Source organism: Heptranchias perlo, chromosome 28, assembly GCF_035084215.1.
Source record: "Heptranchias perlo isolate sHepPer1 chromosome 28, sHepPer1.hap1, whole genome shotgun sequence".
Classification (NCBI taxonomy): Eukaryota; Metazoa; Chordata; class Chondrichthyes; order Hexanchiformes; family Hexanchidae; genus Heptranchias; species Heptranchias perlo.
The window spans coordinates 39,071,771-39,133,466 of NC_090352.1; the positions used below are offsets into that span (position 1 = coordinate 39,071,771).

General features: G+C 49.3%; 1 protein-coding gene across 4 annotated transcripts; it reads left to right on the forward strand.

The window, feature by feature from the left end:
• Positions 1 to 1,550: 1,550 nt before the first annotated feature.
• Positions 1,551 to 38,255, forward strand: ncbp3 (nuclear cap binding subunit 3). 4 transcript variants are annotated; one of them, XM_068008558.1, is made up of 13 exons: positions 1,551 to 1,804; positions 17,234 to 17,299; positions 18,146 to 18,251; positions 20,863 to 20,988; positions 21,666 to 21,794; positions 23,305 to 23,480; positions 24,694 to 24,802; positions 27,353 to 27,452; positions 28,403 to 28,542; positions 28,700 to 28,964; positions 32,046 to 32,257; positions 33,600 to 33,773; positions 37,771 to 38,255. In XM_068008558.1, exons 1-13 carry the CDS (start codon positions 1,580 to 1,582, stop codon positions 38,064 to 38,066), a joined length of 2,124 nt encoding a protein of 707 aa, XP_067864659.1. In that variant the 5' UTR covers positions 1,551 to 1,579; the 3' UTR covers positions 38,067 to 38,255. The 4 variants fall into 4 exon arrangements, with proteins under 4 accessions (XP_067864659.1, XP_067864661.1, XP_067864660.1 ...); XM_068008560.1 differs by having other exon boundaries at positions 32,046 to 32,218; XM_068008559.1 differs by having other exon boundaries at positions 28,403 to 28,509.
• The last annotated feature ends 23,441 nt before the right edge of the window (positions 38,256 to 61,696 follow it).

A 61,696-nucleotide genomic window follows, 5' to 3' on the forward strand; every position in this document is an offset into this window, starting at 1 on the left:
GTTAGTGTCTGCCCTGGGGTGCCCTCTGGTGCTGGGTGAGTGCTGCGGGAATAGTCATTTGGTCCTTTATTACATCTCAACATACTCCACAATCATTCACAGTACGACCTGAAACACACCCAAATACCCCCAACAAACCCCCCCAACAAACCCCCAACAAACCCCCCCAACAAACCCACATAAACTCCCCCAACAAACCCCCAACAAATTCCCCCAACAAATCCACGCAAACTCCCCCAACAAGTCTTTCTGACGGAGAGGCTATGAGGTGGGAATCTCAGCTCAGGGTTGAGTGGGACGCTGTGATTGTGAACAGTCTGGTTCAGCCTCAGACAATGATCGGGAAACCTCTGCGATTGTGGTGATGTCTCTGAAAGAATTTGCCTGATTTTTTTTTTAAACACGTAGAAAGATTTCACAAGGCTGTATTTCTGTTATTGCTCCAGGCATGAGTTCTATCTCCCCTCTTCTCCTGAAGGCACTGACTCTCGCTGGGGTACGGGTTCCACAGGTGCTGGCTGTCCTCCTGTACGTCACCCAAGTGGCTCATTCTTTATTTGTGAACCAAGTGAGCGTTGGCAGGGTATTCGATCAAGGCTGCATCACAGCTGAGCCCGAGCGGAGCAGGCTCAAAGGGCCATATGGCCTACTCCTGCTCCTAATTCTTATGTCCTCCCCTGACAACTGATCAGATGCATTTTCCAGAGATAGGAATGGGAACCCATGCTGATTTTACTCCTCCTTAATCCAGAGATATTGAGGCCAATGGCAGCCCAAGGCACTGTCCCAACTAAGACGACAACTTACATTAATACGACGCCTGTAATGTAGTAAAACATTCCAAGGTGCTCGACAGGAGTGCAATCAGACAAAAATTGATACTGAGCCAAAGAAGGAGATATTATGATGGGTGACTAAAAGCTTGAGGTGGAAACATTTAGGGAGGGAATTCCAGAGCTTAGAGCCTAGGCACGGCCGCCAATGGTGGAGTGAAGGAAATCGGGGATGCACAAGAGGCCAGAATGGAGGAGCGCAGAGATCTCGGAGGGTTGTAGGGCTGGAGGAGGTTACAGAGATAGGGAGGGGGTGAGGGCCGTGGAGGGATTTGAAAACAAGGATGAGAATTTTAAAATCGAGGCGTTCCCAGACTGGGAGCCAATGTAGGTCAGAGAGCACAGGGGGTGATAGGTCAACGGGACTCGGTCCGAGTTAGGATACGGGGGGGCAGCAGAGTTTTGGATGAGCTGAAGTTTATGAAGTGCGGACGGTGGGAGGGCGGCCAGTGGGAAAGTGATGGAGAGGACGTGGGGTCGGAGGCTCAGCTCAGGGTCAAAATCAGCTAATTCACCAGAGACTGGGGATTTAATCTGTGACTTTCTTGCTCTGTGTGGCGTCAGTTACTCGCTGAGCCAGCAGGTGGCGCCCTTGCTTTTTTTAAAAAAACAAAAGTCCTTTGTGGGTGCGGTGTTTCCTCTTGGCCGTGATTTGCACTCGTTGGCTTTGGTTGGTCCTCCGGCCGCGGGGGCAGCAGTGAGCGGCGCGGCTCCTCTTGTCCGTCTCCCGCTTCTCGTTGGTTGGAATGGCGGCGGTCCGGGGCCTGCGGGTCTGTGTGGAGCCCGTGGCCGAGTGTGAGGGCGAGGAGCCCGGGTCGGGCTCCGAGTCGGAGCGGGAGCGGGAGCGGGAGCGGGAGCGGGAACGGGAGCCGGAGCGGGAGGAGGAGCCGATGGAGGTGGAAGAGGGAGAGATCGAGCCCGAGAAACTCGACTCCATCTCGGTGCGGAGGTCACTCAAGGACCTGGTTCCGGTGAGGAGGCCGCGGGGCAAACCCGAGGCTTCGGGGCCTAGCGCTGGCGGATCGGGTGGGCGCGCTGGAGGAGCTGGAAAGCCGGACCGAGGTCCTTGCGGCCCAGATGGAGCGTCGGGTCCCCGGGATCAGCATGAGGCCGAGGCCCAGGGTGTGGAGGGGAACCGCAGCAGGAGATCCCCGGCCTCGGGCGTCAGTCAGAAGCTGATTCACGGGCTGAGCGACGCCGGTGTGACGGCCGGGGAATTGCAGTTAAAGGAGGGCGGACTGGACTGTGAGGCATCCCTCGGTTGAATGTCCGGTTGGGGGGAGGGAGGGGCTCAGTGGGTCTCACTCCCGCCTCTGGGTCAGAGGGTCGTGGGTTCGAGACCCCGCTCCAGAGACTCGAGCACATAATCCAGGCCGACCCTCCCACTGTGGTACTGAGGGAGCGCTGCACTGTCGGAGGTGCCGTCTTTCGGATGAGACGTTGAACCGAGGCCCCGTCTGCCCTCTCAGGTGGATGTAAACGATCCCACGGCCACTATTGGAAGAAGAGCAGGGGAGTTCTGGTGTCCTGGTCAATATTTCTCCCTCCACCAACATCACTTAAAAAAACAGATTATCTGGTCATTTATCTCATTGCTGTTTGTGGGATCTTGCTGTGCGCACATTGGCTGCTGTGTTTCCTACATTACAACAGTGACTACACTTCAAAAAGTATTTCATTGGCTGTAAAGCGCTTTGGGACTTTGCAAGGCGGTGAAAGGTGCACTCATCCAAGCAAGTGGAATACTCTCCACTTGCCTGGATGAATGCAGCTCTAACAACACTCAAGAAGCTCGACACCATCCAGGACAAAGCAGCCAGCTTGATTAGCACCCCATCCACCACCCTAAACATTCACTCCCTTCACCACCGGCGCACTGTGGCTGCAGTGTGTACCATGCACAGGATGCACTGCAGCAACTCGCCAAGGCTTCTTCGACAGCACCTCCCAAACCCACTACCTCTATCACCTGGAAGGACAAGAGCAGCAGGCACATGGGAACAACACCACCTGCACGTTCCCCTCCAAATCACACACCATCCCGACTTGGAAATATATCGCTGTTCCTTCATTGTCGCTGGGTCAAAATCCTGGAACTCCCTTCCTAACAGCACTGTGGGAGAACCGTCACCACACGGACTGCAGCGGTTCAAGAAGGCGGCTCACCACCACCTTCTCAAGGGGCACATGGGGATATGCAATAAATGCCGGCCTCGCCAGCGACACCCACATCCCATGAACGAATAATAAAAAAAAGTATAAACGGCCAGCTTAACTCTGCCCTGCGCTTTTCTTCCAACTTCAGAAATATTTGCAATACTGTTTGCGAAACTGGGGTAACTCCTGAGGAGCTGGGTGGGAATGAGCAGAGATATAATCATAGAATCTAAAATGAACAAAGACAAGCTAATGTTTGGGGTGAAGACCCTTCGTGAGACAGCCTGAGTGCTAACCCAACAGGTGCTGACAGACCTGCTGTGGATTTGGAATTCCCTCCTCGTGTGCAACATGGACTAGTTGGGCCGAATGGCCACTTTCTGTGCCGTATATTTTATGTAAACCTCGCCACCTCTCGAGCCCCCCATCTCGTTAAAACCTACCTCTGACCAAGCTTTCGGTCACCTGTTCTAATACCTCTTTATGTAGCTCGGTTTCAATTTTTGTTTGATAATTGCTCCTGTGAAGCGCCTTGGGACATTTTACTACATTAAAGGCACTATATAAATGTAAATTATTACTTCCAGCATTTTGGGATACAGTACATTAGTAATTGGATACATTTTTTAAAATTCGTTCACGGGATGTGGGCGTCGCTGGCGAGGCCGGCATTTATTGCCCATCCCTAATTGCCCCTTGAGAAGGTGGTGGTGAGCCGCCTTCTTGAACCGCTGCAGTCCGTGTGGTGACGGTTCTCCCACAGTGCTGTTAGGAAGGGAGTTCCAGGATTTTGACCCAGCGACAATGAAGGAACAACGATATATTTCCAAGTCGGGATGGTGTGTGACTTGGAGGGGAACGTGCAGGTGGTGTTGTTCCCATGTGCCTGCTGCCCTTGTCCTTCTAGGTGGTAGAGGTCGTGGGTTTGGGAGGTGCTGTCGAAGAAGCTTTGGCGAGTTGCTGCAGTGCATCCTGTGGATGGTGCACACTGCAGCCACAGTGCGCTGGTGGTGAAGGGAGTGAATGTTTAGGGTGGTGGATGGGGTGCCAATCAAGCGGGCTGCTTTGTCTTGGATGGTGTTGAGCTTCTTGAGTGTTGTTGGAGCTGCACTCATCCAGGCAAGTGGAGAGTATTCCATCACACTCCTGACTTGTGCCTTGTAGATGGTGGAAAGGCTTTGGGGAGTCAGGAGGTGAGTCACTCGCCGCAGAATACCCAGCCTCTGACCTGCTCTCGTAGCCACAGTATTTATATGGCTGGTCCAGTTAAGTTTCTGGTCAATGGTGACCCTCAGGATGTTGATGGTGGGGGATTCGGCGATGGTAATGCCGTTGAATGTCAAGGGGAGGTGGTTAGACTCTCTCTTGTTGGAGATGGTCATTGCCTGGCACTTATCTGGCGCGAATGTTACTTGCCACTTATGAGCCCAAGCCTGGATGTTGTCCAGGTCTTGCTGCATGCGGGCTCGGACTGCTTCATTATTTGAGGGGTTGCGAATGGAACTGAACACTGTGCAGTCATCAGCGAACATCCCCATTTCTGACCTTATGATGGAGGGAAGGTCATTGATGAAGCAGCTGAAGATGGTTGGGCCTAGGACACTGCCCTGAGGAACTCCTGCAGCAATGTCCTGGGGCTGAGATGATTGGCCTCCAACAACCACTACCATCTTCCTTTGTCATGATGTGGAGATGCCGGTGATGGACTGGGGTTGACAATTGTAAACAATTTTACAACACCAAGTTATAGTCCAGCAATTTTATTTTAAATTCACAAGCTTTCGGAGACTTCCTCCTTCCTCAGGTAAATGTTTCAGGAGCTCCTTGAAGCCTACGCATTTATACATATAGAACAATACATGGTGTTTACAGACTGCCCCTGCAACTGCCCGTTGCCAAGGCAATCACCGTGTTCAGACAGAGAGGTGTCACCTCCAGAACCCCCGAATACACATTCAACAAAAAAACAAACAGGGAAAAAAAAACAGAGAGAGGCAGAAACATCCGGAAGGCAGAGAGAGCCAGCAAATGACCCATTATATTAAAAACAGATAACATTTGTTCGCTGGTGGGGTAACGTGTAGCGTGACATGAACCCAAGATCCCGGTTGAGGCCGTCCTCATGGGTGCGGAACTTGGCTATCAATTTCTGCTCGACGATTTTGCGTTGTCGTGTGTCTCGAAGGCCGCCTTGGAGTACGCTTACCCGAAGGTCGGTGGATGAATGTCCATGACTGCTGAAGTGTTCCCCGACTGGGAGGGAACCCTCCTGTTTGGCGATTGTTGCGCGGTGTCCGTTCATCCGTTGTCGCAGCGTCTGCATGGTCTCGCCAATGTACCATGCTCTGGGGCATCCTTTCCTGCAACGTATGAGGTAGACAACGTTGGCCGAGTCACAGGAGTATGAACCATGCACCTGGTGGGTGGTGTCCTCTCGTGTGATGGTGGTATCTGTGTCGATGATCTGGCATGTCTTGCAGAGGTTACCGTGGCAGGGTTGTGTGGCGTCGTGGACGCTGTTCTCTTGAAAGCTAGGTAGTTTGCTGCGAACGATGGTCTGTTTGAGGTTGGGTGGCTGTTTAAAGGCGAGTAGTGGAGGTGTGGGGATGGCCATAGCGAGGTGTTTGTCCTCATTGATGACATGTTGAAGGCTGCGGAGAACATGGCGTAGTTTCTCCGCTCCGGGGAAGTACTGGACGACAAAGGGTACTCTGTTGGTTGCGTCCCGTGTTAGTCTCCTGAGGAGGTCTATGCGATTTTTTGCTGTGGCCCGTCGGAACTGTCGATCGATGAGTCGAGCGTCATATCCCGTTCTTACTAGGGCGTCTTTCAGCGTCTGTAGGTGTCCATCGCGTTCCTCCTCGTCTGAGCAGACCCTGTGTATTCGCAGGGCCTGTCCATAGGGGATGGCCTCTTTGACGTGGTTAGGGTGGAAGCTGGAAAAGTGGAGCATCGTGAGGTTGTCCGTGGGCTTGCGGTAGAGTGAGGTGCTGAGGTGCCCGTCTTTGATGGAGATTCGTGTGTCCAAGAAAGAAACTGATTCTGAGGAGTAGTCCATGGTGAGCTTGATGGTGGGATGGAACTTGTTGATGTTATCGTGTAGTCTCTTTAGTGATTCCTTGCCGTGGGTCCATAGAAAGAAAATGTCGTCGATGTATCTGGTGTATAGTGTTGGTTGGAGGTCTTGTGCAGTGAAGAAGTCCTGCTCGAACTTGTGCATGAAAATGTTGGCGTATTGGGGTGCGAATTTGGTCCCCATGGCTGTTCCGTGTGTTTGGGTAAAGAACTGGTTATCGAAGGTGAAGACATTGTGATCCAGGATGAAGCGGATGAGTTGTAGGATGGCTTCCGGAGATTGGCTGTTGTTGGTGTTGAGTATTGATGCTGTCGCAGCGATGCTGTCATCGTGGGGGATACTGGTGTATAGTGCCGAGACGTCCATCGTGGTGAGAAGTGTTCCTGGTTCAACTGGTCCGTGGGTACTGAGTTTTTGTAGGAAGTCTGTAGTGTCGCGACAGAAGCTGGGGGTTCCCTGTACGATGGGTTTCAGGATGCCCTCGATGTATCCAGAGAGGTTCTCACACAGGGTTCCGTTGCCTGATACGATGGGACGTCCGGGTGTGTTGGCTTTGTGTATCTTTGGGAGGCAGTAGAAGTCTCCCACGCGGGGATTACGTGGGATGAGAGTGCGTAGGATGCTTTGAAGGTCTTGATCAGTTTGTTGAGCTGGTGGGTGTGTTCTTTGGTCGGATCTGCGGGTAACCGTCTGTAGTGTTCCTGGTTGTCCAGTTGTCGGTATGCTTCTTTGCAATAGTCTGTTCTGTTCTGTATGACTATGGCTCCTCCTTTGTCCGCTGGTTTGATGACGATGTTGCGGTTGGTCTTGAGAGCGTTGATGGCGTTGCGTTGTGCTCGGGTGACATTCTGGACTGTCTTCTGAGTGCGGCTGATGAATCTGGCATTGACGCATTTCCTGACAGCTTGAGCATACATGTCCAGCTGAGGGCAGCGACCCTCCGGAGGAGTCCAGTTTGACTCTTTCCTCTTCGGTTGCTGTACCGCGGATCCCTCTGTCTGCTGTTCCGGATCGTCGATTGTCTCATTGGGTTCGCTGCTGAAATCTTGGGGTTTGTGGTAGAATTCCCGGAGCCTCATTCTCCTGATGAATTCCTCTGTGTCTGCCGCGAGACTAGTGGGTTCCATTTTGGTAGTGGGGCAGAAATTGAGCCCTCGGCTGAGAACTTCGATTTCGTCTGGTTGAAGGGTGTGGTCGGATAAATTGACAATAGACTTCCCTGTGGTTGCAACCGTGGTACCAGGGGATGCTTGGTCGTTGCTGGTGGTGATGCCGAGTTTCTCAAGCTTCCTGCTCTTGGTTTTCATGTAGGCAGCGTAGTTCCGTTGCCTCGTCTGTTTGGCGGTATAACATAGCTGGTCTGCTGTGTCCTGAGTACAGGTTGAGAGTATGGACTCTATCTTGGTTTCGAGGTTGTGGCGTCTGCTGTAGAGTTGGTCTATGAGATGGTTGCGGAGTGTGCGAGAGGTACGGCGGCAGAGTCTCTCAGCGTAATCCGAGTTGTATGGTAGTGGGGCAATTGAGCCCCACTACCATACAACTCGGATTACGCTGAGAGACTCTGCCGCCGTACCTCTCGCACACTCCGCAACCATCTCATACACCAACTCTACAGCAGACGCCACAACCTCGAAACCAAGATAGAGTCCATACTCTCAACCTGTACTCAGGACACAGCAGACCAGCTACGTTATACCGCCAAACAGACGAGGCAACGGAACTACGCTGCCTACATGAAAACCAAGAGCAGGAAGCTTGAGAAACTCGGCATCACCACCAGCAACGACCAAGCATCCCCTGGTACCACGGTTGCAACCACAGGGAAGTCTATTGTCAATTTATCCGACCACACCCTTCAACCAGACGAAATCGAAGTTCTCAGCCGAGGGCTCAATTTCTGCCCCACTACCAAAATGGACCCCACTAGTCTCGCGGCAGACACAGAGGAATTCATCAGGAGAATGAGGCTCCGGGAATTCTACCACAAACCCCAAGATTTCAGCAGCGAACCCAATGAGACAATCGACGATCCGGAACAGCAGACAGAGGGATCCGCGGTACAGCAACCGAAGAGGAAAGAGTCAAACTGGACTCCTCCGGAGGGTCGCTGCCCTCAGCTGGACATGTATGCTCAAGCTGTCAGGAAATGCGTCAATGCCAGATTCATCAGCCGCACTCAGAAGACAGTCCAGAATGTCACCCGAGCACAACGCAACGCCATCAACGCTCTCAAGACCAACCGCAACATCGTCATCAAACCAGCGGACAAAGGAGGAGCCATAGTCATACAGAACAGAACAGACTATTGCAAAGAAGCATACCGACAACTGGACAACCAGGAACACTACAGACGGTTACCCGCAGATCCGACCAAAGAACACACCCACCAGCTCAACAAACTGATCAAGACCTTCAAAGCATCCTACGCACTCTCATCCCACGTAATCCCCGCGTGGGAGACTTCTACTGCCTCCCAAAGATACACAAAGCCAACACACCCGGACGTCCCATCGTATCAGGCAACGGAACCCTGTGTGAGAACCTCTCTGGATACATCGAGGGCATCCTGAAACCCATCGTACAGGGAACCCCCAGCTTCTGTCGCGACACTACAGACTTCCTACAAAAACTCAGTACCCACGGACCAGTTGAACCAGGAACACTTCTCACCACGATGGACGTCTCGGCACTATACACCAGTATCCCCCACGATGACAGCATCGCTGCGACAGCATCAATACTCAACACCAACAACAGCCAATCTCCGGAAGCCATCCTACAACTCATCCGCTTCATCCTGGATCATAATGTCTTCACCTTCGATAACCAGTTCTTTACCCAAACACACGGAACAGCCATGGGGACCAAATTCGCACCCCAATACGCCAACATTTTCATGCACAAGTTCGAGCAGGACTTCTTCACTGCACAAGACCTCCAACCAACACTATACACCAGATACATCGACGACATTTTCTTTCTATGGACCCACGGCAAGGAATCACTAAAGAGACTACACGATAACATCAACAAGTTCCATCCCACCATCAAGCTCACCATGGACTACTCCTCAGAATCAGTTTCTTTCTTGGACACACGAATCTCCATCAAAGACGGGCACCTCAGCACCTCACTCTACCGCAAGCCCACGGACAACCTCACGATGCTCCACTTTTCCAGCTTCCACCCTAACCACGTCAAAGAGGCCATCCCCTATGGACAGGCCCTGCGAATACACAGGGTCTGCTCAGACGAGGAGGAACGCGATGGACACCTACAGACGCTGAAAGACGCCCTAGTAAGAACGGGATATGACGCTCGACTCATCGATCGACAGTTCCGACGGGCCACAGCAAAAAATCGCATAGACCTCCTCAGGAGACTAACACGGGACGCAACCAACAGAGTACCCTTTGTCGTCCAGTACTTCCCCGGAGCGGAGAAACTACGCCATGTTCTCCGCAGCCTTCAACATGTCATCAATGAGGACAAACACCTCGCTATGGCCATCCCCACACCTCCACTACTCGCCTTTAAACAGCCACCCAACCTCAAACAGACCATCGTTCGCAGCAAACTACCTAGCTTTCAAGAGAACAGCGTCCACGACGCCACACAACCCTGCCACGGTAACCTCTGCAAGACATGCCAGATCATCGACACAGATACCACCATCACACGAGAGGACACCACCCACCAGGTGCATGGTTCATACTCCTGTGACTCGGCCAACGTTGTCTACCTCATACGTTGCAGGAAAGGATGCCCCAGAGCATGGTACATTGGCGAGACCATGCAGACGCTGCGACAACGGATGAACGGACACCGCGCAACAATCGCCAAACAGGAGGGTTCCCTCCCAGTCGGGGAACACTTCAGCAGTCATGGACATTCATCCACCGACCTTCGGGTAAGCGTACTCCAAGGCGGCCTTCGAGACACACGACAACGCAAAATCGTCGAGCAGAAATTGATAGCCAAGTTCCGCACCCATGAGGACGGCCTCAACCGGGATCTTGGGTTCATGTCACGCTACACGTTACCCCACCAGCGAACAAATGTTATCTGTTTTTAATATAATGGGTCATTTGCCGGCTCTCTCTGCCTTCCGGATGTTTCTGCCTCTCTCTGTTTTTTTTCTCTTTTTTTTTCCCTGTTTGTTTTTTTGTTGAATGTGTATTCGGGGGTTCTGGAGGTGACACCTCTCTGTCTGAACACGGTGATTGCCTTGGCAACGGGCAGTTGCAGGGGCAGTCTGTAAACACCATGTATTGTTCTATATGTATAAATGCGTAGGCTTCAAGGAGCTCCTGAAACATTTACCTGAGGAAGGAGGAAGTCTCCGAAAGCTTGTGAATTTAAAATAAATTTGCTGGACTATAACTTGGTGTTGTAAAATTGTTTACAATCTTCCTTTGTGCTAGGTATGACTCCAGCCACTGGAGAGTTTTCCCCCTGATTCCCATTGACTTCAATTTTACTAGGGCTCCTTGATGCCACACTCGGTCAAATGCTGCCTTGATGTCAAGGGCAGTCACTCTCACCTCACCTCTGGAATTCAGCTCTTTTGTCCATGTTTGGACCAAGGCTGTAATGAGGTCTGGTGCCGAGTGGTCCTGGCGGAACCCAAACTGAGCATCGGTGAGCAGGTTATTGGTGAGTAAGTGCCGCTTGATAGCACTGTCGACGACACCTTCCATCACTTTGCTGATGATTGAGAGTAGACTGATGGGGTGGTAATTGGCCGGATTGGATTTGTCCTGCTTTTTGTGGACAGGACATACCTGGGCAATTTTCCACATTGTTGGGTGGATGCCAGTGTTGTAGCTGTACTGGAACAGCTTGGCTAGAGGCGCAGCTAGTTCTGGAGCACAAGTCTTCAGCACTACAGCTGGGATGTTGTCGGGGCCCATAGCCTTTGCTGTATCCAGTGCACTCAGCCGTTTCTTGATATCACGTGGAGTGAATCGAATTGGCCGAAGACTGGCTTCCGTGATGGTGGGGATATCGGGAGGAGGATGAGATGGATCATCCACTCGGCACTTCTGGCTGAAGATGGTTGCAAACGCTTCAGCCTTGTCTTTTGCACTCGCGTGCTGGACTCCACCATGATTGAGGATGGGGATGTTTGCAGAGCCTCCTCCTCCTGTTGTTTAATTGTCCACCACCATTCACGACTGGATATGGCAGGACTGCAGAGCTTTGATCTGATCCGTTGGTTGTGGAATCGCTTAGCTCTGTCTATAGCATGTTGCTTCCGCTGTTTAGCATGCATGTAGTCCTGAGTTGTAGCTTCACCAGGTTGGCACCTCATTTTTAGGTACGCCTGGTGCTGCTCCTGGCATGCTCTTCTACACTCCTCATTGAACCAGGGTTGATCCCCTGGCTTGTTGGTAATGGTAGAGTGAGGAATATGCCGGGCCATGAGGTTACAGATTGTGCTGGAATACAATTCTGCTGCTGCTGATGGCCCACAGCGCCTCATGGATGCCCAGTTTTGAGCTGCTAGATCCATTCTGAATCTATCCCATTTAGTACGGTGATAGTGCCACACAACACGTTGGATGGTGTCCTCAGTGCGAAGACGGGACTTCATCTCCACGAGGACTGTGCGGTGGTCACTCCTACCAATACTGTCATGGACAGATGCATTTGCGACAGGTAGATTGGTGAGGACGAGGTCAAGTAAGTTTTTCCCTCGTGTTGGTTCGCTCACCACCTGCCGCAGGCCCAGTCTAGCAGCTATATCCTTCAGGACTCGGCCAGCTCGGTCAGTAGTGGTGCTACCGAGCCACTCTTGGTGATGGACATTGAAGTCCCCCACCCAGAGTACATTTTGTGCCCTTGCTACCCTCAGTGCTTCCTCCAAGTGGTGCTCAACATGGAGGAGGACTGATTCATCAGCTGAGGGAGGACGGTCGGTGGTAATCAGCAGGAGGTTTCCTTGTCCATGTTTGACCTGATGCCATGAGATTTCATGGGGTCCAGAGTCAATGTTGAGGACTCCCAGGGCCACTCCCTCCTGACTGTATATTACTGTACCGCCACCTCTGGTGGGTCTGTCCTGGCGGTGGGACAGGACATACCCAGGGATAGTGATGGAAGAGTCTGGGACATTGGCTGAAAGATATGATTCTGTGAGTATGGCTATGTCAGGCTGTTGCTTGACTAGTCTGTGGGACAGCTCTCCCAATTTTGGCACAAGTCCCCAGACTTAGCAAGGAGGACCTTGCAGGGTCGACTGGGCTTGGTGTTTTGCCGTTGTCGTGTCCGGTGCCTAGTGGTCCATCCGGTTTTATTCTTATCGTGACTTTTCGTAGCGAGATTTTACAACTGAGTGGCTTGCTAGGCCATTTCAGAGGGCAATTTAGAATCAACCACATTGCTGTGGGTCTGGAGTCACATATAGGCCAGACCGGGTTAGGACGGCAGGTTTCCTTCCCTAAAGGACATTAGTGAACCAGATGGGTTTTTATGACAATACGGTTGTTTCATGGCCATCATTACTGATACTAGTATTTTAATTCCAGATTTTTTATTTAATTAATTTAATTAATTAATTGAATTTAAATTCGCCAGCTGCCGTGGCGGGATTTGAACTCATGACTCTGGATTTTTGTCCAGGCCTCTGGATTACTAGTCCAGTAACATAACCACTATGCTACCATACCCCTCATGACGTGGTTAATGTACCAGGCTCGGGAGGAGCAAGTGACTTTCGACTCATGGTTTCCAAAGCTGCTCCACTGGGGTTTTTCTCACCTCATGTCTGGGTCTGTTGTAAACTAATTGATAGTATTGAAAGTGGAGTTGAGGTCGAAGATCAACCATGATCTGATTGAATGGCGGAGCAGGCTCGAGGGGCTGAGTGGCCTACTCCTGCTCCTATTTCTGATGTTCTTATGATTGCTGTGATTAGTCAACAACTCCATTATCGTTCTATCATGTGGCTACCAGGATGGTAGAAGGTGAACTCGATGGATCTTTTTATGTCTAGCAGTTCCCAGATTCTCTTTTTCTTATATTTAAGTACGAGCAGAGCAGGTGCAGGAGCGATGTTTAGATGGCTTGAAACTTTAATTTTTATACTTGAAGAAGGAATCTATGTTGTCAGTTCTGCGCTTCAGGCATTGATTGTTTACACCGATTTCCGCTTGTTTCTCAGAATTTTTAATTCTGCCATTTGCTCATGAGATTGGCAGGAAATTTTGGCTTAAGTTGACCCTGGTAGAATGGTGTGGAGATGCCGGTGATGGACTGGGGTTGACAATTGTAAACAATTTTACACACCAAGTTATAGTCCAGCAATTTTATTTTAAATTCACAAGCTTTCGGAGATTTCCTCCTTCCTCAGGCAAATGTTTCAAGAGCTCCTTGAAGCCTACGCATTTATACATATAGAACAATACATGGTGTTTACAGACTGCCCCTGCAACTGCCCGTTGCCAAGGCAATCACCGTGTTCAGACAGAGAGGTGTCACCTGCAGAACCCCCGAATACACATTCAACAAAAAAACAAACAGGGAAAAAAAACAGAGAAAAAAAAACAGAGAGAGGCAGAAACATCCGGAAGGCAGAGAGAGCCAGCAAATGACCCATTATATTAAAAACAGATAACATTTGTTCGCTGGTGGGGTAACGTGTAGCGTGACATGAACCCAAGATCCCGGTTGAGGCCGTCCTCATGGGTGCGGAACTTGGCTATCAATTTCTGCTCGACGATTTTGCGTTGTCGTGTGTCTCGAAGGCCGCCTTGGAGTACGCTTACCCGAAGGTCGGTGGATGAATGTCCATGACTGCTGAAGTGTTCCCCGACTGGGAGGGAACCCTCCTGTTTGGCGATTGTTGCGCGGTGTCCGTTCATCCGTTGTCGCAGCGTCTGCATGGTCTCGCCAATGTACCATGCTCTGGGGCATCCTTTCCTGCAACGTATGAGGTAGACAACGTTGGCCGAGTCACAGGAGTATGAACCATGCACCTGGTGGGTGGTGTCATCTCGTGTGATGGTGGTATCTGTGTCGATGATCTGGCATGTCTTGCAGAGGGCCTAATTTCGGGTGTAACCTCCCGATTGTGTCCCCACAGGAAATTCCGCCCCACAGAGCAATGGGCTGCATCCACACCCCTCGCTCAGTGGGCTTGTAATTTGTGCCCCCCTTTCTCCTCCTTCATCCTGACCTCGTCACCCCTTTTCTTCAACCTCGGGCTGGTCCCGTCCCCCCACATTTCAGGCTCCGGTTCTGCTGCTTCTGAACCACATTTCGGTCTTGTGTTCCTAGCCTTTTGCTTCAGATAACTTAGTCTCTTTGGTCAGCGAGTGATAGGTCTCCCACCTTGCCTGTCTTCCCCCCACCCCCAAAATCATTGTTCGAGCTTTTTCCAACATAATTTTTCTCATTCAAACATCCTGACAGTAGTTTACATGATGCGAGCAGTCCTGGCATGTGCTGCAGCTTTGCCCTGTTTATATTGTAGGCTGGGTTCACATCAGTCGTAAGATCACTGGGACAGCTGCACACACACGCAAGGCACATCTGCAGCTTAAGTCTTTGGGTGGGGGGAAGGTTCCAATACTATTCCAACGCTCTCCTGGCTGGCCTCCGACATTGCACCCTCCGTAAACTTGAGCTCATCCAAAACTGCCCGTATCCTAACTCGCACCAAGTCCCATTCACCCATTGTCCCTGTGCTCACTGACCTACGTTGGCTCCCGGTCTGGGAATGCCTCAGTTTTAAAATTTTCATCCTTGTTTTCAGATCCCTCCATGACCTCGCCCCTCCCCACCCCGGTGTTCCACCAATTCTGGCCTTTTAAGCACATCCCTGATTTTCATCGCTCCACCACTGGCGGCCGTGCCTTCAGTTGCCTAGACCCTAAGTTCTGGAATTCCCTCCCTAAACCTCTCTGCCTCGCTACCTCTCTCTCCTCTAAGACGCTCCTTAAAACCTACCTTTTGATCACCTGTCCTAAGTTGTTGTTCACACAGGCTGTCGATGTTAAAAAGTGCATTAGTGGCCTGCATGGTCCAGTTCAGCTCTTACCCTGCCTCCACTCGCTGCACATGCACGAGGCAATGCAGTACAATCGGCACGAGGCGAAAAACAGAACAGCTTGAATTTATATCAGAGTAAAAAGGGCTTGCATTTATATAGCGCCTTTCACGACCTCAGGATGTCCCAAAGCGCTTTACAGCCAATTAAATACTTTTGAAGTGTAATCACTTTTGTAATGTGGGCAGACTAATATAACACATTATGAACTTGTCTCAAAGCACTTAACACGACAAATTACTCTAAAATGCTCAGATTGGTGAGGAGACAAGCAGAGCAGAAATGTCCCACGAACAGGACTGAGAGGAATGAACACTTTCTCTGGTTGGTTGAGAAATGTTGGCTAGGACACTGAAAGCCCCCCCCACTCTTCTTCAAAGAGGTGCCATGGGATCTTTTACACCCACCCGTGGACAGAGCCTCGGTTTTACAGCTCATCGAAAGGACGGCAGCTCCCTCGGCACTGCACGAGGGTGTTGGCCTGGATTATGAGCGTGGAGTTTGAATCCACAACCTTCTGACTCGGGCGCGAGTGCTGCTGGCTGGGTGAAGAGCTGGTGGGTGCATTAGAGAGTGTGAAGGGCTGTGTCGCTGATGTTAGGGTAAGGTACCGACATCCTGCGAGGAAAGCTCAGCTCGCCCATGGCGGTTGGCTGCCCGAAAACCGGAGCTGTGTTTTGCTCTTACCGAATGGTGTTTCTGCTTCTCTCTCCTACGCACAGTGACCGTCTCCTGCCCCTACACCTTGGTAACAGGGTGGGAAGCTCCAACACACAGACTGATTCCCAGTCCGCACACAGGCCCAGGATTTCCTGTGGCCACAGAGAGCGGATGGCATGGTTTTCTCCCGGGGAGGGGCCAGGAATTTGGGCTGGAGTCCAGTTATGCCAGAAATCCACCCTGTTTAAAGTGGCCCTTTAAGTTCTGGTCGGGGGGCGGGCATGAATGGATCTTACGCTCTACATAAGGGGATGTGGCTGGGAGAACTCCCACGGCTTCATCAGAACTTATTCAACGGAGAGCTATTATAAGTCCGAACCTTTACTAGGGAAAGTTAATCAATCCCGGGAGCTGAAGAATTGGGGATTGCTAGTAGTGGTTATGATTATGTTTCAGGACTAATAATCCGGAGAATGAGAGTTCGAATCCCTCTGCGGCAGTTTGAGAATTTGAATTCAGTTTTTAAAAATATGGAAATAAAAAACTTGTATTAGTAAAAGTGACCATGAAGTTGTCTGAGTCAGCACCTTCGGGGACTGTACCCCAGGGAGAGTCAGCACCTTCGGGGACTGTACCCCAGGGAGAGTCAGCACCTTCAGGGACTGTACCCCAGGGAGAGTCAGCACCTTCAGGGACTGTACCCCAGGGAGAGTCAGCACCTTCGGGGACTGTACCCCAGGGAGAGTCAGCACCTTCAGGGACTGTACCCCAGGGAGAGTCAGCACCTTCAGGGACTGTACCCCAGGGAGAGTCAGCACCTTCAGGGACTGTACCCCAGGGAGAGTCAGCACCTTCAGGGACTGTACCCCAGGGAGAGTCAGCACCTTCAGGGACTGTACCCCAGGGAGAGTCAGCATCTTCAGGGACTGTACCCCAGGGAGAGTCAGCACCTTCAGGATCTGTACCCCAGGGAGAGTCAGAACCTTCAGGGACTGTACCCCAGGGAGAGTCAGCACCTTCAGGGACTGTACCCCAGGGAGAGTCAGAACCTTCAGGGACTGTACCCCAGGGAGAGTCAGCAACTTCAGGGACTGTACCCCAGGGAGAGTCAGTACCTTCAGGGACTGTACCCCAGGGAGAGTCAGCGCCTTCAGGGACTGTACCCCAGGGAGAGTCAGCGCCTTCAGGAACTGTACCCCAGGGAGAGTCAGCACCTTCAGGGACTGTACCCCAGGGAGAGTCAGCACCTTCAGGGACTGTACCCCAGTGAGAGTCAGCACCTTTGAGGAGAGGAAAAGTGGTTTCTCATCTTATGACAAAACAGTGAATCTCGCTGAAACAATGACGCAATGTGTTGGGACTCTGCCAGTTGTTTTGGTAACACGGCATTTCACCGGCCTTGGTTGATAATCACCATGTAGTGACGTAATTTTTTTTTCAATTCCTTTTACACAGGATACAAGTAGGCGTTACGAGAACAAGGCTGGGACTTTTATCACTGGTATTGACGTCACCTCGAAGGTACGAGCCATTTCCATCTCTGCCTGAGTTCAGAGTGGGGTGTGTTGTTAAAAATCTGGCTGGGAATATTTATTGTGACGAGTGATGGTGGAACGGTTCTAGCCATGGGTCCCAGGGAGTGGCGATTTAAGTCCCCTCAAGATACTGTTTCACACCGTGTAGTACTTGCAGGGAGGGGACCGCCCATGCACTCCAGTCATTCTGCTGTGGCCAGTGGTCCACCTGTAAAGAGGCTGCTGCTGTGCGGCTTGCTGTGATGGGATGGCCGAGAAAGGCAACTTCTCGTACAGGTGGGGTTGCTCTGCTCGTAGAAGGTGGCTGTTCATCGCGCTTCAGCTCAGTGTGATGCAGGAATAAATTCTTTAAAATCTATTCCCAGAATAGGGTAGACGTTGAGATGATGTTTCCACTTGTGGGGGAGTCCAAAACTAGGGGCCATAAATATAAAATAGTCACTAATAAATCCAGTGGACAATTCAGGAGAGGTTAGATGTGGAACTCGCTGCCACAAGGAGTAGTTGAGGCGAATAGCATAGATGCATTTAAAAGGAAGCTGGATAAACACATGAGGGAGAAAGGAATAGAAGGATATGCTGATAGGGTGAGATGAAGAGGGGAGGGAGGAGGCTCGTGTGGAGCATAAACACCAGCAGAATGGCCTGTTTCTGTGCTGTAAATTCTTTGTAAAACCAAGCACTTGAACGAAGCATTGAAAGCACTGGCTTGAATAAGTTAGTTCCAATCCTCTGAAACCAGTGCAGGGTAGTGCAAGGGGACAGACGTTATACTTGCAACAGGCTCTCTTCCCCCCAGCCCAGCGTTTTATCGGTTTATTTGTTTCCACAGGAAGCGGTGGAGAGGAAGGAACTGCGAGCCAGGAGATTCCACTTCCGGGCGGAGGTGAACATTGCTCAGAGGAAGGTGGTGCTGGACAAGGAGATCCTGAAGGAAGGTGACAGTTTGATTTTGTTCGGTTCTGTAAAGCCTTTTCAGACTGTAAAACTAATGGTTATTTTGCTTTTTTTGATTTTTATGGTTTTATAAAATGTTTCCTCTCCCTGTCCTTTGCACAATGCAGCGTATTGCACTTCATCTACCGAGTAAAACTCACCCAGTGGGTAGAGGCTGCTGTCCCAGCAGTCTATCAATATAACGTCATCTATAGACCTATATAATCAGATGTATTTATGTTATTTATTGAAAAGTCTTGTCTGCACTTCCTTTTGTGCAACACTTTTTTGTCTAATTTTTTCTGTTGCTGTCACCTTTCGCCGCTTTGTTGATTGGCTCAAAGTAAAACTGCAGCAAACTAGAACTGAAGAGATAGGAAGTGTACGATTCAGAAGCCTAGAAAATGGCCAATGAGAAACTACTACGGATTTATGAAAACCAACCCTGAATGACCAGGAAGCAGAGCTTGCCAATTAAAAAAAGACAAAGAAGTTGTTGCACCAATTGAATTAAACAAAACGCTATTTGGGGGAAAAAAAACTTTAGATGCCATTTTTTTTCCTCAATAACTGAAATTTCTAATGTCTAAAATAAGGGTCAAAATAAAAATATCAAAAATTATATATTTCACAATAGCATGGTTACATTTACACTCCCAATTGTCATTCAGTAACTTCATTAAAATTTTTGCTTCAAGAAGCCTCGGCTTGGACTTAATGTTTTTGCTCAGAACTGTGACACTGTCAGTCCGAGTGTGTACAGTGTCCTCAATCTCCTAGGATGAGCCAGTAGTATGTAGTCAGACTAACTGCTAAAGCGTGTCTCTTCAGCTTCTAGCAATATCTGCTGGGTTATTTTTCAAAGCTGTTTGGAGAAAAGCTGTAGGGCAAATTTCAGAAGCTTTTCAACTTAAGTTTATATAAAGAAAGGCCGTCAGTAAGGAGAGATCCACTTTAAATATGACGGACAGTACTTATTACACACTTGTAGCTTTTGTTGATGTTCTAGTTCCCGACAACTTATTTTTTTAATCTGCTAAAGTCAAGTTGTGTCTCTGTGCATAACAAAGTTTCAGTTTGTGTGTTTTTGAAAATGATTTGTAAACAAACTGGGTGGTGAATTTGTGTACATTTTCAAGTACACTTTTAAATAAAGCTATTCATTTTTACTTCAGAAAGCATGTCAAGCGGACAGAGACAATGAGAAAGAAACGGATAGAGACAGAATGAGAAAAGACAGTGTCTTTCTTCCTCTTAATTTGAGTTCTTTTTTCTTTTACAAAAATTAAAAACAAATTAATTGCATTTTGAAAGCTCAGACAAGCAGCTCTGATTACCATAATCTGTGTTTTGGTGGCTAGAAAGTGTAAATATTCAAATTAGTGACAACTGTGGGACAAAGTCTCGGAGGGAGGGAGACAGACAGTCACATGTCCAGGAAAACACAGATCTCTTAGAAACTTTCAAAGTATAGCTGCCAGTTCCATTGCAAGCACTGCCAAAGTGTTCTTCCTCTCGTAGCTGAGAGACTCCAGGGTTCCATCGGTAGATCAAAGCCCATATTCCACTCCGCAGTTCTGCCATACCCCAGATTTCCTCTCCACAGAAGTGCTAAACCACAGGACATGCCTCCATTTTGCCAAACTCCAGGCTGGTTCTGCCAGATTCCTCACCCGGGCCACCATAGCCCAATACCACACCCATTGCAGCTAAAGGCACTTTATCAGAGCAAGTTGTTGCTGTTAGCCCAGATACCAACCTCCAACTTGTACATCTAGCAGTATATCCTCCGTTTTGAAAATGAGATGGAATAAGAATTAAATATATACGTAAAGGATATAATAAAGGTTTCACAGAATTGTGCACAGAATTCAGTGAGTGATATTAAAAACTTCACGTTGTATACATTTCCTGTTCGCGCATTTCAGCTATCTGTCACACTTCAGATGTCACGCTATCTAATTCTCCTTTCTTTAAACAGAGGCTGAGGTCATTCAGAGATCAATTGTTTGATTATTTACAGGAGGTCCCTGGGTGTTTATTCAAAGTGTTTATATTGCATCATCACTGTCAACATACTGAGCTGGGTTTTTGTGAGGTTCATTTAGTCCAATATCTACGGTATCCTTACAATATCTGTGTACTGAAATTGTAAACTATCAATATTTACTATGGCCAGTTTTATTTAAAAAAAACTCTCATCATCCTTGTGTTCAAATCCTTCCATGGGACCCCTCCCTATCTCTGTAACATCCAACCCTCCGAGATCTCTGAGCTCCTCCAATTCTGGCCTCTTGTCCACCCCGATTTTCACCATTGGCGGCCGTGCCTTCAGCTGCCTGGGCCTGAAGCTCTGGAATTCCCTCCCTAAACCTCTCCGCCTCTCTCTCCTCCTTTAAGATGCCTCTTAAAACCTACCTCTTTGACCAAGCTTTTGGTCGCCTGTCCTAAAATCTCCTTATGTGACTCGGTATCAATTTTTGTCTGATTTCACTCCTTGTGAAGCGCCTCGGGACGGTTTACTACATTAAAGGCGCTATATAAATGCCAGTTGTTGTTGAATATTGCGATCTCTGTTGACTGTGGTTACCTGTTGCTGTGTTTTTTTTGCAGCGATCCCTAAGATTCGCCTGGAGGCCCTACACGTGACCGGGGTCGATGAGATGAGCACCGAAGAGATCTTTGCATATTTTAAAGAGTACCCTCCATCCAGCATCGAGTGGATCGATGATTCCTCCTGTGAGTGAATTTTGGGGCTATTCGGTTCTTAGCTGTGGAGACCAAGGTGTGATGTGCAAACTGAGCAGGGAAATTCTTGCCTTGGTTTAATTTTATTTTTGTTTGATTTCTGCTGCCTCTCGCCCGGCCTCCCCTGCATCCACTGCTCTTCTGAAGTTTTAAAAGATTTTTATAGTCGATCCTGGCTTCTGATATAGGTCGACGCTCCCGGTGCAGTACCGAGAGAGTGCTGCACTGTCTTTCAGACGAGACGTTAAACCTCGGGTGGATGTAAAAAGATCCCCTGGCACGCTTTCGGAGAGGAACAGGGGAATTCTCCCTGGTATCTTGGACAATATTTATCCCTCTACTAACATCACTAAAACATATGATGTGGTCATTATCACATTGCTGTTTGTGGGATCTTGCTGTGCGCAAATTGGCTGCTGCATTTCCTACATTACGACAGTGACTACATTTAAAAAAAAAGTACATCATTGGCTGTAAAGCGCTTTGGGTCATGAAAGGCGCTGTAGAAATACAAATCTTTCTTTTTCCCTCTAAAACCACACGGGCGGGAAGGTTCTGCTGATTAAAGGTGTGTGTTAGGAGATGGGATAAGGTGCAGGAGAGAGTCCAGCTGTTAACATTGATATTTTTGTTAATTCTGAAAGACCAATTTCTTGAATGTTTCCTAGGTAACGTGGTGTGGCTGGATGATGTCACGGCGGCCCGTGCCATGATAAACCTCAGTGTCGGGGTGGACCCGAACGCCAGCGTGCGCACGCAGGCGGCAGTCGAAGGCGAACTCAACTCAACAAAGCAAGGTACTCCCCTGGATGCTGCCCGTTACACCTGTTGCCCAGCAACAGTCCCAGGAAACTGTGGACCAGTTGGTGAGCCTGAAGGAGCAAAGGATAGTAGAGTACAGATCACTGTCACCATTAGATCATTATTTTGCTCCCTCTGTCCCTTGGCCCAGAACCCCTTCTACTGAAAAGACCGTGTACTGGTACAGCCAATACCCTGGGAATAACACCAGACCCTGCAGTGCACAGAATTACATAGAATTTACAGCCCAGAAACACTCTGTCTCTGTTTATGCTCCACACAAGCCTCTTCCCACTTCTCTTCATCTCACTCTATCAGCGTATCCTTCTATTCCTTTCTCCCTCATGTGTTTATCCAGCTTCCCCTTAAATGTATCTACACTATTCACCTCAACTACTCCTTGTGGGAGCGAGTTCCACATTCTCACCAATCTCTGGGTAAAGAAGTTTCTCCTGAATTCCTTATTGGATTTATTAGTGACTATCTTATATTTATGGCCCCTAGTTCTGGTGTCTCCCACAAGTGGAAACATTTTCTCTACGTCTACCCTATCAAACCCTTTCATAATCTTAAAGACCTCTATCAGGTCACCCCTCAGCCTTCTCTTTTCTAGAGAAATTGGCCCCATCCTGTTCAGTCTTTCCTAAATTTGCTTTTTCTTTCCAAAAACATTTTCCTTCCCCTTTTCCCCCGAAACGCTGACTCTTGCTGGGCTACAGATTCCCAGGGAGGGGAGGACCCGGCGACTAGCCAGTATTTTGCCCCAGTGGGATATTTGACTGTGAAAGGCATCGCAATCACGCTCGATCGTGTCCCCACCTGACATCCAGGCTTTCCAGCAGGGATCATCGGTTAGTGATCAAGAGCGGGAGTCCTGGACGATTATTTATTCCCTCCCCGGGGCACTGAGGCCAATTGGCGTACCTGAAATGCTGTCTCAGCTGTGATAAACCAACAAAGGAGAACCTTGGCCATCCTGATTTGTGTGGCTTACCGCTACACCCGGGCACTGCCTCTCCGCACCCGGGCACTGCCTCTCCGCACCCGGGCACTGCCTCTCCGCACCCGGGCACTGCCTCTCCGCACCCAGTGTTCTTTAATGGATTTCTCTTGCGACAGTTCCTTCAGTTGTCCCCTGGGTATGTTCAATGTACTGGTACCGTTTTTAAGCCAGTGCACTCTGATAATGCGATACATTTCTTGTGTGATGCTCTTAATTCATAGTCCGAAATTGCTCCCCTCGGTGACAGTACTTCACCCAAATGTTACGCAGCTCGAAATTCACTCTCTTGTATTTTTGATCCCCCTTGATTTAATCCACTCGAGCCACAGCCAAACGCTGAAGAAGCACCAGTCCTGACTGCCGGGTATCGCAGCCTCTGTTTGATGTAACACCAATCTGTACGCTCCACCTAGTCATACTTGGCAACATTGCAGATCGCCCTGAATGAACCCTGTACCTTTTTAATGCTTCCCTGCTTAATGGTTTGCAATGTTTCACTGCAGATAGCTCCAATGAGCATGACTCGGCTGACAGGACGGATGACGATGATGATGAGGAAGAGGAAGAGGATGAGGATGAGGATGAGGATGAGGAAGAGGAAGAGGAGGGGGAGTTAGATGAGAAGGAGCCCGGAGACTCCGAAGAAGTGGAATGCAAGCCAGCCACAGCAGACAGTGAAGTATGTCTGAATGTGTGAGATTGGATTACTCTGGCATTGCAGTATCACTCATACCGGTATAAAATACATGGTTTATTCTCAGATTATTTCATGTACTTACCCCCCGCCCTGGCTTTTAACAGTTGGAATTAGAAAGTTGCAGAGAAGAGCTTCCCCCAATGTCTTAGCAAGTTTATCTTTTGAGTAGCTGATCCAAGGTGCTTCCTGTCATGTGTGTTGAATTAACTGATCTCAGGGGTCCCACAACTGGCCTCTGTGCCCCAGTTTAGGGAGGTGCATTTGGGGGTTTTCCCCCCTCCTGATCTCTATCCATTCACCCCTTCTGGAAAGTGAACGTGTGGGGACAACTGGTGAGGACAGGGTTGAAGTTGGGTGTGATGCCCGTCACAGTCAAATAGCACACTAGGTTCACACAGTCTTGGTTCATGCACGATTAATAGCCACTTCTGTGGGTAACCTGTAGACCTGTTAGAACTGTCCCCCAGTAAGGAGCAGGTGACCATCGAACTGTCCCCCAGTAAGGAGCAGGTGACCATCGAACTGTCCCCCAGGAAGGAGCAGGTGACCATCGAACTGTCCCCCAGGAAGGAGCAGGTGACCATCGAACTGTCCCCCAGGAAGTTGACTCTTTCAGTAGAAGAGAAAATTGGTGAGAAGTGTTGAATTTTTAATCTAGTTGTGAATTTCAGTTGTCCTGGAAAATGTTATTTATGGTGATTGAAAATAGCTGTTATGAGTTGGGGTCTGCTATAGGGGCTGTCTCGAGTTCAGTGGTGTAAGTCGCTCCTGTTAGTGGTCGAAATGTCTACCTTTATGGGAGTGGGCTCACGCTGCCCGATATCTACTTGTGCAACAGCACCTCAACATAGGGATGTAACAATAGCAGGCATATGTGATGTGGACCTTATATATATTTGTTTTTTAAATGTGTATTACTTCCATCCCTCTGCGTTTTCCTTGTTCACTAAGGGCGAGGCAGTGGTCTTTGGGAAGCTGCTGTTCCCCCAACCTCTTTCCTTCATCGCCCAGCTCCTCGGTCATCGTTAACCACACCAACCAAAAGTCCTGTGAGAGCGATGGCATCATCTTCCAATACCAGGCTCAGGCCCAACGGTACACCAGAGCCTGCGCGCGCTGTCTCACGATGCAGTCTCTGCTAGTACTCAGCAAAGATAAGTTAACCAATAATTCGTCTCTTTTTTTCTTTCGCTAGTTGGACACGCTGTCGCAGGCGGAGCAGGCCTCAATCCTCCGCAATGATCTACGGCCAGCAGTCAGGACGCTGCAGGGGAACAAGCTGCAAGTGAGGTTTGCCACCAAAGGTGAGTCAGGTCGCAGGTACAGGGCCTGCTGGCCCAGGGTGATGGTCGTGCCCCCAACGACGGTGGGGGAGGGGTGAAGGTCGTGCCCCCAACGACGGTGGGGGAGGGGGTGAAGGTCGTGCCCCCCGACGGTGGGGGAGGGGGTGAAGGTCGTGCCCCCCGACGGTGGGGGAGGGGGTGAAGGTCGTGCTCCCCGACAGTGGGGGAGGGGGTGAAGGTTGTGCCCCTGATAGTGGGGGAGGGGGTTCAGAGGCAAGATGGAGGGGTTTGTAGATAAGGGTCGAGGACTTTGCAATCAATGTGGTGGAAGCACTAAGTAAGTAGGAGGGGCGAGGGTGCGATCTGCGGCGAGGGTGCGATCTGCGGCGAGGGTGCGGAGCTCCTGAGGTATCTAACAGGATGTCACATTTTATCAGCCCTCCGGCAGCTCCCTGGGACTTTCCGTTTTCTTCTCCAGTGTCTTCTCCTCCCCCGACGTTCCCCCCTCTATGCCTGAAGGCTTTGACTCTCTTGCTGGGGCACAGTTTTCAAGGGGCCACCGGATTCCTCACCCAAGTAGCCAGACATATGAGCCTAAACAGCGAGTGTCGGCAGGCAATTCGATTGTGATGGTCATCACAGTCTCCCCAATCCTTTCCTTGCCCAGTGTCCAGCAGCAGTCAGGAGCAGGAGTCCCACCTGGTTTTCCTAGTCTTAATGGGGAGAGACGAGGAGCAAAGGGATTTGGATGTCCAGTTACACCACTCCAAGCTAGTGCACAGGTACAAAAAGTAATAGGAACATAGGAATTGTTAGATGAGAAAAGACCACGGTCCATCTAGTTCACCTTCTACCATCCCGGTAGTCACTGGTACAACAATAGTGGAATTGTTGACTGATCAGAGCAATCAATCTCCATCACTGAGTCTACAACAGACCCAGACATGAGGTGAGGAAAACCCCCAGTGATGGAGAGATTTGGGAACCACAGGTCCAAAATCACTGTTCCCCCCGAGCCTGTTACACTCACCACACGTCATGTCTCAAATTAATCATAAACTGGATCCCAAAATATTATTTTCTGAAAAAAATCTATTTCATTTGCATTTGAATAAATCAAGCTATCTGCTCCCACCGTCTTCCCCAGGGAGCCTGTTCCATTCAATTAAAAAGGCTAATGGAATGTTGGCCTTTATCTCAAGGGGACTGGAATACAAAATGGAGGAAATGATGCTTCAGTTGTATAAAACTCTGGTCAGACTCCATCTGGAGACTGCGTTCAGTTCTGGGCACCGCACCTCAGTAAGGATATATTGGCCTTGGAGGGGGAGCAGCGCAGATTCACCAGAAATGAGACTTTGAGGGGCTTAAAGAGTTAAATTATGAGGTTGGGTTGCACAAACTTGGTTTGTATTCCCTTGAATTTAGATGGTTGAGGGGTGATCTAATTGAGGTGTTTAAAATGATGAAGGGATTCGATAGGGTAGATACAGAGAAACTATCTCCTCTGGTGGGGGAATCCAGAACAAGGGGGCAGAACCTTAAAATTAGAGCCAGGCCGTTCAGGGGTGATGTCAGGAAGCACTTCTTCACACAAAGGGGAGTGGAAATCTGGAACACTCTCCCCCAAAAAGCTGTGGACGCTGGGGGTCATTTGGAGCTTTTAAGACTGAGATCGATAGATTTTTATTGGGTAAGGGCATCGAGGGATAGGGAGCAAAGGCGAGTAAATGGAGTTAAGATACAGATCAGCCGTGATCCGACTGGTGGAGGGGCTGAAAGGCCTCCTCCTGTTCCTGTGTACCCCAGGGCACTGAAACTAATTGGTCATGCCCCTGCTGCTAATCCACTAATGCAGCACAGGGCAACAACAACAACTTTCATTTATATAGCACCTTTAACGTAGTAAAACGTCCCAAGGTGCTTCACAGGTGCGATTATCAAACAAAATTTGACACCGAGCCACATAAGGAGATATTAGGACAGGTGACCAAAAGCTTGGTCAAAGAGGTAGGTTTTAAGGAGCGTCTTAAAGGAGGAGAGAGAGGCGGAGAGGTTTAGGGAGGGAATTCCAGAGCTTAGGGCCCAGGCAGCTGAAGGCACGGCCGCCAATGGTGGAGCGATTAAAATCGGGGATGCGCAAGAGGCCAGAATTGGAGGAGCGCAGAGATCTCGGAGGGTTGTAGGACTGGAGGAGGTTACAGAGATAGGGAGGGGCGAGGGCCATGGAGGGATTTGAACGTGAGGTTGAGAATTTTAAAATCGAGGCGTTGCTGGACCGGGAGCCAATGTAGGTCAGTGAGCACAGGGGGTGATGGGTGAACGGGACTTGGTGCGAGTTAGGATACGGGCAGCAGAGTTTTGGATGAACTGAAGTTTATGGAGGGTGGAAGATGGGAGGCCGGGCAGGAGAGCATTGGAATAGTCGAGTCTGGAGGGTTTCAGCAGCAGATGCTGGACAGGGATCAAATCTTGCACCTCCTTGGTCTGCGTGGTTCAGTGACGGGCATTTTACCCCTCTGCTTGGAGGGAATTGCAGGGCTTTTATTGATGACTTGCGCTGTTTTGCAGATGATCGGAAGGAATTGGGAGCAGCGAGACGGAGTCAGTATTACATGAAATACGGAAATCCAAATTACGGTGGCATGAAAGGAATCCTGTCAAATTCCTGGTGAGTAACACGTGTGTGTGCTAGATTGGTGACTGATATCCAGTGTGTAGTGTTCTCACTAGCACATGTTTGTTAGTTGGGTGTAGCAGTGTATCCCTGAGATGCAGCGTTCTGTGGATCGGCTAGGCAACCAGATGCTGCCTTTCACTGGTCCTGACTTTATTATTATTCATTCTCAGGGGGTGGGCGTTTATTGCCCATTCCCATTTGCCCTGAGAAGGTGGTGGTGGGTTGCCGCCTTGAACCGCTGCAGTCCATGTGGTGAAGGTGTCTTTTGTGGCAGTTTGTTTCAACTGAGTGACTCGCTGGGCCACTTCAGAGGGCAGTTAACAGTCAACCACATTGGTGTGGGACTGGAGTCACGTATAGGCCCAGACCGGGTAAGGACGGCAGGTTTTCTTCCCTAAAGGACATTAGTGAACCAGTTGGGTTTTTATGACAATCCAACAGCTTCTTGGTCGCTTTTACTGATCCTAGATTTTTATTCCCAGATTTCTTAAAACTGAATTAAAATTCCTAAACTGGCCAAGGTGTGATTTGAACTCAAATGGCAAAAAGATAAATGATGTGTTGGTTGAGGGCACGTTGGCCAAAACACCAGCTGAACTCCCTGCTCCTCTTCACATAGTGCCCTGGGATCTTTGACATCCATCGGAGCAGGTAGTTGTGGCCTCGGTTTAATGTCTCACCTGCGGGAAAGCACCTCCTGACAGTGCAGCATTCCTTCAGTGTAGATCGCGTGTCAGTGGGACTCTGAACTCACAGGGCTCTGGCTCAGAGGCCAACCAAGCTGTGACAGTCCTCCATCTCCGGGAGGACCTCCTGTCACTGTAGATACTGAGCTTTTGTATCCTTTCCTCTTCCACTGAGAATCAGCTTTGCGCCTCCTGTGTATTTTTGAACAAAGTCCCGGCTTTGTGTTGATTTTTGGTAATGTTGCCTTTCCGCAGGAAGCGGCGGTATCACGCGCGACGGATCCAGCGGGACGTTCTGAAGAAAAAGACCTTCCTGCCCGGTGACGCGGGGCTGGCGTCCCGCTACAAGCACCATCACTCCGGTCAGTCGGCATTCGAGCGGGCAGGAGGCTCAGGTGGGGGCGGGTGATGGCGCGGTCGGGCGGGCGATGGTGGCGCGGTGCTCGACTAACTCCTGATTTTTTTTTTTCCCCCCCCCCCCCCACCTTCCCTCACTTGTCGAGAGCTTTAGGATTTGCTCAGTGCCGGGCTGACATGTTTCATTGCTCGCAGGTCTGGGTAATGTTCCTGAAGAACCGATCCAGGAGGAGGATGAGGACGAGGATGAAGCAGAGCAGGATATGGAGGCGGACGACCGGGTAGTGGTGGAATATCGCAACGAGAGCCGCACGGGGGGGCACTCCAGCCCCCGGGGTTCTGACTCCGACGAGATGGACTACGACCTAGAGCTGAAGATGATCTCGATGCCGTCGCCCAAAAAAAGTCTGAAGATGACCATGTATGCGGACGAGGTGGAGGCCCAGCTGAAGACTATTAGGTGGGTTTTCTCCAAACACTCTCTCCAGCTTTCTCCCTCCTCTCCTGAAGCCCACGGCCCTTTGCTGGGATGATGACAGCTTTCTGCTACTTTGCCGAAGTGGCCTCTCTGTATGTGGGGGAGTCGCCTGGCCGTGTGATTGGGCGGAGGGCATCGCAACTAATCCTGACCCTGTCCTCGCCCAGTGCCCACACTTTCCAACAGCGATCAATGGACCGTCACTGGGAGGGAATTAGCATTTTGGAAGGAAGAACAAGGAGAGGCAATATAAACTAAATGTTACAATTTTAAACGCAGGAATAGAGAGACCTGGGGGTGTATCCATAGTCGCACCAAGTCCCGTTCACCCATCACCCCCTGTGCTCGCTGACTGACATTGGCTCCCGTCCGGGAACGCCTCGATTTTAAAATAGTCATCCTTGTTTTCAAATCCCTCCATGGCCTCGCCCCTCCCTATCTCTGTAACCTCCTCCAGCCCTACAAACCTCCGAGATCTCTGAGCTCCTCCAATTCTGGCCTCTTGCGCATCCCCGATTTTAGCCGCTCCACCATTGGCGGCCGTACCTTCAGTTGCCCGGGCCCCAAGCTCTGGAATTCCCTCCCTAAACCCCTCCGCCTCTCTACCTCTCTCCTCCTTTATGACCTGGAACGCACCGCCTGAAAGGGCGATGGAAGCAGATCCAATAGTAACTTTCAAATGGGAATTGGATAAATACTTGAAGGGAAAAAGTTTGCAGGGCTATGAGGAAAGTGCAGGGGACGGGGATAGCTCTTTCATCAGAGCCGGCAAAGGCACGATGGGCTGAATGGCCTCCTCCTGTGCTGCATGTTTCTATGGTTGTAGGAGCGCAGATCTTGGCTAGTTGTTCTTCCCTCTTCCAAAGTCGGGAGTGCTGAGGTGAACTGTAAGCTCAGCTGAGAATGGCACAGGCCTGGGATCGAACCTGCGACCCCCTGTTCCTCTACACACTGGGCTGTTGGGGGAGTGAAGAACGAATTCCTTCGTTACCTCAGCCCACCATTCTGTCAATTAAATCCCGACTGGGGCTTCTGTGGCTCGGTGGGGGCGTGAATGCATCGCCTGCTGAACCACACAGATCAGGGAGGGTCCCAGGTTCACCAGAACATGAGAAATAGAAGCAGGAGTAGGCCATTCGGCCCCTCGAGCCTGCTCCACCATTCAATAAAATCATGGCTGATCTTCAACCTCAACTCCACTTTCCCGCCCGATCCACATATCCCTTGATTCCCCTCGAGGCCTTGAATATACTCAACGACTCAACATCCACAGCCCTCTGGGGTAGAGAATTCCAAAGATTCACAACCCTCTGAGTGAAGAAATTCCTCCTCATCTCATCTCAGTCCTCAATGGCCGACCCCTTATCCTGAGACTATGCCCCCTAGTTCTAGACTCTCCAGCCAGGGGAAACAACCCCTCAGCATCTACCCTGTCAAGTCCACTCAGAATCTTATGTTTCAATGAGATCACATCTCATTCTAAACTCCAGAGAGTATAGGCCCATTCTACTCAACCTCTCCTCACAGGACAACCCTCTCATCCCAGGAATCAATCTAGTGAACCTTCGTTGTACCCCCTCCAAGGCAAGTATATCCTTCCTTAGATAAGGAGACCAAAACTGTACGCAGTACTCCAGGTGAGGTCACACCAAAGCCCTGTACGATTGTAGTAAGACTTCCTCACTCTTGTACTCCAACCCCCTTGCAATAAAGGCCAACATACCATTTGCGATCCTCAGGATGCCAGTTTCTGGTGCCTGTCGTGGGCGTGGGTTGAGGACAGGATCGTGATCTGATGCCTCCCGTAACATCAATCCCCTGCCGGCACTCACCATCCAGGCTTGTATGAAGACCACCTCATGTTGAGTGAGGTAGAACCGTTCCCTCAGCAGGTGTTCGAGGCGATGGGGAGGGGGTGCCTCTGCTTAGTTATTCATTAACTTCCTGCTCTCTGATCGTGGCCCTGTTCCATTCAAAGGAAGAGTTTACACAATGTGATCGTGGCAGTAAAATGGATGATAAATCAGAGCAATGAACTCACCAATCCCAAGGTTAATAAATGATCGACTGACTGTCGGGTGTATAAGTGTGTGATTGTCTCCAAACAGCGCTAGGAACAGCTCTTTCCAAACCTCTAGGCCCACGGAATTCAAGCAGGACGAAGCAGCTAGCAGGAAGTATAAGGGAAAACAGAACTGATTTGCCCGAGTTTCAAGGGCTACATAGCCAGAGTTTGGGGGTCTGTAGTTTGGCGAAAATAAGGAGAAACTGTTTCCACTGGCAGGAGGTCAGTAACCAGAGGGGACGGATTTAAAATAATCGGCAGAAGAATTGGGGGGGGGGGCGGGGGGGGCGCGGGTGAGGAGAATCTTTTTACGCAGCGAATTGTTGTGACCTGGACTGCGCCGCATGAAAGGGCAGTGGAAGCAGATTTCATAGTAACTTTCAAAAGGGAATTGGATAAATAGCTGAAAAGGAAAATGTCCAGGGCTACGGGGAAAGAGCAGGGGAGTGGGACTAATTGGAGAGCTCTTTCAAAGAGCCGGCACAGGCACGATGGGCCGAATGGCCTCCTCCTGTGCTCTAAGATTCTAAATCTAGTATTGTTTCAATCTTCCACTTCCTGCTCAGGCGCTAGGGAGTATCAGGAATCGCTCTAGTGTTGTGTTAGCCTATCTCCTGTGGCACCAACGCTTCTGATCGACTGCCCTGATAACCAAGCCCTGGTTGCAGAGCGCACTGTTGTCCATTGAATTCTGTTAGGAACGTAGGAGCAGGAGTAGGCCATTTAGCCCCTCGAGCCTGCTCCACCATTCAAGCCTGATCTGTACAGTAACTCCATCCACCCGCCTTGGTTCCGTGACCCATTTCTGGTGAATCTGCGCTGCACCCCCTCCAAGGCCAATCTATCCTTCCTGAGGTGCGGTGCCCAGAACTGAATCCAGTTGGGGGTCTGACCAGGCTCTGTATGACTGTACAGAGCTGTTGGCAGCTCGACAGGCTGCAGCTCCCTGAAGCTGGTGATGTTTTAGTTATTACCCTCTCTCCGATGTTCTTCTCTAGGAATTCGATAAAGCCGGAAGCGAGTGTGCCGATTGTGAGCGGCAGCGTGAGGAACCGAATCGGAGCCAGACACTCGACGGAGAAGGTCTCGGACGTGAGGCTGCTGCTGGAGGAGAAACGGCAGCTGGCGGAGAGGCAGCAGCCAGCGGGAGCGGGCGGCAGCACCGGCACTGGTACCAGTACCAACCGCGCCCTTCCCAAACTCCGGCCTGGTAAAAACACAGTGCAGGCAAGGCGCAGGGCAGTGCAGGCAAGGCGCGGCGCAGGGCAGTGCAGGCAAAGTGTGGCGCAGGGCAGTGCAGGCAAGGCGCGGCGCAGTGCAGGCAAGGCGCGGTGCAGGCAAGGTGCGACACAGGGCAGTGCAGGCAAGACTCGGTACCTCCAGCAACCTGTGTATTTCAAGCATTTTCTGTTTTTACTTCAGATTGCCGATGTCGTGGCCTTGTTTTTAGTCTGGGTGTTGTTATAGAGCTGGGATTGTCCCACCAACCACTCCCTTTTGGAGAAAAATGAATGAAAGGCTGTTTTCAGAAACTTCAGTTACGTTGATAGACTGGAGAAGCTGGGGTTGTTCTCCTTAGAACAGAGAAGGTTGAGGGGAGATTTAATAGAGGGGTTCAAAATCATCAAGGGTTTTGATAGATTAAATAAGGAGAAACTGTTTCCAGTGGCAGGAGGGTCAGTAACCAGAGGACACAGATTTAAGGTAATTGGTAAAAGAGCCAGAGGGGAGATGAGGAGAATTTTTTTTACGCAGCGAGTTGTGATGATCTGGAATGCGCTGCCTGAAAGGGCGGTGGAAGCAGATTCAATAATAACTTTCAAAAGGGAATTGGATAAATTCCCATTGGATAAATTCCCAATTTATCCAATAAGTAATAAAGGAAAATTTTGCAGAGGAGTGGGACAAATTGGATAGCTCTTTCAGAGGTGGCACAGGCACGATGGGCCAAATGGCCTCCTCTGCTACATGATCCTATGAAACTGCGCTGACCAAGGGCTGTTTCGAGAGTTGTTGGGAGTTGAAGTCCTTCCTGTTCATAGCCAGCAGCAAACTCTCTTCACTGGAAGCAAAGTAAGGCTGTATCCAGATGTGTGCCGGGAGGCTGGATTCAGTAATGGACGGCAGGGAGCAAGAAAATCTGCAGCCGTTACAAGAGATAGATCCCCTCCCTTCCTACACTGCTCAGTGTAGCTCTGGGCTGTGGGCGGCGCCTCGCACTGCCACAAACAATGTATTAGATCTGTTGCTAAGCTACAGTAACGTGTAACGTAGTGTGGTCGTTGCTGTGACGTGTGGTCTGTTAGAGGCCAGAGTTTGTCTCTGTTCTTTATGTGCGACCCCGGGGGTCAGTGAGAATCGTTCCGTGCTCTGGCGAAGTTTCTCTACATGTTGGAAATGACTGGTTCTCCTCCTGCTCTCTCTTCAATTTGCTTGTGACAGCAGGCCTGTGACCTGTGATCTGTTTGACCATGTTTGATGTTGACCTGCAGTGCCTGATGCTTTGTACAGGCAGACCTTTGACTGGTGTACTTTTTCTGTCTTGGTTACAGGTGTCCGGCAGAGGCTGGGGAAGAGGCCTCATTCCCCACAGACCGGCACCAGCACGGTGACCATTGGCAGCATCTCCGTCACCCGGCGAGAACCACAGACAGACGTCCACAGCAGGCTGGGGATTCCCAAACAGGAGAGCAGGAGCTTCACACCCGACAGGAGCAAGAAAACAGGTTGGTTTTTGGGGGTGACCCTGCGCCCCTCACGCCCCCCCCCATCCTCCACTGAGTGATCGGTCGTGTGTGCAAGGTGTTGGGGGGAGGATAGAGGAACATAGGGACAAGAGTCAGCCATTGAGCTCTTCAACACTTCTGCCATTTAGAGGAGCAAGATTTTACAGCTAAGTTTGGATAATTCCCACTGGGGCCATTGGATAGAAAGATAGAACTGGCATTTCGACAGCGTCTTTCACAACCTCAGGACGTCCCAAAGAGCTTTACAGCCAATGTAGTACTTTTTTTGAAGTGTAGTCACTGTTGTAATGTAGGAAACGGGGCAGCCAAATTGTGCACAGCAAGATCCCACAAACAGCAATGTGATAATGACCAGATAATCTCTCTGTGATGTTGGTTGAGGGATAAATATTGGCCCAGGACACCGGGAGGAACTCCCCCTGCTCTTCTTCGCATAGAATCTTAGAACGATACAGCACAGGAGGCCATTCGCCCCATCGTGCCTGTGCCGGCTCTTTGAAAGAGCTATCCAATTAGTCCCATTCCCCTGCTCTTTCCCCATAGCCCTACAAAACTTTCCCCTTCAAGTATTTATCCAATTCCCTTTTGAAAGTTACTATTGAATCTGCTTCCACCGCCCTTTCAGGCAGCGCATTCCAGATCATCATAACTCGCTGTGCAAATAAAAAAATTTCCTCATGTCGCCTTTGGTTCTTTTGCCGATTATCTTAAATCTGTGACCTCTGGTTTCTGACCCTCCTGCCACTGGAAACAGTTTCTCCCTATCTACCCTATCAAAACCTCTCATAATTTTGAACACCTCTATTAAATCTCCCCTTAACCTTTTCTGTTCTAAGGAGAACAATCCCAGCTTCTCCAGTCTCTCCACATAACTGAAGTCCCTCATCCCTGGAACCATTCTAGTAAATCTCTTCTGCACCCTCTCCAAGGCCTTGACATCCTTCCTAAAGTGTGGTGCCCAGAATTGGACACAATACTCCAGCTGAGGCCTAACCAACCTGGTGAAGCTACAACTCAGAACTACATGCATGCTAAACAGTGGAAGCAACATGCTATAGACAGAGCTAAGCGATTCCACAACCAACGGATCAGATCAAAGCTCTGCAGTCCTGCCACATCCAGTCGTGAATGGTGGTGGACAGTTAAACAACTAACGGGAGGAGGAGGCTCTGCAAACATCCCCATCCTCAATGATGGTGGAGTCCAGCACGTGAGTGCAAAAGACAAGGCTGAAGCGTTTGCAACCATCTTCAGCCAGAAGTGCCGAGTGGATGATCCATCTCGGCCTCCTCCCGATATCCCCACCATCACAGAAGCCAGTCTTCAGCCAATTCGATTCACTCCACGTGATATCAAGAAACGGCTGAGTGTACTGGATACAGCAAAGGCTATGGGCCCCGACAACATCCCAGCTGTAGTGCTGAAGACTTGTGCTCCAGAACTAGCTGCGCCTCTAGCCAAGCTGTTCCAGTACAGCTACAACACTGGCATCTACCCAACAATGTGGAAAATTGCCCAGGTATGTCCTGTCCACAAAAAGCAGGACAAATCCAATCCGGCCAATTACCACCCCATCAGTCTACTCTCAATCATCAGCAAAGTGATGGAAGGTGTCGTCGACAGTGCTATCAAGCGGCACTTACTCACCAATAAGCTGCTCACCAATATTCAGTTTGGGTTCCACCAGGACCACTCGGCTCCAGACCTCATTACAGCCTTGGTCCAAACATGGACATCAAGGCAGCATTTGACCAAGTGTCGCACCAAGGAGCCCGAGTAAAATTGAAGTCAATGGGAATCAGGGGGAAAACTCTCCAGTGGCTGGAGTCATACCTAGCACAAAGGAAGATGGTAGTGGTTGTTGGAGGCCAATCATCTCAGCCCCAGGACATTGCTGCAGGAGTTCCTCAGGAGTTTCACATCGTTCACCTGACGAAGGGGGAAGCCTCCGAAAGCTTGTGAATTTAAAATAAAATTGCTGGACTATAACTTGGTGTTGTAAAATTGTTTACAGGAGTTCCTCAGGGCAGTGTCCTAGGCCCAAACATCTTCAGCAACTTCATCAATGACCTTCCCTCCATCATAAGGTCAGAAATGAGGATGTTCGCTGATGATTGCACAGTGTTCAGTTCCATTTGCAACCCCTCAAATAATGAAGCAGTCCGAGCCCGCATACAGCAAGACCTGGACAACATCCAGGCTTGGGCTCATAAGTAGCAAGTAACATTCGCGCCAGATAAGTGCCAGGCAATGACCATCTCCAACAAGAGAGTGTCTAACCACCTCCCCATGACATTCAACGGCATTACCATCGCCGAATCCCCCACCATCAACATCCTGGGGGTCACCATTGACCAGAAACTTAACTGGACCAGCCATATAAATACTGTGGCTACAAGAGCAGGTCAGAGGCTGGGTATTCTGCAGCGAGTGACTCACCTCCTGACTCCCCAAAGCCTTTCCACCATCTACAAGGCACAAGTCAGGAGTGTGATGGAATACTCTCCACTTGCCTGGATGAGTGCAGCTCCAACAACACTCAAGAAGCTCGACACCATCCAGGACAAAGCAGCCCGCTAAATTGGCACCCCATCCACCACCCTAAACATTCACCCCTTTCACCACCGGCGCACCATGGCTGCAGTGTGTACCATCCACAGGATGCACTGCAGCAACTCGCCAAGGCTTCTTCAACAGCACCTCCCAAACCCCCGACCTCTACCACCTAGAAGGACAAGAGCAGCAGGCACATGGGAACAACACCACCTGCACGTTCCCCTCCAAGTCACACACCATCCCGACTTGGAAATATATCGCCGTTCCTTCATCGTCGCTGGGTCAAAATCCTGGAACTCCCTTCCTAACAGCACTGTAGGAGAACCATCACCACACGGACTGCAGCGGTTCAAGAAGGCGGCTCATCACCACCTTCTCAAGGGCAATTAGGGATGGGCATTAAATACCGGCCTTGCCAGCGACGCCCACATCCCGTGAACGAATATTAAAAAAAATTATAAAAGTTTAGCATAACTTCCTTGCTTTTGTATTCTATGCCTCTATTAATAAAGCCCAGGATCCTATATGCTTTTTTAACAGCCTTCTCAACTTGTCCAGATACCTTCAAAGACTTGGCACATATGCCCCCAGGTGTCTCTGTTCCTGCACCCCCTTTAAAATTGTACCCTTTAGTTTATATTGCCTCTCCTCATTCTTCTACCAAAATAAATCATTTCACATTAAATTTCATCTGCTGTGTGTCTGCCCATTTCACCAGTCTGTCTATGTCCTCCTGAAGTCTTTTAATATCTTCCTCACTGTTTACTACATTTCCAAGTCCAGGCCATTAATATATATCAAAAAGAGCAGTGGTCCTAATACCGACCCCTGGGGAACATCACAAGGATACCCTGTTGTTCCCCTCCATCAGCCGTGGCTAAGTGGCAAGCACTCTCCTGAGTCAGAAGGTCGTGGGTTCAAGTCCCACTCCAGAGACTCGAGTGCATAATGCAGGCTGACGCTCCCAGTGCCAGTACTGAGGGAGTGCTGCATTGTCGGGAGTGCCGTCTTTTGGAGGAGACGTTAAACCGGGGCCCTGACTGCCCCCTCAAGTGAACATAAAAGATCCCTGTCCACTATACCTCAGCTAACATCACGAAAACAGATTATCTGGTTATTGTCTTGTTGCTGTTAGTGGGATCGTGCTGTGCACAAATTGGCTTCCACGTTTCCTATATTACAAGTGACCACACTTCAAAAATACTTCATTGGCTGCAAAGCACTTTAGGACAAACGGAGGTCATGAAAGGCGCTATAGAAATGCAAGTCCTTTTGTCCCTTGTCGAGGGCATTGAGACCAGGCCCTTTCTGATCTGTGGCTCAGTTACTCTCAGGGCTGTCCAAAAAAACCTGTTCTTTAAAAAAATATATACCTAAAGCCCGGAAGCTGGTTTTTATTCCGCTATTCCCTTCCCAACAGGAAGTTTATGGAGCCGCCTTGGCAAAGTCCCCGTGAAACGAGAGAAGACGCCAGAAAAAGAGACTGAGAAGGCACCTGCTGCGGAGAAAGAGAAGGTGGCGGCGGAGGAGGAGGAGGAGGGGGAGGAGCAGGAAGAGGGAGAGAAGGACGAGGATGATGACACTGAGCTCCAGCGAGCCTGGGGCGCTCTAATCAGAGAGAAAGAACGCTCGCACAAGAAGAGCAGATTGGACAACCTCCCGTCACTACAGATCGAAATCAGCCGCGAGAGTTCAACCTCCGACAGCGAGTCTTGACCTCTTGAAACCCTGGCCACGAACTCTGACCCGCCCACGGAGAAAGGTGGCAGCTCACTGAGGCACATGCGGACAATTGCCGGCCCTGAGCTGAAAACGGGAGTCTGTGTTTGAAACAACCCCCCCCACCCCACCCCCCAATGTTACAGTTCACCTTATGACTGAATTAAATTTAACCTTGAAGCCAAATTGTGGGCTGAATTTATTTCAGAGTAATTGTTTGCTTGCAAAGAAATCCAGGCTTCACCTCTCCATTGGAGAGATACCTGGAGCCAACAGGAAGTGGGGGAGCTGGGGACGGGGAGCGATGGAGATATAAGCTGACGTCATATCATTCAATTGTGGTTTGTACTTTCCTATGTTTAAAAAAAAACAATATGTATTTTAGCAGGAGATGCTTCCCAGTGTGGGGTATGCTTTAGTACTCTGCATGATGTTCTTGAATAATCTGCCTTAGTACTCAGTGTGGTATTTTAGTACTCTATGCAGTGTGCTTTCGTGCTTTGCTTGATGTGATTTGGTACTCTTTTCAGTACTCAGCTTCAATACTCTGCATGACCTGCTTTAGTACTCAGCACGATGTGCTCAGTTCTCTGTGTAATAAGCTTTAGAACTCTGCTCTAGTATGTGATGTGCTTTAATACTCTGATGTTTTAGTACTTTGCGCTTTAGTACTCTGCATGATGCATTTTTCTTTGTTACTGTGTGTACTTTAGTACTCTGAACATTGTACCTTAATACCTTGTTCGAGTACTCTGCGTGCTGTGTTTTAGTACTCTACACATTGTGCCTTAATACCCTGATCCGGCAATGCCTCGATTTTAAAATACTCATCTTTGTTTTCAGATCCCTCCATGGCCTCGCCCCTCCCTATCTCTGTAACCTCCTCCAGCCCTACAACCCTCCGAGATCTCTGCGCTCCTCCAATTCTGCCCTCTTGCGCATCCCCCATTTCCATCGCCCCACCATTGGCGGCCGTGCCTTCAGCTGCCTGGGCCCCGAGCTCTAGAATTCCCTCCCTGAACCTCTCTCTCCTTTTAAGACATTCCTTAAAACCTCCCTCTTTGACCAAGCCTGTTGGTCTCCTGTCCTAATATCTCCCTACGTTGCTCAGTGTCAAATTTTGTTTGATAATCGCTCCTGTGAAGCACTTTAGGACTTTTTATTACGTTAAAGGTGCTGTATAAAGGCAAGTTGTTCGAGTACTCGGCATGCTGTGTTTTACTACTCTGCACGTTGTACCTTAATACCCTGTTCAAGTACTCTACATGATGATACAAAAATTGGCCATGTGGTTGATAGTGAGGAGGAAAGCTGTAGACTGCAGGAAGGTATCAATGGACTGGTCAGGAGGGCAGAAAAGTGGCAAATGGAATTCAATCCGGAGAAGTGTGAGGTAATGCATTTGGGGAGAGCAAACAAGGCACGGGAATACACAATAAATGGGAAGATACAGAAAGGTGTAGAGGAAGTGAGGGACCTTGGAGTGCATATCCACAGATCCCTGAAGGTAGCAGGACAGATAGATAAAATGTTTAAGAAGGCATACGGAATACTTTCCTTAGCTGAGGTATAGAATATAAGAGCAGGGAGGTTATGCTAGAACTGTATAAAACACTAGTTAGGTCACAGCTTGAGTACTGTGTACAGTTCTGGTCACCACATTACAGGAAAGATGTGATTGCACTAGAGAGGGTGCAGAGGAGATTTACGAGGGTGTTGCCAGGGCTGGAGAATTTTAGCTGTGACAAAAGATTGGATAGGCCGGGGTTGTTCTCTTTGGAACAGAGGAGGCTGAGGGGAGATTTAATTGAGGTGTATAAAATTATGAGGGGCCTCGATAGAGTGAATAGGGAGGGCCTATTGCCCTTAGCAGAGGGATCAGTGACCAGGGGGCATAGATTTAAAGTGATTGGTAGAAGGAGCTGAGGAAACCTTTTCACCCAGAGGTTGGTGGAGGCAGAAACCCTCATCACATTTAAAAAGCACCTGAAGTGCCGTAACCTACAGAGCTACGGACCAAGTGGTGGGAAGTGGGATTAGGTTGGGTGGCTCGTACCATTTGAGTACTCTGTGCACTGTGTTAGTACTTACACATGTTTAATGCCCTGTTCAAGTGCTCTGCTGAAGACGGACTCTGCGGTATTTTATTTTAATAACTCCCTTTATTCCAAGCCCAGATCCTCGCTGATTCTAACTGGCTGGCTGGTGTGTTCGGACTCTCCCGTATTAAGAGTCTAGCTGTGTCTGCACCGTTCTCTTTGTGATTGTGCGTTTCAGCATATTTTGGAGGAGTTGTTTGTCCTGGTTTTGGGGAATTCCCATTGCTCCCACGTTGACACAACAAAAGTGGAGTTTACCTTCCGCCAGTTATTGTGGGGCAGACTTCCCTTTAAGAAAGACGGTTTATTGTATTTATCCTCCTACATTGTAAATGCCCCATCCTATACACTCTCGTCCTCCCTGCATCCTCACCGTGTTGAAATTGAGACTCCTCGCACCGTCTCCTATTCCAGCCCATTCTTTCCTAGGGCATCGGAATTCTGGGACTCCTTCACCTCCCCCCTACAGTCAAACCTTTTACCAGCTGTTGGACCTGGTGCTGCAGAATAAAGGGGAGCTCAGCGCCCCCCAGCATTTTAGGGGTTAAAGTCTCGACACAAGCCTCTCGGGAAGGGATGAGTTTGGCGCCTTGTGCAAATGAAAATAACTGAAGCGTGAGGGGGCTGATTGTGAACAGTAATCGTGCACACCCCACGGTGAGGGGGCTGATTGTGAACAGTAATCGTGCGTACCCCACGGTGAGGGGGCTGATTGTGAGCTGTAATCGTGCACACCCCACGGTGAGGGGGCTGATTGTGAACAGTAATTGTGCACACCCCACGGTGAGGGGGCTGATTGTGAACAGTAATCGTGCAAACCCCACGGTGAGGGGGCTGATTGTGAGCTGTAATCGTGCACACCCCATGGTGAGGGGGCTGGTTGTGAACAGTAATCGTGCACACCCCACGGTGAGGGGGCTGATTGTGAACAGTAATCGTGCACACCCCACGGTGAGGGGGCTGATTGTGTAAACACCTCCTCCTCACAGATAATGTCGTTTCCCACCAATGGGAATGGGGTGGTCTGAAGTCACGCAGACACTTTGCGATCCTGGTGCAGTGTCTTTCCGCAGGTTCGGGGTCCGCTGTCCCATCTCCCTCCTCTGCCCCCCGCTGTTGGGGAGAGTGATCTCGTTCCTTGTTCACGTTCAGCCCCATAGAGGTGGGTGTGTATAAGTGACCTGTCGAGCTGGATTGGCTTGTTCTATGCTACGGTCAGTGTCGAGCTCTCCCAGGTCAGCACTAACCTTTCTGTATTTAGATGCTGTTCCCAAAATACTTGTGCGTGAGATCTGTTCAGCCTACCCTTGCGCAGAGCAGGAAGCTAACAATTAATACCTGAGGTTCAATTAGACTATCCCAGGACGGGATGTCCCGGTGCAGCGTGCTCGTGAAGAAACCCAAATCGAGAAGGACTTGTTCCTCTCCTCGCCCCTTCCTACAAACAGAAATTCTCTCTGGTTGTAGTGGATTTGCTGTCGACCCAGATCAGGCTGCACAATAAACTGGAGCTGAGCTGAGTTTCATTGACATTTGACATCTGTTGAGACCAAAAATCTTCAATTTTTTTTCCTCCCAGTTTAGTCCCTTTCTGTGCTGGGTTCCACGGGTCCTGTACCTCACCCGATTTCAGATATGACCCTCTAGTGAGCGAGTAGCAGGCTGTTCAACTGTGGAGGGCATCACAACCTAGCCTGATCTTGCCCTCGCCTGATACCCACATGCAAGTTTCAGCAGGAGTTGCAGGTTAATAAGATGGTGCAACATCACTGACTGACTCATCCCCCCACTCCCTGGCCCAAGGGGGTTGAGGCCTGTTGTTACACCACAATCGCTGTGATCAGCACAGAGCAGCGTTCGAACCTCAGACGTTTCTGTTCTGGATGGCTCTGCACCACATTCTCCCACTTAGCCGTCAGGGAGCTCACCTCGGTCCCTGTAACACCGTGGCCTAAATCTCTCAGCAGTTTGGGTGCCTGATGCTGTGTGGAGTGTGCTGTGTTTATTTTTAATATTATCAGGAAGATAATCATGGACAGTGAAAGGCTGCAGTTTAATGGAGAGGAGCTCAGTGCTGTCAGGGTATGTCTGAGATCTCTGGGCTTTACTCGCAGCCACTGTTTCCCAGTAATTTGAGACTCTAACACTTCGTAAAGATAGAAAGAACTGGCATTTCTCCAGCGTCTTTCACCTCAGGATGTCCCAAGACGTTTTACAGCCAATGAAGTACCTTTTGAAGTGTAGTCAGTGCTGTAATGTAGGAAACGCGGCAGCCAATTTGCACACAGCAAGATCCCATAAACAGTAATGAGATAATGACCGGGTGATGTTGGTTGAGGGATAAATATTGGCCCCAGGGAGAACTCCCCTGCTCTTCTTCAAAATAGCGATCGTGGGATTTTTTACGTCCACCCAAGAGGGCAGACAGTGCCTCCAACACTGTGGCACTCCCTCAGTTTCCTACATTGCAACAGTGACTACACCTCAAAAGTACTTCATTGGCTGCAAAGTGAAAGGCACTGTATAAATGCAAGTTATTTCTTTCTAAACTAATTGCGCAGTTCAAATTGCACCTTTAACGTAGTAAATCTCCACAGCACATCATGGGGTGGGTGGGGCAGTGCGAGGTGGTGAGGGTGGGTGTTGGGTGAGGGTGGGTGTTGGGTGAGGGTGGGTGTTGGGTGTGGGGTGAGGGTCGGTGTTGGGTGGGTGTGGGGTGAGGGTGGGTGTGGGGTGAGGGTCGGTGGTGGGTGTGGGGTGAGGGTGGGTGTTGGGTGGGTGTTGGGTGAGGGTGGGTGTTGGGTGAGGGTGGGTGTTGGGTGTTGGTGGGTGTGGGGTGAGGGTGGGTGTGGGGTGAGGGTGGGTGTGGGGTGAGGGTCGGTGGTGGGTGTGGGGTGAGGGTCGGTGTGGGGTGTTGGGTGAGGGTGGGTGTTGGGTGAGAGTGGGTGTTGGGTGAGAGTGGGTGTGGGGGGTTGGGTGAGGTTGGGTGAGTGTGGGGTGTGGGTGAGAGTGGGTGTTGGGTGAGAGTGGGTGATGGGTGTGGGTGAGAGTGGGTGTGGGGTGTTGGGTGAGCTTGGGTGTTGGGTGAGAGTGGGTGATGGGTGTGGGTGAGAGTGGGTGTGGGGTGTTGGGTGAGGGTGGGTGTTGGGTGAGAGTGGGTGTTGGGTGTGGGTGAGAGTGGGTGTTGGGTGTGGGTGAGAGTGGGTGTGGGGTGTTGGGTGAGCTTGGGTGTTGGGTGAGAGTGGGTGATGGGTGTTGGTGAGGGTCGGTGTTGGGTGAGTACAAGCTGGGAGGGAAAGACAAGCGATTTGATGAGTCACCAGTAACCGCAGGGCAGTTTCAGCAGCTTTGACTCCCGGTCTGACTCACCTGGGACAGATTAATGCCTGTAACAACAACAACTTGCCTTTACATCGTTCCTTGAAGATGTTTCATGAGTGAAATCAGACAAAAACTGACACCGAGCCACATAAGGAGATATTAGGACAAGTGACCAAAAGCTTGGTCAAAGAGGTAGGTTTTAAAAAGTGTCTTCAAGGAGGAGAGAGAGGCGGAGAGGTTTAGTGAGGGAATTCCAGAGGGTGTTAATTTAAGAATTAATTGTCCCTTTTAAAATAGCACTGATGGCTGCTCAACCTCAGCGGCAGCACATGTATAAAGGTGGTTCTGGGGGAGCCCCTCCTGAGCTGGCCGTGAACAACCCAAACACTCAGCTCAGTGACCGGGGAAAGTGCAGGGTTAGAAGACGAGGCACCAGCCGGACTTTTAACCCAGGCCTATTGTAGGGTCTCCCCACCGCTGTACGGGTTAGGACTGGCGAACACTGCACAGATCGGATGGATCCTGGGGAGCTTCATTCTGGTCCCTGACCGTTGTGTTTGGTGCAGTGACCTGAGCCAATGAGCGATTGAGGAAAGCTGCACATTCCTGCTCTGGGGTTTAAGGAGCCTCCCGGTTCACATCACTCGAATACCCGACAATCCAACCACCACAGAATGCAAATGGTCCCAGGGCGTGTGGGCTGATTCCAGCAAAACCACATTCCAACACTGCAGGTCAGGAATGGTTGGGAACTGAGTGTCCGAGTGCAGCTCCTTCCATGGGACTTGTTACTGTGTGGGCCTAGAGCCTGGGACACTGAACTCCCCTGCACCGCCCCCCCACGGTACAGGAGGTCAGTCCTCCCCTGCACCGCCCCCCACAGGAGAACAGAGCTCCCCCTAAACCACTTCCTGTGTACACACAGACACTGACACTGACACACACACACAGACACTGACATACAGACACTGACACACACACACACTGACACACACACAGACACTGACACACACGTACAGACACTGACACACACACACAGACACTGACACACACACCGACACGGACACACACACACACACAGACACTGACATACAGACACTGACACACACACACTGACACACACACACACACCAACACTGACACACACACTGACACTGACACACACACACACACACACACTGACATACAGACACTGACACACACACACACAGACACTGACACACACACCGACACGGACACACACACACAGACACTGACATACAGACACTGACACACAGACACTGACACACACAGACACTGACACACACACACTGACACTGACACACACACACACAGACACTGACATACAGACACTGACACACACACACACACACACACACAGACACTGACATACAGACACTGACACACACACACACACACACAGACACTGACATACAGACACTGACACACACACACACTGACACACACACACACACACACACAGACACAGACACTGACACACACACACACTGACACACACACACACACACACACAGACACTGACACACACACACACTGACACACACACACACACGGACACACACAGACAGACACTGTCACAGACACACACCTTCCAGCAGGAGTCGGCTGATTTGTCCCGCCCAAGATGCTGGCACTGATGCCAATAGTAAGGGAGGATTAAAGGTGAAATCGAGCAGCCCATGGGTCTCTGCATTTGTTGTTTCTCTTTACTGATTCCTATCTTCCAGCCCATGGCCACTCCTTGTGCTCTGTTTACTCTTCCAGGCAGTAACTGCCTCACACACTAGCAACCAGACGGTCACTGCCCAGAAACCACTTCATGCTGAAAGACTCAGGACTTCATTCAGGGAAAACACCAGGTGTCTGACAGACAGTTCAAGATACCAAGGCAGTTCAAGCAAAAGTGAGAGAGTGAGAGACAGAGAGTGAGAGAACGCGCTAGGGAGGGAGAGAGAGATAAGGAGAGAGAGACAGAGAAAGGGAGACAAAGAGAGTCAGAGACACACTGGGTGACAAAGGGGCAGAGAGAGAAAATCAAACAGACATAGAGGGAGATAGACAGAGGCAGAGAGTGAGAGAGACTGACCCAGGACAGGGAGACTGACCCAGGACAGAGAGACTGACCCAGGACAGAGAGACTGACCCAGGACAGAGAGACTGACCCAGGACAGGGAGACTGACCCAGGACAGAGAGACTGACCCAGGACAGAGAGACTGACCCAAGACAGGGAGACTGACCCAGGACAGGGAGACTGACCCAGGACAGGGAGACTGACCCAGGACAGAGAGACTGACCCAGGACAGGGAGACTGACCCAGGACAGGGAGAGATCAATCACGCAGAGAAACTACCACAGTTTGTAAAACAGCCAGGAAATGGTCGGCCCAATCGGGAGGTAAGAGGTAACAAGTTTATCAAATCTCAAATCAATTCTTCACAAGGCTTCTGGAAAGCCCGTGAGCACAGCTGGATGGGAGATCACACGGAGACACACCTTGTACACACATGGATACACGTTAATACATGGGTAACCACTTACACATGGGTACATGCTAACACGTGGGTACATGCTAACACATGGGTACATGCTAACACGTGGATAAACACTAACACAAGGATACACATGGGTACATGGTAATACACAGGTACATACTAACAAGGATACACCTGGGTACAGGCTAACACAACAATACACATAGGTACATGCTAACACATGGATATACAGTAACACAAGGATACAAACAGGTACATGGTAACACATGGGTACACGCTAACACATGGATTTACACACGGATACATGCCAACAAAGGGATAAATGCACTCTAACATACAGATACACACAGGCTCACAGACATTGTCTTTGGTCCCCGCCACAAAATCCGTTCCCCAGATACACACACAGATATACACTAATATGTCCAGATACACAGACAGATATACACTAATATGTCCAGATACACACACAGATATACACTAATATGTCCAGATACACACACAGATATACACTAATATGTCCAGATACACAGACAGATATACACTAATATGTCCAGATACACAGACAGATATACACTAATATGTCCAGATACACAGACAGATATACACTAATATGTCCAGATACACACACAGATATACACTAATATGTCCAGATACACACACAGATATACACTAATATGTCCAGATACACAGACAGATATACACTAATATGTCCAGATACACAGACAGATATACACTAATATGTCCAGATACACACACAGATATACACTAATATGTCCAGATACACACACAGATATACACTAATATGTCCAGATACACAGACAGATATACACTAATATGTCCAGATACACACACAGATATACACTAATATGTCCAGATACACAGACAGATATACACTAATATGTCCAGATACACAGACAGATATACACTAATATGTCCAGATACACAGACAGATATACACTAATATGTCCAGATACACAGACAGATATACACTAATATGTCCAGATACACAGACAGATATACACTAATATGTCCAGATACACAGACAGATATACACTAATATGTCCAGATACACAGACAGATATACACTAATATGTCCAGATACACACACAGATATACACTAATATGTCCAGATACACAGACAGATATACACTAATATGTCCAGATACACAGACAGATATACACTAATATGTCCAGATACACACACAGATATACACTAATATGTCCAGATACACAGACAGATATACACTAATATGTCCAGATACACAGACAGATATACACTAATATGTCCAGATACACACACAGATATACACTAATATGTCCAGATACACAGACAGATATACACTAATATGTCCAGATACACAGACAGATATACACTAATATGTCCAGATACACACACAGATATACACTAATATGTCCAGATACACAGACAGATATACACTAATATGTCCAGATACACAGACAGATATACACTAATATGTCCAGATACACACACAGATATACACTAATATGTCCAGATACACAGACAGATATACACTAATATGTCCAGATACACAGACAGATATACACTAATATGTCCAGATACACACACAGATATACACTAATATGTCCAGATACACAGACAGATATACACTAATATGTCCAGATACACAGACAGATATACACTAATATGTCCAGATACACACACAGATATACACTAATATGTCCAGATACACACACAGATATACACTAATATGTCCAGATACACAGACAGATATACACTAATATGTCCAGATACACACACAGATATACACTAATATGTCCAGATACACAGACAGATATACACTAATACTTGCAGATACACAGACAGATATACACTAATACTGGCAGATACACAGACAGATATACACTAATACTTGCAGATACACAGACAGATATACACTAATACTTGCAGATACACAGACAGATATACACTAATATGTCCAGATACACAGACAGATATACACTAATACTTGCAGATACACAGACAGATATACACTAATATGTCCAGATACACAGACAGATATACACTAATATGTCCAGATACACAGACAGATATACACTAATACTTGCAGATACACAGACAGATATACACTAATACTTGCAGATACACAGACAGATATACACTAATACTTGCAGATACACAGACAGATATACACTAATACTTGCAGATACACAGACAGATATACACTAATATGTCCAGATACACAGACAGATATACACTAATACTTGCAGATACACAGACAGATATACACTAATATGTCCAGATACACAGACAGATATACACTAATATGTCCAGATACACAGACAGATATACACTAATATGTCCAGATACACAGACAGATATACACTAATACTTGCAGATACACAGACAGATATACACTAATATGTCCAGATACACAGACAGATATACACTAATACTTGCAGATACACAGACAGATATACACTAATATGTCCAGATACACAGACAGATATACACTAATATGTCCAGATACACAGACAGATATACACTAATACTTGCAGATACACAGACAGATATACACTAATATGTCCAGATACACAGACAGATATACACTAATACTTGCAGATACACAGACAGATATACACTAATACTTGCAGATACACAGACAGATATACACTAATACTTGCAGATACACAGACAGATATACACTAATATGTCCAGATACACAGACAGATATACACTAATACTTGCAGATACACAGACAGATATACACTAATATGTCCAGATACACAGACAGATATACACTAATACTTGCAGATACACAGACAGATATACACTAATACTTGCAGATACACAGACAGATATACACTAATACTTGCAGATACACAGACAGATATACACTAATATGTCCAGATACACAGACAGATATACACTAATATGTCCAGATACACAGACAGATATACACTAATACTTGCAGATACACAGACAGATATACACTAATATGTCCAGATACACAGACAGATATACACTAATACTTGCAGATACACAGACAGATATACACTAATATGTCCAGATACACAGACAGATATACACTAATATGTCCAGATACACAGACAGATATACACTAATACTTGCAGATACACAGACAGATATACACTAATATGTCCAGATACACAGACAGATATACACTAATATGTCCAGATACACAGACAGATATACACTAATACTTGCAGATACACAGACAGATATACACTAATACTTGCAGATACACAGACAGATATACACTAATATGTCCAGATACACAGACAGATATACACTAATACTTGCAGATACACAGACAGATATACACTAATATGTCCAGATACACAGACAGATATACACTAATACTTGCAGATACACAGACAGATATACACTAATACTTGCAGATACACAGACAGATATACACTAATACTTGCAGATACACAGACAGATATGCACACTGATATGTGCAGATACACACAGACAAACATACACACTAATACTGCAGATACATACTAACTCACAAATGCAAACATCCACAGATACTCTAACATAAAGATAAAAGCTAGTACACAAACACAGATACACCCAAACATACACTGACACACACTGAAACACAGATGAACACAAATATACACTGATGCACACTAAAATACACACTAACGTACACACTACTGATACACACTAATACACAGATACACACTTAAATACATAGATGCACACGGACATGCAGATGCACAATTTGGAGATACACCATAACAAACAGATACACGGAAATACAGATACACATACAGATACAAACTAAATACAGATACACTCCAACAAACACATACACCCCAACATATGCAGTTACACACTAACACACAGATATACACTAACACAGATATACACTAACACACAGATATACACTAACACACAGATATACACTAACACAGATATACACTAACACAGATATACACTAACACACAGATATACACTAACACACAGATATACACTAACACAGATATACACTAACACACAGATATACACTAACACAGATATACACTAACACACAGATATACACTAACATACAGATATACACTAACACAGATATACACTAACACAGATATACACTAACACACAGATATACACTAACACACAGATATACACTAACAATGGGTTGAGGGATGTTGTGAGGTGGGTTTGAGGAATGTGATGGGCAGTGGGTTGTAGGAAAAAGACAGGCTTGTTCCTACAGATTTATCATTATTTCTCGTCAAGCTCAAGGTTTTTAATCAGTTAGATGGAGATAGTTGGGATACAACAGGGGTTAGGGTTCCAGTTCTAATCACACTCACCCTGACAGTAAGCTTCCCTTCTCCACATCGACAAGAACCAGCCGGAGGAAGGGAAGTGGGGGGGGGGTGGGGGGGAGAGGAGGAGGGGGAGGGGGAGGGAGATGGGGGGAGAGGAGGAGGGGGAGGGTGAGGGGGGGAGAGGAGGAGGGGGAGGGGGAGGGGGGAGGGAGAGGGGGGGAGAGGAGGAGGGGGAGGGGGAGGGCACTTTTACAAGCGATGGAACGATTTAATTAAATTTATGTTCCCACAAAGCCAGGCAAATGTCGCCCAGAAATCGGGGAAAGGTAAAAAGAAGAGATTGAAGAGGAGATCCAAACACGAGCCAGAACTCTTGCTGCCCAGTGTCAGTCCACTCCTGCACGACCCAAGGGTATGATTTTAATGTTATCAGGAAAGTGATGGATCCGGTTTGCCCATTTTGTTTTTGCTGATTTTTTCCCCTCCTGTCCTGCAGATGCTGACTCCTCGCTGGGGTTCAGGTCCCACGGGTGCTAGTCCATGTGGCCAGTCTAGGCTGGGACACTGACGGTCTAGACTTATGAGTCATGACTGGCCACTTGGGGTGAGGTACTGCAGGGTGTGCAGCATCAATGGAACTGAACTCCCAGCGAGGGGAGGGGAGGGAACGCCAAGGGACGTGATCAGGTCTCTGCCCTTACCTGTTAATGTGACAGTTCAGCTGAGATCAGTCATTCTCCATCAAAGGGACTGTCAATCAAGGCTGGGATTCAGTTTTCACTCCATAGCTCTGCTTCTCCATCCTGAATTGAGGTAACATATTCCCAGAACGCACTGTCATTGAGTAGGCTCCATGAGGTGCCTGAACAATGGTGTCTGGGAGGAGAGGGCCCTGTCTAGTCATTGTCTGAGGCTGCAGGGCACAGTCTGATGGTGGAAGATGTCTCAGAGTTAGTTAATGTTGGATGGCAGATGTTGATGGAAGAGGCTGTTGGATGGCAGATGTTATTGGAAGAAGCTGATGGATGGCAGATGTTGGTGGAAGAGGCTGATGGATGGCAGATGTTGGTGGAAGAGGCTGCTGGATGGCAGATGTTGATGGATGGCAGATGTTGATGGATGGCAGATGTTGGTGGAAGAGGCTGTTAGAACGCAGATGATGGTGGAAGATGTCCTAGAGTTATAGCTGCTGTTGGATGGCTGAAGAAAGAATCACATTCACTTTGCTGGGTTGTTCCTTTTCCAAGGCTGCGCTGCAGGAGTTGATGTCACGACATCTGCCAGCACCAAAGGACAGTGGGATAACCAGCATCACCATGGAGATGGTGAGCTACGAGGCCTCTGTGAGTAGACACGGTTGTCATGACAACACTCCTAACGAGATCGACCACATATTTGTGGCACTCGGTGCCCTGCGATTTGTTTAATTGAGGGATAGACAGGCCGATGGAAACAGAGGGACTGAAAACGAGACGAACAAAGCCTGGCCGTTTTAAGCCGAGCTCAGAGCTGAACTCCTTGGATACACACTACAGGCCACGGGGGGAGTGGGGCCCGTCACTGAGACCAGGCTGAGCCTGGACAACGTGTGGGGTAGGGAGCTGACGATCTGCTCCAACACTGCAGAGGCTGCCGCTGCTGTCAAAGGGAGTGAGGGGTCCGAGGGGGCAGAGCCAGTAGCAGCAGGGAAAGGCCCATTCAATCACCCCTCACCCCATTCCCTTCCTGTCCCCCAATCCAAGCAAAAAAAAAGATGGCAATCTTATTCCCAACCAATCAGAACCACATATGAAGCTTCTACTCGCCCCCCTCCATCCCCGATTGGCTCGGTCGGTAAATGCCCAGGTGTAGTTCTGGAGCAGATTCCACCCGAGGATGTGCTGAGGGAGCTGATGTCTCACAGAGAGATGGTTAGAGGGGGAAGATCTGCCCATATCTCCACTTCCAATCACACTCCTGGCTGGCTAGTGTGGGACGTGAGAAGGTTGGGTGGGTGCAGATCAGGCTGGGCAGTGATATCCTCATGGTTGAATAGCCTACAACCCTGACACTTAAAGAACGGCCGCCAGAGTGAGAGGTGACTGTGGAACCTGCACAGGGGAGTCCCTGCAGGGGACAAAATTATCAGGAACTGTTGAACAGGCTGGGGCTCTTTTCTCTGGAAAAGAGAAGACTGAGGGGTGACCTGATAGAGGTCTTTAAGATTATGAAAGGGTTTGATAGGGTAGACGTAGAGAAATGTTTCCACTCTTGGGGAGACCAGAACTAGAGGTCATAAATATAAGATAGTCACTAATAAATCCAATAGGGAATTCAGGAGAAACTTCTTTACCCAGAGAGTGGTGAGAATGTGGAACTCGCTCCCACAAGGAGTAGTTGAGGTGAATAGTGTAGATACATTTAAGGGGAAGCTGGATAAACACATGAGGGAGAAAGGAATAGAAGGATATGCTGATAGGGTGAGATGAAGTAGGGAGGGAGGAGGCTCGTGTGGAGCATAAACACCGGCACAGACCTGTGGGGCCGAATGGCCTGTTTCTGTGCTGTAAATTCTGTGTAAAACCAAACTGGGTGAAAAGACGTTTCAGGCAATGTTTCTGAAGCAGTGGCCGATCTGTTGAGAATTCAGAACCTCAGGAGTGTTGGACGTCTCTCATTGTGCTGTTTAAATTATTTGCAGGGGAACAAATACCAAGCTATCCCATCACGCCTCGCGCTCTCGAAACAAGCCAGCCAGTTCACGCTGCCCATGGACATGAGGCTGTTGGAAGGTAGGTTCCAGTTACCACCTTCAGAACCATGGTCGTGGTTAAGGAACACGTCAGAAAACCCATCGGCTGTGCACGCTCTGAAAAATCAGCTGTGTACTGTCTGCTTGGCTCGCGTGGTAGCACCATCACCTCTGAAGGTCCTGGGTAGAAGCCTCAGGACTTCAACACGTAATCAAGGATAACACATCACTGCAGTACTGAGGGACCGCTGCATAAAAAGATCGTTTCCTCTGTTGGTTGGAAGGGACCTGCATTATTCCTCATTCACAGCAACCGCCAGGGGGCACCCTGCTGAGGTTTAGACAGTGTAGAGGGAGCTTTACTCTGTATCTAACCCTGTACCTACCCTGGGAGTGTTTGATGGGACAGTGTAGAGGGAGCTTTACTCTGTATCTAACCCGTGCTGTACCTGCCCTGGGAGTGTTTGATGGGACAGTGTAGAGGGAGCTTTACTCTGTATCTAACCCGTGCTGTACCTGCCCTGGGAGTGTTTGATGGGACAGTGTAGAGGGAGCTTTACTCTGTATCTAACCCGTGCTGTACCTGCCCTGGGAGTGTTTGATGGGACAGTGTAGAGGGAGCTTTACTCTGTATCTAACCCTGTACCTACCCTGGGAGTGTTTGATGGGACAGTGTAGAGGGAGCTTTACTCTGTATCTAACCCGTGCTGTACCTGCCCTGGGAGTGTTTGATGGGACAGTGTAGAGGGAGCTTTACTCTGTATCTAACCCTGTACCTACCCTGGGAGTGTTTGATGGGACAGTGTAGAGGGAGCTTTACTCTGTATCTAACCCTGTACCTACCCTGGGAGTGTTTGATGGGACAGTGTAGAGGGAGCTTTACTCTGTATCTAACCCTGTACCTGCCCTGGGAGTGTTTGATGGGACAGTGTAGAGGGAGCTTTACTCTGTATCTAACCCTGTACCTGCCCTGGGAGTGTTTGATGGGACAGTGTAGAGGGAACTTTACTCTGTATCTAACCCGTGCTGTACCTGCCCTGGGAGTGTTTGATGGGACAGTGTAGAGGGAGCTTTACTCTGTATCTAACCCTGTACCTGCCCTGGGAGTGTTTGATGGGACAGTGTAGAGGGAGCTTTACTCTGTATCTAACCCGTGCTGTACCTGCCCTGGGAGTGTTTGATGGGACAGTGTAGAGGGAGCTTTACTCTGTATCTAACCCATGCTGTACCTGCCCTGGGAGTATTTGATGGGACAGTGTAGAGGGAGCTTTACTCTGTATCTAACCCGTGCTGTACCTGCCCTGGGAGTGTTTGATGGGACAGTGTAGAGGGAGCTTTACTCTGTATCTAACCCGTGCTGTACCTGCCCTGGGAGTGTTTGATGGAACAGTGTAGAGGGAGCTTTACTCTGTATCTAACCCTGTACCTGCCCTGGGAGTGTTTGATGGGACAGTGTAGAGGGAGCTTTACTCTGTATCTAACCCGTGCTGTACCTGCCCTGGGAGTGTTTGATGGGACAGTGTAGAGGGAGCTTTACTCTGTATCTAACCCGTGCTGTACCTGCCCTGGGAGTGTTTGATGGGACAGTGTAGAGGGAGCTTTACTCTGTATCTAACCCGTGCTGTACCTGCCCTGGGAGTGTTTGATGGGACAGTGTAGAGGGAGCTTTACTCTGTATCTAACCCTGTACCTGCCCTGGGAGTGTTTGATGGGACAGTGTAGAGGGAGCTTTACTCTGTATCTAACCCGTGCTGTACCTGCCCTGGGAGTGTTTGATGGGACAGTGTAGAGGAAACTTTACTCTGTATCTAACCCTGTACCTGCCCTGGGAGTGTTTGATGGGACCAGGGACAAAAAAGGGAGAAACTCTGTGCCTCAACATTCATTTGATGCAATAATTAGTGACTGTAAAGATATTTTAAAGGCCTTTTTTGTGTGTTGCAGCTCTTTCACCTCAGGGATATCTCCTGAAGTACTGCTCCGTCTGTAAGAGGAGACAACCTCAATACAAGAGATCTTTTGATAAGTTTGACAGGGACCGAGATGGAATCCTCTCATTCCAGGTAATCATCAAGGTCCAACAGCCCCTTCATACCGTCCCTCGCAAACAGTCCTCCAAAGACATGTACTCTCAGGAATGAACTTGTCAGACACGCCCGTCAAAAGGGGATTGTTTGGTCTTGAAATTGTAAGGGTGGGGATGTTGACTGTCACAGCTCTTCCCTTAATAACTGTTCACCTCCCTACTAGCACTCCTGTGCACCACTGAGGGAGCGCTGCATTGTCGGAGGGTCAGTACTGAGGGAGAGCTGCATTGTCGGAGGGTCAGTACTGAGGGAGTGCTGCACTGTCGGAGGGTCAGTACTGAGGGAGTGCTGCACTGTCGGAGGGTCAGTACTGAGGGAGCGCTGCACTGTCGGAGGGTCAGTACTGAGGGAGCGCTGCACTGTCGGAGGGTCAGTACTGAGGGAGCGCTGCACTGTCGGAGGGTCAGTACTGAGGGAGCGCTGCACTGTCGGAGGGTCAGTACTGAGGGAGCGCTGCACTGTTGGAGGGTCAGTACTGAGGGAGCGCTGCACTGTCGGAGGGTCAGTACTGAGGGAGCGCTGCACTGTCGGAGGGTCAGTACTGAGGGAGCGCTGCACTGTCGGAGGGTCAGAACTGAGGGAGTGCTCTACTGGCGGAGGGTCAGTACTGAGGGAGCGCCGCACTGTCGGAGGGGGGTCAGTACTGAGGGAGCGCCGCACTGTCGGAGGGGGGGCAGTACTGAGGGAGCGCCGCGCTGTCGGAGGGGCAGTACTGAGGGAGCGCTGCACTGTCGGAGGGGCAGTACTGAGGGAGCGCTGCAATGTCGGAGGGTCAGTACTGAGGGAGCGCTGCACTGTCGGAGGGTCAGTACTGAGGGAGCGCTGCACTGTCGGAGGGTCAGTACTGAGGGAGCGCTGCACTGTCGGAGGGTCAGTACTGAGGGAGCGCTGCACTGTCGGAGGGTCAGTACTGAGGGAGCGCTGCACTGTCGGAGGGTCAGTACTGAGGGAGTGCTGCACTGTCGGAGGGTCAGTACTGAGGGAGCGCTGCACTGTCGGAGGGTCAGTACTGAGGAAGTGCTGCACTGTCGGAGGGCGGTCAGTACTGAGGGAGCGCCGCACTGTCGGAGGGGGGGCAGTACTGAGGGAGCGCCGCACTGTCGGAGGGTCAGTACTGAGGGAGTGCTGCAATGTCGGAGGGTCAGTACTGAGGGAGTGCTGCAATGTCGGAGGGTCAGTACTGAGGGAGTGCTGCACTGTCGGAGGGTCAGTACTGAGGGAGCGCTGCACTGTCGGAGGGTCAGTACTGAGGGAGCGCTGCACTGTCGGAGGGTCAGTACTGAGGGAGCGCTGCACTGTCGGAGGGTCAGTACTGAGGGAGTGCTGCACTGTCAGAGGATCAGTACTGAGGGAGCGCTGCACTGTCGGAGGGTCAGTACTGATGGAGCGCTGCACTGTCGGAGGGTCAGTACTGAGGGAGCGCTGCACTGTCGGAGGGTCAGTACTGAGGGAGCGCTGCACTGTCGGAGGGTCAGTACTGAGGGAGTGCTGCACTGTCAGAGGATCAGTACTGAGGGAGCGCTGCACTGTCGGAGGGTCAGTACTGATGGAGCGCTGCACTGTCGGAGGTGCCCAGGATTGAACACAATACTCCAGCTGCAGCCTAACAATTGTTATTCAGAGGTTTATAAATGTGGTGAAGATGCTCGCAAAATTTTGCTTGTTATTCTTTATAGTAGCAGTTTTGTTACAACTGAGGGGCTTGTTGGGCCACTTCTGAGGGCAGTTAAGTAAGAGTCAATCACGTTGGTGGGGGACTGGAGTCATGTATAGACCCAGAGCGGGGAAGGACGGCAGGTTTCCTTCCTAAAGGGACATTAATGAACCAGTTGGGTTTTAACGAGAATCCGACAGCTTCACGGTCACTTTAGAAAGTTGGAAGTGGAGATTCCGGGGGTGGATTGTTGTACTGAGGCACCCAGGACACTGTAACTGGTGACGGAACCACTGAGTGAGCTCTCCAGTGAGTGCGGAGGTCACAGTGGGGATTGGGAACGAGGAGGCCCTCCTAGAATCATACAACATTACAGCAGGAGGCCATTCGGCCCATCGTCCCTGCAAACTCCTGAATATTCATTGACATTCACCGCCTCGTCTTCCATATGAAGAATGGCCACTTGGGGCAAAGGGAAGAGTGTTAATGAGTAAAGTTAGATTGAGGCAGCAGTGGGGTAGAGGGTACAATGGGGAATGGTAAAGAGTTTGTGATCAGACTGTGAGTAGGCATGAGCTGAAAACGGGAAATCTCATTTTTATTGAGAGAGAAAGGACTTTTTCTACAGCGCTTTTCACAACCTCAGGACGTCCCAAAGGGCTTCACAGCCAATGAAGTACTTTTTGAAGCGTAGTCACTGTTGTAATGTAGGAAACGTGCAGCCAATTTGTGCACAGCAAGATCCCACAAACAGCAATGAGGTAATGACCAGATAATCTATTTTTAGGTGTTGATTGAGGGATAAATATTGGTCAGGACTTCAGGGAGAACTCCCCTGCTCTTCTTCGAATAGTGGCCATGCGATCTTCTACATCCACCTGAGAGGGCAGACGGGGCCTCAGTTTAACATCCATCCAAAAGACGGCACCTCCGACAGTGCTGCACTCCCTCAGTACTGCACTGGGAGTGTCAGCCTGGATTTTGTGCTCATTGGACACTAAGGGAATCAAGGGATCAGGTGGGAAAGTGGAGTTGAGGTCTTGAACCTTCTGATCCAGGAGTGCTACCCACTGAGCCACAGCTGACACCTTGTAACACATTCATTCCTAGGAAATGGAGAAAGCACTGATGGACTTGTATTCCAATACCATCACCTCCCAGCACATCCGACAAGTGACGGGCGTCCTACTGGCTGAAGAAAACACCAAATTCACATACAAATTATTCTTTCCACTCTGCGCTCTCTCCGAACGTCTCTTTTACAACCTGTTTGAGTGAGTAAATGTTTGTTTTCTTCCAAAGTGTTGAGTTTACACCGTAGGTGGCTCAGTGCTCCAGCAGAGCTGGTTGGCACTTTACAGGGCAGGGGTAGGGAGTGCTGTAACAGGCCTTAATATCTCCGCAAAAAGAAGGGAAAAGAAATAAAAGGCTAAACGGGGATCCCCTCTACATCATTCCCCGTACTCCAGTGAGAGACAGTGCCTGGGGGGGGGGTGCCCACACCCCAGTGACAGTGCCTGGAGGGCTCATACCCAGTGAGATTCAGTGTCTGTGGGACCCGTACCCCAGTGAGAGTCAGTGTCTGTGGGACCCGTACCCCAGTGAGAGTCAGTGTCTGTGGAACCCGTACCCCAGTGAGAGTCAGTGTCTGTGAGACCCGTACCCCAGTGAGAGTCAGTGTGTGTGGGACCCGTACCCCAGTGAGAGTCAGTGTCTGTGGGACCCGTACCCCAGTGAGAGTCAGTGTCTGTGGAACCCGTACCCCAGTGAGAGTCAGTGTCTGTGGGACCCGTACCCCAGTGAGAGTCAGTGTCTGTGGGACCCGTACCCCAGTGAGATTCAGTGTCTGTGGGACCCGTACCCCAGTGAGAGTCAGTGTCTGTGGGACCCGTACCCCAGTGAGAGTCAGTGTCTGTGGAACCCGTACCCCAGTGAGAGTCAGTGTCTGTGGGACCCGTACCCCAGTGAGAGTCAGTGTCTGTGGGACCCGTACCCCAGTGAGAGTCAGTGTCTGTGGAACCCGTACCCCAGTGAGAGTCAGTGTCTGTGGGACCCGTACCCCAGTGAGAGTCAGTGTCTGTGGAACCCGTACCCCAGTGAGAGTCAGTGTCTGTGGGACCCGTACCCCAGTGAGAGTCAGTGTCTGTGGAACCCGTACCCCAGTGAGAGACCCGGCCCGGGGACCACGCGCCCCAGTGAGAGACGCCACTTTTGAGGGAAAAGCTGAAGATATTTTTTTTCAATAAACCACTTTAAATGCTGTTCATCAACTCCTTTAGAAACAGCTGAATGGATATCTGATTAATGGGGATGAGGGATCGTTCCTCCCACTGTACTGTCAGCGGTGATACTGAGCTGTACAGTCCGGTAAACTGGCCTCGGTGCCCAGGGAAGGGGAAGAACAGGAAACTGCCTGGGTTCCTGCAGCCAATCCAGTAGCCACTACTGGAACGGTTGATTATGTGGACTTCCTTCATGGTCCAGGAATCGGACAGGATCAGGCAGGAGGGGGAGGAACGAAGGGTTTGCTGGGGCACGTGATATGGACCCAAAATGGTTCAACACTTTCAGAAGGGTGGGGAAAGGGAGGTGGAAAATTAAGAAACACCCCTGGTGCTCTCACTGGTGGCACTGCTGGGTGGGGGCTTAGGTGAGTTTTTAAGTAGAGAGCTGGTAAAATGCAGAAAAATAAGGAGGTGTATGCAAATCAAAATTAAATGTTAAATTTGGTGAAACATTTTCTTCCATTTCCCAGTGCGGAGGGCAGAGGGGACGGTGAGCACCGGGAGAAGCACAAAGTGGAAGAAGCCGATTTCGATGGCCTGAAATGGAAGTTTCAAGACTGCCGAGTGAGCAATGAGATGAAGAAACTGATTTACCTTCTTTAGATACGGTGACTCCCAATGGAGAGCTCCGCGCTGGCATCGGTAACTAGACCAGTCGAGTTTTCAACATTAAGTGCATTGGTTCTTCGGTCTGAACTTTCCTCTTCTTGCCCCCCACCCCCGCCACAAATTCTCTACCCACTTTTCCTCCACCCTGCATTGAAACCAAAACTCATTGGACTCTCTTTCCCAGGCCTCAAAATGGTGGAACTCTTCACCTCCCTTCTAACTACAACATACGGGGTTTTAAACCCAGAGCTTAGCATCACCTAACCATGATTACCTTCATCTTATGCTTCCTAACTTTGGTGTCCAGTGTGATGGGCCTAACCCTAACCCTTACCCTTCTGGCCTATTACCATTACCCTTCTGGCCTATTACCAATCCCCGGTTTTAATCGCTCCACCATTGGCGGCCGTACCTTCAGCTGCCCGGGCCCTAAGCTCTGGAATTCCCTCCCTAAACCTCTCCGCCTCTCTCTCCTCCTTTAAGACGCTCCTTAAAACCTGCCTCTTTGACCGAGCTTTTGGTCACCTGTCCTAGTATCTCCTTATGTGGCTCGGTGTCAAATTTTGTTTGATAATCGCTCCTATGAAGCGCCTTGGGACGTTTTACTACATTAAAGGCGCTATATAAATGCAGGTTGCTGTTGTTCACTTAGGTTCAAACAGTGAGTGAGTTGCACTCAATACCAGACCGAGCAGCTTCAACACCTGCTCTAGTTATAGCCTGGCTGTAGCATTAAAGTAAGATCCGTATTAACAGGTTTCATTCAATATCTGATCTCCATATATACAGCTTTTCCGTTAATAAAGACTGATTTACTAAATGACACCATTTCTTTGGGTTACTGATTTCATTATCTAGGTGCAAGATGCTGGGTTTTAAAAAGGCAGACACCACCTGTACAATGAAACACAAAGCAGGGGAGTTTGGCAGCACTTGCTAGATGAGATCTAGACAGTGTCCTCAGGAATAGGGCCAGCATGCTCCACTCATTTTCATACAAGAGCTCCACTTTCTCACCATAACCCCCCCAACCCTACTTACCCACCCTTTGTTTGGTCTCGGGTGGTGGATGAAGCAGGCAGTTCCATTTATTGCCCACTGCCTACCTGCCTGAGTGGTGATGGGCATTCTCCTGGTGGTGATGGCGCTCCCACGACGTTGCTGCTGTTCTCAGTTGTAGAGGTCACAAAAGAGGATGGGGTGCTATTAAAGTAACCTTGGGTGAGTTGCTGCAGTGCATCCCGCAGCCCATATATACTGTGCTGGTGATGGAGGGTGTGGTGTGGATATTAAGTCAGTTACCTGGATAGTGTTAGTTGCCCGAGTGTTGTAGCTACACCCATCCATGTGAGTGTGAGTTCCACCACACTCTTGACTTGAGCCTTGTAGATGGAGGAGAGGCTTTGAGGGGCATTCAGAGTATCCAGCTTCTGCCTTGCTCTGATTGCTCCACAAATTTCTGGGCAGGGGTAACCCCCAAAATGTTGATGATGGGGAAACACACCATTTCACTCAATCTCTTCACTTCAGAAATACACCCAGTTGTCTCTTGATCCCATTCATACTGTCCCCATCACTGGTAACTTATTCCACGACTTACCCTTGGGGTGAAACTGTTCCAACTTCCCTTCTTATTCCCAACCTCCCAACTTTTAACTCATGGCCCCATGGAATTTGAGCCCTTCACCATAGGTGAACATTGTCTGGATCAATTCTCCATTCCTGTATAATCTCAATCAATTAGATAACCTCTAAGTATCTTTTCCCAGAGACCAAGTCCCAACAACCTGATGCCCAGAATCAACTATATTGTCCACCCCTGTACCCTTTTACGGGCAATTACATCCCTTCTGTGAGGATTTACTGAGAGGGGGCAAATGTTGGCGTGCACCAGCAGAGGCAGTGTAGAAATGTACATTGGTTGCATTCTTGCTCGACAAAAGCACTGCTTAGACTCTATCTGAAGTACTGGGTTGGTTTGGACAGTTTAATTAAAAAGTCGTCTTCAAACTTTAGTACACCCTCAGAACTATA

Coding starts and splice junctions, on each gene's coding strand:
- ncbp3 (XM_068008558.1), top strand. CDS start 1,580: ATGGCGGCGGTCCGGGGCCTGCGGGTCTGTGTGGAGCCCGTGGCCGAG. Junction 20,989..21,665: donor GTGGATCGATGATTCCTCCT/GTGAGTGAATTT, acceptor AATGTTTCCTAG/GTAACGTGGTGTGGCTGGAT. Junction 27,453..28,402: donor GGAATCCTGTCAAATTCCTG/GTGAGTAACACG, acceptor GCCTTTCCGCAG/GAAGCGGCGGTATCACGCGC.